We start from the raw sequence: 70318 nt of genomic DNA, 5'->3' as shown, positions 1-70318 counted from the left end.
AAACTGCCACTACAGTTAGAAGGTTTTAATAAGATCTAATAGAAACCTCCCCTGTCTTAAATTATGACCTTTTTTTTTTCCTGACCTGATAATTTGATTTCCATTCTCCTCAAAATATATGTTTGGTATTTAACAGCTATTATGAGTACTTTCACATTTCATTTCCTTGTTAGTTTATCTTCCAAACTTTATAAATCAGGGTTTTTTTTATTTTCACTATGACCATTATTTGCATTTTTTTCTAATGCCTAATGTAACTTGTCTTGGCTTTGTTACTTAAACACAATAACCCCCTTGAATATCCTTTATCAATTAATAATGGAAAATTAGATCTAAGCTGTCAAAATTATTACAAATTAAAAAATTTATGGTCATACTTTCAGATTGCATATATTACACTAGATAAATACTTTTAAAATAATCTATGCATTTCTTGCAAAAATTAGCTCATAACAGAGGTCAGTTGCCTATGACATTCAGCCGGTGTTTATTTACAAAATGGTAATGTGAATGTACACAACATTTTTATCTAGAATGCCCCTGACATTTCCAATCAAAAAGTGTGTAACAAGGAGAAAAGACTTTTGCCTGCATTATGAGCTTCTGCACTTGAGTCTAAGAGGCTTCTCTAAGAATATGATGAAACTGAGCACCTTCCCTTGTATTATGTAATTCCACTTGTATTTCAGCCATGTAATGTTACTTCTGGGAAGAATTCTCCTTGTTGTTGTTGACTTGGATATTATCAGCTATAATTCCTTTCAGGTATGCCTGTTATGACAGATCTGTGACTCTAAGACAGTCATCATATTCAGAAGATGCCTGTACATCCACTTTCTTCTTGCCCTTAGTATATATGAAGAAATGAGGCTTTCAGGATTTTCCTCCTCCTAAAGCCTTGTCTCCTTTTTCTCCCATATGATTTCCATGTACACCCACACAGACTCAAAGCAATTCAGAATTCAGCCTGTAGTAAAATAGAGGTTTTTCTATAGTGGATCATAATTCAGTGTAGTCAGATACGCAGTAACCAATTTTTCTTTTTTTTTTTTTTTTTGTGTGCAGTTCATTTATATTTCTTTCTCTGCTAAAGAAAACTGTTCTGCTTTATTTCTGTTGATCTGGCTTTTTGGGTTTGGGTTTGTTCTGCTTCTTTTTTCTTGTTCTGCTTTCTTTTTAAATATGTGAGTTCTGAACAAATGTTTATTATTTTGACTGCAAGGTAAAGAAGCAGGTAGAATTTATCCCAGAGATGGATTCCATTCCTGGTTACAAATTAGATATAGCATCTGACATAAAACTGTCCTTGTAAAAGTGACATCTAGATGAATTGTTAAACTACACAATTAACCTGGTAACGGGAAATTAAATGTGTTATCTTGCATGAAGAATAGGGGAAAAATCCCAACCACCCTACACAAGAAAAATCTCTTGTAAACCCAAAGATGAATGGATGAATGTGGCTGTCAACACAGGGACATTCCCTGTCTCCCATTGCCCTTGATCACCATTTCAGTTTGTGTTCATAGATCAACCACTGGACTATTTTAACAAAATAACTGATTTTATCAATAAAATTAATACATCTTTCCATTTCTATTACATGTTTCCAACACGTTTCTATTACATTACAACATGTTGGAAATTATCACTGGCTTTGGCCATTGTACAACTTTTCCTCAATTTTTGCAAACTTTTTTTTTTGAGTACTCCTGAATTTCACATGGACCTTTTGCCCAGCAGGTATTGGGGTTTATCAGGATGTCTCTGGTGTGGCTGCCACAAACCACTGCAGGCAGCCCCACAACTTTGAGGAAAACAGTTCATCCACAGCTTCTGCACCAGCTCCTTGCATGGGGGAAGGACGCTGTTGGAGTTCTCCCTGGAGAGCTGCTGAATTTGAAACAGGGAAAAAAACCAGGAGGATTCTGAGGCAACAGATTTTCTTCTGGTGAGAAACATGCTCAGAAGAACTTTTGTGACAATGTAAGTGAGAAAAAAGACTTTAGTATTCTTGCTGAAGGCTCTTGGCAGCAAAAGATGAGACCTCTGCACTGCACCCTTCAAATGAGAGGAAACTGAACTGTGGAAGTGTCTATTATTTTTTATTGCCTATAAAAATGACTGAAGGTGACTTGTCCACATGTAGGCTTGTACACTGTAGGCATCTGCAGACAGTTGCAACTCATGCCAAAATATACATTTCAAGATTGTAACAGCAGTGACAGAAAAAAAGTTTTATTAACCATTCATAATTTAAATTAAATGTAAACTAAGAATATACATAATATAAAAATGAACAATAAATTATTACATATACACAAAACCTGCAAAACCTCTCAGTTTTATCAGTAAGTTACACACTTGACATGGAAATTGGTATGTTAGTCCCTGGCCTACTGCATAAGCACAGAACAGTATGTTTTGGATAAAGGGGTAGGGTGAAAGGCAAGCGAGAAAGGAAGGATGAATTAAAGAAAGAAAGAGGGGGAGAGAGAGAGAGGGAGAGAAAGAAAACACTTACATTCTGTTATTGAAAAATGTATGTCAATACACAATTAATGTGTGTATTTGCCATGTAAGGGGTTTGAATTCTATTTAGTGTTCACCAAGAACTAAAATGATAATTGGTTCTTAATTAATTATTGTTTGTTTGTTAATAAGTACACATGTGCTAGAGAATTCTGAGATTTGTTTGACAGGATACTGTGTGTGCAATATTTTTGTTCAAGATAATGTATTTAGAAACATTTATAACACATTTTCCATTATTGAAGTGAATGAGCAAACATATCTAGAATTCAAATTTATATGCACCTTTTCTGAGTTGAGGTGATTCACAGTTTATATGACACACATATAAACCTCCCACAGTGCAGCTTGGGGCCATTTTCTCTTGTTCTGACACTTTTCACCTGGGAGAAGAGACTGAACCCCTGTTTACAACTTCCTTTCAGGCAGTTGGAGAGAGTGATCATATCCCCCCTGAGCCTCCTTTTCTCTAAAACAATCACCCCAGCTCCATCAGCTGCTTCTCAGTAGACTTGTGGCCCAGACCCTTCCCCAGCTCCCTTGCCCTTCTTTGGCAAGACAATTTCACAATTTACCCTCACTGTGTAGGAACTTATTTCCCAAGATAATGATAGAGGGAGGATGCTGAACAGAGCGTTGAGCAAAAAGTGCTGGTTCTGGATACAGACTGCAGGCAGGCCAACAGTTTCAGCAGATTAGCAGGCAGCACATCATTGCCTGTTTTCTTCTGAACTCAGGATTTTCCAGCTGTTAGCCTCGAGGATTCTCTACATGGCAGAGAAGAATAATAAACTGGTGGGAAAAATAGGAAAATAGGCTGCTCTGCTTTTTTCTTGGTAGTACTTAGAGTTTCAGCAGGAGTGGAAGGGAGCTGCCAGATGCCCACAGAACACTGAAGGAGCACTTTTCTGAATAGGATTTGTGTTCCTGACTCACACGAGTATTGCCTTCCAAGCACACGGATTGGGATAGATGGTACTGTAAAATAAAGAGGATGCTGCAGCCTGACACACATGAACAGATCACAGAAGCTCCATGTCAGCTCCAGAACGTGTGACTCACACCTATAGGAACTGAGAACAATTATCACAGTCCAGCTCAAGTCTATTAATAAACTGCCACTCTTCAAACCAATCTGCAAGGCAAGCAATCTGCCTTTAGCTGTGCCAATTTTGTCTGGCCAAGCGTATGAACCGTTTAGGGAATGTCAAATTCTTTATTGGGGCTGTCCTAAGACATACAAGCACAGAGAATCCAGTTCCAGGAAAATTGCCAGGTACTCTTGCATTTACTAATATAGCTGATGCCTATAAATTCAACTTATAACCGAGGGCAGGGGAGAAATACTGAGTAAGAAGACATGTTTCTTTCTGTCACATGCCTCCAGATAATCCATGAGAGCAGGTCATGTGGAAAAAGCAGCAGGCACTGCTGAACCTTATATGTCTGTAAGGAATGGCTTAACTGCAAATTGGGAATGTGAACAGAGTATGGGATTGAATTAATACATATGAGAAGTTTGACCACAAACACAAGAGTTCAGCCCTGCGGCATCTGTGCTTCAGAGAGATTTAAAAACTGAGCAGGTACAAATGAAATATAAGACCCAAGCAGAGCAGCACCCTGAAGCACGAGTCCTGCTAAGCCAGCAGGACTGTGTCAGGTATGTGAGCTGGAATCACACAGGGCAGTGCCTTGCATCTGACCAGCCACTCAACCCAGAGGTGACTTTTCATCAGGGTGACTCTGGAGCAGCAGAGGGCACGCAGACAAGCAGCCTGACAGAGTTGTGTGGGATATCAGTAACACAGCTTGCCAGCTGCACAGCATGTTAAAGTAAGAGACAGGCACTGCAGTGGCTTCTGAGAAATGTCACCCTGCATCCCATGAAAGTGTTACCACAACAGATTTAGTAATAAATACAAAAACAAAACATCCATTGCCAGAACAAGCAAAATGTTTCAGACATTGAACACTACAACACAGAGTAACTCAGGTTATCCTACAGAGTGTCTAAACACCTGCAGCCTTACCTTGGAGAATCTCTAATTAGAAAATTACTCAAACAAGCAAATATGAAAACAGACATTGTACAAAGAACTGGCAGATTCTGCTCCACACTTCAGTTAAAGGAAGACTCAGATTAAGCTAACTTTGAGACATGAAAGACGCTGAAGAAGGGGAAGAAAAATTAAAGAGACATTTTGACAAAACCTCTGTAGCTGCCAAGAAGAAAAGATCTCAAAAGACTGGAAAGTAAGTCCACTTAAATTTGTAACTTGGAGAATAAAACAGGAGGGATATTTAATTCTGGAGAAGGTTGTCTGGTTTTGAGAAGCAAAAATCTTCATCCCTGAAGGCACAGACTAATATGCTGTCTGAAGGTATGGTAGTGTTCCCCATCTCACCATGTCATTTTATAATCACCCAATTACATTTATTTTTACCCTTTGTTGAAGGCATAGACCCACTCCTGTCAGTAATTTCTTAAGGAACAACACTTAGACACTGCTGGCATTCATGAAATGCCTATCTAGTCTTGTAGGCTCTTCGCTTTCCTTTGTCCCCTAGGCCTGACCTCAATTCTTACAAGAGCTGAGGTTTCAGAGTTTCACATTTTCCCCACCAACTTATTGAATGTGGGTGGAGTTCTTAACATTCTTGCTTAGGATCTGCCTTCCCAAATACCCAGGGAGCCTGATCTGTGCTCAATCCATTCAGGAGAGTAATAAAAACATTTTGTTTTTGTTTTTCCTTCCCTATCTAAGAATGGAACATTTTGGGGTGGAGGTCAGCCTTGCTCAGGAAGGCTTTTAAAGAGCTCAGCTGTTTAAAATTTCTGTAAGGGGAGTGGGAGCTGAAAAGAATGAGATAATTTCCCTTTTCTCTGGAATTCTTCCCAGGACAATGCATTTTTTTCTAGGGAAATTGTCAGCTAGAGTTGTATTAATTAGAACACTGCTTCATAATTAGAATGGAAGAATATAAAATCATTAATCCTTAAAATTCCTAAAGAGTTAAAATTCCCAATATTACCTCCATAGGCTGCATGGTTTGGGATGAAGTTTGTCATGTGCTGCAGGATACCATCAAGACAGAAAGCATTTTAGGTCTTTAACTAAAGACCTTTAAAAGTTAGGGAGCTCTGACTATGGAGAAAATCAATCTATAGGATTAAATCAGAGGCTGACATGGTTACAAACCACAAAGATAATAAGAGATAACTTTGCTTCTCTGAAAAAATACCTTTACTTTCAGAAGTTACCCTGAGCAAGATAGAAGAGTTTTTCCAGCATTATTTCAACATTATGGGTTCCTAGGAAATCTCTCTTTTGCTTTACCTCATTTAGGTGTCATGCTCCATGCTTTTAAATATTTGAGTTTAACATAGTGTTGCAATGAAATTAATTTTAAAAAAATGTAACAATGTAAAAATTGTTTAAAAAATCGTCTCTAAAACCATATCAAAATAAGGATTTTATTTAGTTATTATGTCCTGGAGTGTGAATGAAAGAACAAATATACTGCATCAGATGTCAGCCAGCTTCCATAAGTATGTAATATAAGAATCCATGCAAAAAAAAACCAAGCAGACCTCTTCAGATGAAGTACATTAGTTTAGCAGCAGAACAAGCTCTTCTACATTAATTTCTACAAGTATTGTTGCAATATGGCAAGAGCTCTTATGGAACCTTATGGAACTCTTATGTCTTTGTGGACAACCTCCATGAAGAATAGTTCAATTCAGCTGACATCCTGGAAGTCACTCCAAGCTCTGAAACTACACACTTGCATCCTTGTCAGCATCCACAAATCAGATTTTATCCAGCCACTACCCAGCTGTGTCAGGGCAGAGCTGCATGCATTCTGATGAGGGCACCAAAATCACAAGTTTTCTTAGCTGGAAAAAGCCTGCCAAATAAAAGAGAAGAGATGTTAATCTGCTGGGAAAAGATGTCTTTATTTTTCCCATAATGTGTATTGCATGTTTGTTTGACACTAAGAGAAAAGGTTAAAATATTTGTTATTTAGAGGGTTCTACAAGTCAAATCAGAATTGTGTCTGCTTTTACTCTTCATTAATTTCTGGCTATCATGGAACAATAGGACTTGATGAGTCAATATATAGCTCTAGTGGGAATTGGAATTGTTCAGAGCGAGATGTTGACAAAATACTTCCCCATTGTTTTAAGCTCTTTTTTTTTTAAATGTACTGTGTTGACTGTTCACCCTGTACTAGAAACTTAATCTTTTCTTCAGAGATAGCAGGCATCCCCATTTTCCCATTAAGATTCCCTTTTACTTTTTTCCTTTTTTCTACCCATGCAAAAAATACCAGGTGTACCTCTTACAGGAGTCAGCAGTCTTAGACAATCCAGTGGGAAATACAAGTTCAAAGACCTCAAACCATTTTATAATGCACTAACTCCGACTGTTCTTTTGCATTTTCTTGAGTGAATCAGCAAGAAGCCACAAGAAAAATTAAACTTACCATAGCAGAGGAATCATTTGTTAATCTTTGTAGAGAGATCAGAGCCTGAAATATTTGCTGTTCTTATGTGAGAAGTCAGGAGACATTGCCAAGCTTAGTGCAGCTCTGTCTAACACATCCCAGGCATCCTCTAAGCACAGACTGGAATAGGAGTCTTGATTCAAGAGACACTGAAGGGACTGAAGGGTTTGGGCTTTTATAGCTTTGCACTGGATGTTGCTTTTTTTTTTTTTCTTTTTTCTTTTTTTTTTTTTTTTTTTTTTTTTGCACTGGTCAGCCAAATCTATATATCAAGTTTCAGACTGTTGGAATGACCAGTTCTTAATGTGAACACAGCAGCTCAGCCACACATCTACTGTCAAAAATTGGCATAGGTTTCCTGATACCACAGACAAGGTTTCAGCTGAAGTACTGGCAAACTTGTCAGAACCCAGTGGGTCTTACCTGACCAATACTCAGCCAGTTGAGTCCCCCCTAGTGCTCAATAGTCTTTTCTCACAAAATGTGGCATTACATTGAATAAGCATGAGCTGCAATTACAGAAGGAAGGATAATGAGTGTACTGAAGCCAAAACAGCTCTCCTCTGCCGTAGAGGGACTAAGATTTTCACAAAAATGGAAAAGTATTGCTGTTTATGTCAATACTTGAGGAAAAAAATGTTTGACAGGATTGAAAATGCAGGAACCCTTTATTGTTTTTAAAGTATTTTCTTTGATCTGTAATATTGTTTCTATCCTTCCTTTTTTCACCTCTGTAAGCTGTAAAAATGAATGATCACATCATTCCTTTTACCTTTCTTAGAGAACTAAATGGCTTTGCAAATATTGCAGTATCATCACTGTACTAATATAGAGCTAAGATGGCTTTGCAAATATTGCAGTATCATCACTGTACTAATATAGAGCTAAGGGCCAAGATTTCCTTTTCTTTTGATATTTGGTTAAGAGCGAAACAGCTTTGCAAATATTACAGTATCATCACTGTACTAATACAGAGCTAAGGGCCAAGACTTCCTTTTTTCTTCTGATATTTAGTAATGTTTCCTAGAGAGAAGATGACAAATTAGAGGGTGAGGGGCTGAAATGACACAAAAATCTTAGATTTCACTTAGATTATCACATTTATATTCTGTTTAGAAAAAGGAAACAGAAAGCTTCAGAAGAGACGGAGCAAATGAAAAGAATTCAAGATTTATATATTTGTTAATATTGAGGGTAAAAAAAAGAAACAAAACTAAGTCCTTAGTGGCTTATAGATAAGCTTTATAAATTAAAGCTAAGGTAAAACTGGTTGAAATTTCTCTAACAAAACAATCGAACTGTTTTTGTTGGGAGGGACCTCCTGCGGTCTCTGGTCCAACCCTCAGCACAAAGTAGAAACAAGTTCAAACTTAACATTTCCCAGGGCTTTTCACTGCTGAATTACGAAGCTTCTTCAGGGTGCACCTTACATTCTTGTGCAAAGCTCCCAGGAGGAGCAACACCCACCACCTGGCCCTTGTCCTGCAGCAGTCAGGCAGTGCCAGTGCCCTGCACAGGTGACAATCCCGCCTGGACAGGTGACACAGCAGCACAGCCCTGTGTGGGGTGACAATCCAGCCTGGACAGGTGGCACAGCAGCACAGCCCTGTGTGGGGACACTGCCTCAGCTCCACACACACTTTGACCCTGTGACTCTGCTCAGTGCCAGGGATCAAGCTCTCAACAGGTCTCAAAAGCTAAAATATGTGTCATTGAGCAGGAATCTCTTCACATCAGTAATGAGCAAAGTCTGGATGGGTTTGTCAATATTTCAGTGGGTGTTTTTCTCACTGAAATGTTGCCAGTGGATATCTCAGAGGCACATTGCAAGGAATTCATTAGCCAGACAAAAGAGATGAATGGTTTCCTCTGATTGTAAAAGGCATTGTACTGAAGATTTTTTCAAGCTTCCTATATTTAGAAGTATACGAAAGGATTTGTAGAAAAAGTTTCTAAATTTAGAGAAATCTATTATTTCTAAAACTTCCTCCTTTTTTATCCATCTCATTCTGCTAAATTTGTCAGGGAAAAGGCAAAACATTCATTTTAGTGAAAAAGTGGAAAAGATTACTAAATTCAGTCTGAACAAATTGTAAATACGAAGATCTAGAGAGAAAATAGATAAAAGTTAAAAGATATGGATTTCCTAAGCTATTCCTCTTTCTTTGACTGGGATGTGTTTAGTACTTTCAGAAGAAACTGAAAATTAAAATGAAAACCTAAGAACTTGAGAACCCTATTACCAGGACAATCTATATTATTTGCCAAAAAAATCCCACACCATAACAACTTTAATATAAAATAAAAATTTGCAACTGGAATCCAAAATGGCCCATCCATGAATTCTGAAGAGATCACTTGAAGCAGCCTCTCAGACAGTCTGAGAGCTTGTACAGCTGCAGAATGCTTCAGTGAACACTCTATATTATCAGCACCACCTAGAGTGAATCACCAGAAACAACTCCAGCCCCAAAACTAATATTCTTTACAAAGCATAACTCCATTTCAAAGCAGAATTTCCAGACTTACCTTCAAAACCTTCCATTCAAACAAAGGTTGTTGAAACAATAGAAGAGAAACAAAGGTGAAACCATAATTTTATTATTGCACCTAGAAGAGGTCAAGAAAATAAATCAAAAAGCATTTTAGAATCAACTGAACTCTGTCTATTAGTTCTGGTTTAATCATCAGCAGAAATTTCCTCAATCAAAACATTGTTAATGATGAGGAGGAAGAGGAGGAGGATGTCTAAAGCAAAACAGAATCCTGTTTACTCACTAAAGAAATAGAAACAGATTGTTGAGGGGTCTTTTACCAGTAAACTATTAAGAGTTTGAAGGTAGACCTGGGTAAATAAAATGGATAATATAGACACTGCATGTTTATGAAATAGTTGTTTTTTATCTTTATTTATGCATATTCTCTTTACAGTCTGCTTGATTTAGACACCTACTTTTTTAAAGTCAATTCCTGTACAGAGTCATAATACCAGAGAATGTTAGGAAACTTCTTTTATGGGTTGCACATTGATTTTCCATTCTTTTCCATCTAGGAAAAAAATGAGGATTCATTTACACCCATCCAGTAAACTGAATGGTTTAGCCTTATCCTCTTCCAGTTTGATACCACAAAAATAAAATGGAAAATTAATAGAGTTATACTAGTAAATGTGTAGAACAACTCAGTAGTGAATTGGGCCTGTAATTTGGAGATGATTTTCCTCTCCATGATTTGTGATATCAGTTAATGTTTAGTTCTGTTAGTTTTCAGCAACGTTTACTTTTCAACCCCCCTGAAATCCACAGGAACACTGTACTTGCCTACAGATCTGATAAACAGACACCTGGCACTGATATCCCACTTCCTAAGTTACTTATTTTCATTTTTTAAACAAATCAGTCGCTACTATGACTGTGTAAAGACCTAATGGTGGCCTGTTTTAAACAATAAACAAAGCAGTAATATAAGCTTAACAAAACAGAGAATTTTCTTGCATTGCATATATGCAAAAATTCAGCCATCAACAAGCGCGGATTGTCCATTTCAGGCAACTCAGTGCAAGGAGACTCAAAACTGCATGGCTTTGTGTGCTGCTGAAGGAGGAGAATATACTGAGAAAAAATATGAAAGAAGAAGAATATGCTGACAAAATATACAAGAATAATAATATACTGACAAACCCCAACTTTATGTCTTTACTGCAGCTTTTGGTCTGAACATTAAGCCTGAGAAGTCAGTCAGTGCTGAGCGGGATGAGCACAGCACAGCACTTGTCTTTTTTCAGAAGACAGCTCTCTCCAGCACTAATAGCTCAGAATTCAGAGTGCACTGGTGATATTTATTCTGCTCACTCTCATCTTCCCCACCCAGCAGCAGCTGCCCTCCTGTTGCCCCTGGGGTCCACACACCTCTGCTGCGGGGAAGTTTCTTTTCTCTAGGAAGGGATGGGTTTGCCTCTGGCTCTCTTCCTCATCTATCTTCTGACCTAAAAACACTTCTAACATAAATCAGAACAACCTGCAGGCTCATTTTGCTCTTAAACATTATTTTCATGCTGAACCTTATATATTTACATACTGTGAAGTTAGAACATTATTAACTGGTATTAGTGAATAATTGGAGAATTGTAATGTCATTTCACATTTATGCTTTTTATATAACCAAAATACTTTATAAAGCGAATAAGTCTAGAATGAATTATAGTCTTTCACACTGGTGAGATTTATTTAATTTAAATCCTTAGTCTAAAAAGAAAGGGCAAAAAAAAAGTATTTTTTATCTTTTAGTTCTGACAGTAATTCTACACATTTTCATTGCCACACTATTAGACCAGATATATTTTTTTAATATACTGCTGACCCCACATGCCAAGTAATAGTTCCATCATATCATATAAAACATGTCTATAATACTACTGCACTATGAAGAAACTAAGATGAAAGTATTATATGTGTGAGGAGAATCTGACCAATGTCCTTTCTTTATAAGAAAAGGTGTAGTGCTTTCAGCCAAAACTCATAACTGCTAATAACATAATTTTTATTAGCAATTATTAGCATATTTTATTAGCATTAACAATGCCAAAGACTGACATTACTCAAGGAATGTCTGCACAAAATCATTACAAAGATATTACAAATTACTGTAAGGTGTCCTTTACCACTCCAAGAAAACAAATGCACTTGCCATAATGTGAAAATGCAGCAAACATTCCACATGCTAGTTAATAAATCAAAAATAATAAATCAAAATAATAAATCAAAAATGTCTTTACTATGCAAATTCAATTTCTTGCATTTGAAAATATGAGATACATATATTTAGAGCTATGACTGCTGAGAAAGATGAAAACCAAAAAAAGTAAATGCTGTTTGTTTTGCTTCAGGGCACGCATACTGCTTCACAAGCTGAAATTTTTACTCTATAGTTATTTCCAATCCTGTTTCAAGATATTTTGCATGTTTTTTGTAGTATGTGAAACAAAACCTCCCTGAACAAGAAGGCAGATCTATGCATACCTTGGTTTGATTTTGAATGGATAACTTTAATTCTATGACATCATGACACTTCCTTTTTGTGTTCCTATGCAAATTCTTGACTACAGCATCTCCAGGTCATGTGGAAGGTGAAAAAGGAGCATTTGATTTGAAGGCTGACCAGAGAGGTCCAATGGGATTTCAAAATTTTCTTTGAGCCCTGATGGTTGTCCTTCTGAATCAAAGCAACTGGTCTGATCAGAAGTAAATCAGCTGCATAAAGTGAATTTTTAACATCTCAAGATGGGCAGTGGAGCCAGTTCAGAGAGCAAGGACTCAGCCAGGAGATCCAGAGAACTGGAAAAGAAACTCCAGGAAGATGCAGCAAGGGAAGCCAGGACAGTCAAACTCCTACTGTTGGGTAAATAGAATAAAAATTGCTCATAATACTTTTCCATTGAGGGGCTGTTTTTCTCTGGAATTACATTTTAGTACTGTGAATTTCTCACCTCTCACTATTTTATTTGAAGAAGACAATTCTGTAATATACATTTAAAATATTTTCTGGTTGTGGCCACTCATGAAGTCACAAGGAATAGGCTGGAAATGTGCGTGTCACTGCATGTATTCCATTTTAAATGCTATAAATCCTTGACTTTGAACATGTTTGAGAAATGAGAACTTGCTGCTAGAATAAATGTTATGATACAAACTTACAGAGAACATAGCACACTTATCTCTTTTTTCATGGATCTATATGCATTCATTTGCAGGAGGATTAAGTTAGATAAGCAGTTACATAAAAATCCACATGTATCACAAGATATTGATATTGTTTATCTTCCAAAGTGTTTCATTCCATTTTTTAAAGAAGCAGAAAGTGATTTAGAATGGCTTTTTTTGGTGTATAATGTAGAGTGGAATGAGGAGTACTCAGATGAATACAGATAAATAGTCTCACAAACTACTACTTTTAATCCCCACTATGATCAATTTATTAGCCGACAGAGGCTGTAATGGCAAAGACATTCTTTTTCTTGATACAGCTTTATTCTTGGGGTTTTTTTCCCATGGTGCTGTGTAGCTTACAAGAAATATCTGAGAGCACATTAACACCACTGCTGTCTTAATACTTTTCTTCTAACAGCTTCCTATAAAAGTTAGCAGTGGTTTCTCCCAATGAATGGAAAAAAGTCTTTGATCATTGCAGTGTTTCTCTTTTTGGCTTTCTTGTAATTGTAGTTCTTGCAAATGATTTTAAACTGACATTTATTCGGACAAAACTAGATTAGATTAAGTAAATCACCTCTATTTTATATCTTACAAAAAGGTCTATTTATACCTCTTAAAATCAAAGAGCAATTATTCAAAAATAAATAAGAGAAGAACATGCAGGTTTCTCAAATAATAATAGGAAAGCAGAAGTCTGATACTCTAGATGTAAAATCAGTATTTGGATTGTGGCTTGCAAAGCTTTTCAGCTTATTTAAGAATATTAAGAGTTTCTGTGGCACACTAATATAAAATATTACTACTAATGAGGAAAGTTTAAGTCAGTCAAAAAATCCCAGAACAATATTTTCATTTAAAATTCCATAAATTTATAGTAATTTAAATGTATTGTTACAAAAATAAATTGGGACGCTGAGTTAGAACCAGGATCCATCTAATTCTGCATCCTGTCTTTGACCTTATCCAACCTTATCCATGAGGAAAAGGTAAGAAATCCTTTAAGAGGAATGTATAGGATAAAGAGGAATTTTCCAGATAAAGAGGAATTTATAAGTTAAGCAGTTTTATCTTCAAGCTTTTATGCCTTTACAGTATTACTGAAGGCTTCTTTACAGCAGGATACCAAGTAAATTACCCCCCCCACACACACACACTGAACATATGTATGTATTTAGTATTAAGGACTTAAGTTTTAAATGCTTCCTAATGTATATAATCAGTCTTCTTCTGACACTATTAAGAGCAGCCTTGAGATACTTTTAGTAAAATACTTTGAAATTCAATGCAAGCTACATGAAATTAACTTCTATTACGTTCATTTCCAACCGGAACATAGTTCAGTTTCATTAGCTACACAAGCACTCTTTTCATGAGACAAGATGATCATTTGGATCTGAAGTACTTCTTTATAGATTTTTACAATATCTTCCTTTACTCACATCACACATGATAAAAAATCAAAATTTTCAGTGGGTAATGTTTTGTAAGGCTTTTGTTCTCCTGAACAACAGATGAGATAGTCTTCATTAAAAATATACTGAAGAGACAGGAAAAAAAATTAAAGTGTTCAATAACTTACATTTTCTTCTTCTTAAAAAAATGAGAAGTGAATAAACTGTGTATCTGGAGCCTATTGCAGCACCAGAGAGAGAGGCTCTTGAACATGTGGAGCCAGAGATGTTGAAGAAATGTGCAGAATGGGCTCCACATCCTTCCACAGGGGCTGTGAAAATGGCCAGATAGGAAAGAATTAAATCTACCATGTTCAGATTTGTGCCTGTTGTCTTTCCACATCTCTGAAGTGATATCAGAAATTATAGAAATTTTAGAGTTCATAAATCAAGGGCATCTCTATTCAAGCCAGCCTAGTCCTACCTAGTCCTAGCTTTCTGTTCAATCAGACTTAATGTTGCCTTTATACTTCAGACCAGATGTCATAGTTTCGTTTTGCAATAGGCAGGTTGGTAGAAAATATTCAGAAAAAAATAAGAGGTATATCATAAGTTTTCAGTGTAATCACTTTTTCCTTACACCTAAAATGTAAAAAAATCCCAGTGTATCTGGACTTTTTTTCTGAGAGTATTATTTAAAATCTAGTGTGGTGTCTCTACAGCCTCCAGCAGATCCCTTTACAAAAAATAGAACTTCTATTCAGAAAAAAAAGGCACCATGTTTGTTTATGTCAAGTTCTATGACCCAGACAAACACACCAACTGGGTTGAGGTGATTTACAGTTTTTATGGCATGTGCCTATAAACTGGGGAGGGAGGAAATTATGTCAGGTTCTGACGTTCCTCACAAGCTGGCCAGGAGCCAAGAGCGTTAAATCCTCCGGGCTAGGTGCTCCCACGCTGCCAAAGCCATCCCTTCCCCCAACATTTCTATCTGCTCTCTATGTATTTATACTTCAAAAAGATCAGGTTGTTTTATGAGTCTGGAACAAACTCCAAGGTGAAAGTTTTATATCCTGTGTATCAAGCCTGTATCTGGCTGCCACATCACCTGTAGTTTGCATTTTCTTTGTAGGATGTCAGCATTCAATTTATAGGTGTGCAAAGTGCAGTGCACATTCCAAACATTGCCAAAATATCAGATGCTCACAGTGATGTTCCACAGAAATAAGAATTTAGCTCCAGTTTAAACAATCATTAAAATTTTAACTTATTTATTTTCAAAGTATTACTCCATGTCTCATTGTCTGTAGTTTTCAGTGTCAGGACAAAAGCCACCCTCAACAGAACTGGTCATCCTCAGCTCACATTTTGGGGCACAACTCACACAATTTAACTTAAACAGCTGCTTCAGGGGAACAGAATTTGAAGCTGTTTAGTTTAGGTTTTGTAACAAATATTTCTCTCCACTGACTATAAGAGGTCTCTGGTAAATAGTCTGAATGTAGAAATTTATAGTACAGATACTTAACATCAGTTAAATGACACAGTTACTGTAGTACTGAACCTTAACTTCCTGTAACACCTAGCCTGAAAACATAGGGTTTGGACACAAAGACAGCCCAACAATCTCACTGATGGGAATATACTGATTTTCTTTTTTGGAGAGTGGGGCAGTATTTAAGGACTTTATTCTCTCAAGAGGGTTAGATCTTAGATTTTTTTCTTTCTTGACTTTCTCTCTCTCATAGACTAAATTTGGTGAGTCTCATAAAAGGACCAGGAAGATATGATTTCCATACTAGTTCATAATCTCAAGACTTCTGAATGGCATAGGCAAAGATCAGACAGGGGTGTGAAACATTCTCTGATTTTATTTGAATGTTTTCCTTTTTTATTTGAATATTTTCTCTTTTTTATTTGAATATTTTCTTCGCCTGCTTTTTGCTGATTTAGGTCATTGTCGGTGAGTTTTATGACAGGTTTTAAACAAAATATTCAGCAGGAGTTTTTTATTTCCCTGTGTTTAATTCTGGAAAATTTTCTAAACTAAACCTTTCCTTCCACAGGAATAACAACTTTAAAGAGATAATAATTCTTTATCTGAGACACAAAAGCACCTTAATATGGAAGAACCTTCCTCAATGTGTCAGCAGATGCTAATCTTGAAAGCTTGTACTCTCCACAGCTATTCAAACAAATTCTGCACAGAAAAACAAAAATGTCAAATCACAGCTGAGGGCCTGGGTTCTGTTTCCCCTTGAATTTGTGAGATTCTCACTGGGTTTCAAGACACCTCTGTTTTTTTTCTCTATTTCTGCTCTGCCTGCATGCTGTAGTGTCCCGCAGGGAGCAGGCTGAGCACTCCCAGAGCAGGAGGGGATATATGCCAGGCTGCTGGGGGGCAGCTCCTTTGCAGCCTTGCTGCATGACTGCTCTTCCTAAGGCTGCTCCTCAGTCCCAGGATGCCCAGAACCATGGAAGACTTGGGACATGGTGGGATGCAGTTCTGGAGTACCCAGAACAAGAGGAGATGCAGGTTGCAGCCAGCCAGAGTTCAGCACCTCACAGAAGGTGAATGTGGCATGCCTTGGGGCATGGTGGAGGGAAGAAGTGTTGATGTCACCAGTAGTGGGGACATCTTTCAGCTCCCAGGAAGTTAAGAAACTTCTTAGTATTCCTTCAAGTCCTGCACCCCAAGTCATTGAAGATGATGCTGAAGAGAGTCAGGCTGAGGATGGAGCCCAGCGGGACCCCAGCAGTGACAGCCAGACTTTCAGGCATTGGCTGAGACTTTTGTGCCAGTATTCTCTGTGCAGTCATCCATGTCAAAGGAATAGAGACATAAATGAGGAATAAATTTCAGCTAGATCTTAAATATGCAAAATATAAAATATGGTGATGACTAAAATACAGTGATACCTGTCAGGTGGAGCTACAGATCTTCAGAGCTGACAGAGCTTCTCAAAACCCTAATTAAGTTCTTTCTGAGCTTCAGGACAAGACTGTTTGTCCTAAGTTCTTATCTATTATTAAGAAAAGCTAGGCTTGAAGAAGATGCCTTCAGCTCCCTGTGTAATTGTTCTAGATCTTTTGTGATGCACTTTTGCCACTATTTCTGCAAGTAGAAATTCATTGCAGCAGGTGGAAATGCAGCCCTAACCTTGATTTTTCATACCAGGGACTGTCCAAAGAAGGAGGCTACATGGTGAAGGGAAGGAATTAAAAAAAGCAAGTGCAAATAAAATCATTCCTGACCCACTTCCTGGGGTGAAAATGCTGCTACAACTAAGATGATACTCCATGGTGAAGCCAAAGTCTGAAAGTCACATGTTGTTTGGATAAAAGTATTATTGGATAATAAATTAAAGATGAGCTGAGATAGAAAATTGCATCCAAAAGATATAAATTCCATCTCTCACTCTATTTTAACAGCGTCTTTCAGATCTGGAAGAGAAGTTAATTTCTATATTGTGTTTCCTATCATCTTTCCATGAGATGAATGGGCAAATTCTCAGTACATCTTCCTCTCTTCCCTACAAAAAGTGTAGCAAAAACTATCTTGTAGACAGGACTTTACCAAGTTCTTCAGAAGGTCACTGAGAGGATAATAAATGATCTACAAAAAATTTGCATTTTTTCCAAACTGTGGCAGATGGCAGCATCAGCCCATTCTGCATGGGCCTGTTTTTCTCTTGCACTTTCTACCATTCACATCATGAGTTTCAGAAAATGCTCTGAGTGTGGTTTGCTGTCTCTTGTGATTCATTTGAGTAAATTAATCCCTGTCATTTGAATACTGTTACCTTTAGAGAATGTGTTTGAAAAGTCAGTAATCAGTTGGTTCTATTCACTGAGAAGTCCTTGGTTAAAAAACCTAGGCCTCGGATTTTGATTTAGTCAGAAGTATTTGACATCATTCCATGAGGGAATAGGTAATCTACCAAGAGGAAAGCTGTGATGAATCTTTTTGTACTTTAGCAGAGCTTTTGATACTTTCACAAGAGATAAAATGTCCAGCTCACAGCTGGATGACCGGGTTACACAGTGGATAAGCAATGGTCTCACAGGTCAGGCACTAAGGTGACAGTGAATGGGGACATCAGGATGGGGATCTGTTGCTGCTGGGGTCCCACTGGGCTCCATCCTCAGTCTGCTTCTCTTCAGCATCATTTTAAATTACTTGGTGCGAGACTTGAAGGAATACTGAGGAAGTTTCTCAACAAAACTAAATTTGGATGAGCTGTCAGTTCCCTCCTGGGTAGAGAGGCCCTGCAGAGAGACCTCAACAAATTAGAGAGATGGGCAATCACCAACCACATGAAATTCAGCCAGGGAAAGTGCTGGGTTCTGCACCTGGGCTGGGGCAGCTCTGGATGTACAGACAGACTGGGGAATGAGAGGCTGGAAAGCAGTGATGGGGAAAGGAACCTGGGGGTCCTGCTCAGTGGCAAATTGAACATGCGCCAGCAGTGCCCTGGCAGCCAGGAGGGACAGCTCTGTCCTGGGGGATTCAGGCACAGCATCAGCAGCCAGGAAAAGAGCACAAATTCTAGTGGTGAATATTTCAGTTTCTTTAAAATATGAAGAATATTTGTCACCTTGAGCCCTGTGTGCAGTTTTGGGCAGCACAATATAAAAAGTCATTGAGTTATTAGAGATCATCCAAAGGAGGACCATGAGGATGGATGGTGAAAGGTCAGGAGAGGAATCATTATGAGGAGCAGTTGAGATCTGTTCAGCCTGGAGAAGAGGAGACTGAGGGGAGATCTCACTGCAGTCTTCAACACCCTCCTGAGGGGAAAAGACTGATCATTTCAAGATCAGTGGCAGGACTCAAAGAAAGAGCATGAAGGTGTGTCAGGGGAAGCTTAGGTTGGATGTCTTCACCCAGAGGGTGGCTGGGCACTGGAACAGGCTCCCCAGGGCAGTGGTCACAGCACCAAGCCTGCAGAGTTCCAGAAGTGTTTGGACAATGCTCTCAGGCACCGTGTGTGATTCTTGAGGGGTCTTGTGAGGACAAGCATATTCTCTGATTCTATGAAAACTATCCCATGGATTCACAAAGTTAAATCCTCTCTCCAGGTGTTTTCAAAATCCTTTTTTTTTTTTTTGGCAGCTCTTGCCAACCCTTATCACTCTGACTGACCAAAGATGACAGTCAGTCACGCGTGTTGATTTGCAATGGACACACTTTGCATTGATTACTCACTTTCCATGAGATAAGAGGGCAAATTAGCAGTGCATAATCTGGCCAAACCTATGCCCCAGTTCTTGAACTGGCTGTGTAAGCAAATGCCTGCACCTCCTCAGCAGCTGTGGGGTTTTCCTGCAGAATCATTCCCAAGGTGGAACTGGTGCACTGCTCTGCAGGTTTCCCACTTCCAGCCACAGTGCTCCATGGCAGAAAACCACATGGTAGAGGAACAAAAAAAGAGTGTCAAGACTTTTGCTCATGTGCTGCCTGTGCATCATGAGCTAGACCACATATCAATCTTTACACTCTGGTTTTCCAGTTGCTTACAGAAGTTGGCTAAAGGGCATGGACCTGGCTCACTTGGCTTACAAAGGGTTATAATACAAATTAAAAGAGCAGCTACAAATCAGGTAATAATGGGACCCTAAAAAAAGCTGTACTTTGTTCATGTTTTCCTGCCCATCTGCCAGAGATTAAATCAAAATATTATCCATATTTTATTTATTTGCTAACTAAAAATTCTGTAATTTTCTTTAATTGACTGAATATTCACTTATTTTCAAGTGTCCCTTTGCTTTTCAGTATTAATACTTTAACCCAGACTTTGTTTTTTTTTAATCCAAATGGACATTAGGGAGGATTTATGCTTAGTACAATGGGAAACTAAGACATCTGTACCTCTCTTCATAGATAGAAAATTCTGTGTTCCAGAGAGTTATTTTTAATGTTTGCTTCTTATTCATCTATCAATCATATCTTCTCCACATTCCCCTTCTGCAGGTGCTGGAGAGTCAGGAAAGAGCACTATTGTAAAGCAAATGAAGTAAGTATCTGAATATGCATATCAGCTTTGAATTTGGTATTTGTGGTATAAGCTGTCTAGCTAAATATTTATGCTTATTTGAATAAAATGCAAAGAAACATCATTCAAATCAGGTTTCCATTCAAACACACCATAAAGAGAATCACCAAGTGTCTGAGACACACAGGTGGATTGGTAGTCAAATCTGAATGACCAAATCATGCACTGGGCCCATGCATGGAGACCAGGGAATCTGCTTCCTTGGCTCTTGGCTTTGGTGGGAGTCACTGTAGTGGAAATGTGACTGTAAGACACAAGCAGTGATGGCCGAACCACCTGGCAGGCCCTGTCTCCAGCAGATGCCAGTGAAGGATGTTTGCAAATCATCAGACCAGTCAAGCCGACACACTTGTGCTGGATACCCTACAGTATCTGATGATCTGTGGCTTGGAAACCATCCTGGACCTCTCTGTCCCTATAGCAGCCCTCAGTTGATTCATGCATACCCCTGAATCTTCTGTTGAACCAATGTAAACTAACAGCATTCACAGCATTCTACAGCAACTAGTTCCACAGTTTAATTACACTTGCTGTGAATCATCTCTCCTATTAATTTCATTTGATTTCACTGTATTTCAAGAGTAAATATCAAAATATTTGCATTGTACCATAGAACACAGAGCGCTTTCTTCCTGGGGTTTTTTGGGGGGTGAAGTTATTTTTCTTTGTTTTAGTGGGGTATTTTTGTCTTGGTGGTTTTTTGGGGGTTTTATTGGGTTTTTTTGTTTCATTGGTTTTCCTCCCCAAAATGGCCTCTATAGATCAGTATTGGTCTCCAGAGCTCCTGCTGAGGTTAAAAAGGTCTCCCACAGGCCAGGAGAGAACACATTTAGCCATCAGCCTGCACAGTGAGCAGCTGCTGCTCACGATACCATGGGTAGGGACTGATGTAAGAACTGCTTTTAGTAAGAAAATTATGAACACAAAAAAAGTTTTCATACAATAATCAATCTGGAAAAAAAAAACAGGCTGTACAAGCTCATGTGCAGAAATCCCTGCTTGAATTTGGACTGACTATCTGGTTACAGAGGTGTTGTTAGTGCATCATAAATCTACTGCAAGAATACTTATAGCTGTTTGTTCAAAGTTCACAAAGTCCCTCACAGACTGAAGTCAGGAACTTCACTTTCCTTGGCTTCAGAGCAAGGTTGAATATTTCTACACATGTGTACTGATTTACAATTTCGTTTGACAATATTTTCATATACAGTAAAACAGGTCACAACTAAATTCATACATGTTTTTCTTTTAAGGGCAGCCAAAATGCTAATTATATATCTGGTTTAAATTAACAATCCACCAAAGTTCAAGGGATCCTACTTGCACTGATGGCAAATCCTCTTTTACTGCACAACCTGATAAAATACTGTTGATGTGTCTAGTCTTATTTTCATAGAGAGGTCCTGGTCTGATTCTTAAACCTGTCCAAATACAGAAAAAATTACACAGAATTGCAGCTGTTAAGACTTGATCCCACTTTGTAAGCACCAATCTGTTCCTGTGCAAAAATCAAGCAACCTCTTTATAAAATCAGCAATACTATTCTGGACTTAAGCTCCCCTACCTATTTATTATCTTCACCAATACATATTTATCATCTTCACTAAAGCATTTTAAAGAGTTAAGCAAAAAATATTATGTCATAAGAACAAATTTCTACTATTTAAGCAACTCATTTTGTAATAAAGCAGGTTCAGAACCATCCACCAAATAACTTGCTAACCTTTTTTTTCTAGCTAAATAGCAGATAAATTTATTACTGGTTTGAGTTCCATACAGGAGACCCTTCCTGTTCAGCAAACCATTGAGGTGTGTTGTGCTCAAAGCTTCCCCAAGCAGGAGGAGATTGAAGATGTTCCTCTGAACTGAGCACTTTAAGAAAGCTGATAAGCTTTAACAGCATGGAGGAAAGCTGATATATATATATATATATAAAATGCAAAGCTGAGAGTTATATATATAAAGACTTGTGCATTTATGACCCGTCAAATTGATCACAAATATTAATTATTTTACAGGAAAACTGTTCATAAAAATTGTATTTTTTCATATAAAATGTCATTTTTTCTGTCACAACCAAGGACTTTTCAAGGGATTTTTTTTCAGTTAAAACCCCCAAAATTAGGGATTTTTTCCCATGAAGCATAACGTTTTCTAAAGAACACTCCTAGATGTTTACAAAAGAAATAATTTTGCTGAAAATACAGTTTTCAGCAAAATCATAGTAATTTTATAAATAATTACATAATTTTCTAATTAATACATCACCTTTTTTCAGTCTTAATCAAAGTTATATCCACCCACTAAACTTTAAAAAATATCTTCTGATACTCAAAATACGGATATGCTGCAAAGCCCTGCAGCATAAAAAGATGAGGATGGTTATGAGAGCTACTAAAAAGAAAAAGAGCATCTCTCTGTGCTTCTAACTGCATGATTTCCAATGTGCAATCTAGCTTTTCTAAAACCAAGTTGCATATCTCTATGCTGTACTCTTATTTAGCAGTTTGAAGCTTCTACAAATACTTCAGTGAATGAAAAGCAGGAAGCAAAATATTTGGTAACTCATCACGCCTGTTGAGACTGAATCAAAGCCGCCTATCTGATGAGAAGCCCTGCTTTTGTGAATAAAAGCCTCAGAAGACTGCATCCATAACATGGGGAGGGTCTCTGCTCCAGGAGCTCCTCTTTTTTCTTTCTCCCAAGTTCAATAGGACTCCTTTGAATCTTGCAGAATTCATCTGAATTCATGATGAAAACAGCATTCAAAAAAAAAAAAAAAAAAAAAAAAAAAAGGCAAGGCTTCAAAAGAGAGTTCATAGAGTTGCCTGATAAAGAAGAGATTGGGAAAACATTTTAGAGAGATTGTTTTTCCTACAGATGCTATTCCTACATGCACAGAAATGCAACTTTAGAGTTTTCTGACATCCAAAAATAAGAGAGATGTTAAGACACATCAGTTGTCATCTGAGTTTTGTGTGTGTGCATGTGAGCGAATTATTTTCTGACAGGGCTGACTTGGATACTTAGATAACTCTCTCCAGAGTGTATCTCAGGCAAGATGGGGCAAAACATCAAACCCTAAAGCCCAGAAATTCTGTATTTAATAGCCTTCATCTCTGACCAGCTGAGGTGAGGAAGAATAGAGCCTTGGTTCCAGCAGCCAAAGCAGTTCCAAGTCTGTTCATTGAGAGCACACCAGGCCAAAGTGGGTGAAGATTTCATCCTTTTTCACAGCTCATGGAAAAAAGATGTCTCTAAGCCATGATATAATCTGCACACTGATTTGGAGAACTTTAACCACATGCCATTCTCCAGTCAAGGAGGATTATGAAATTCTAATTCTTCTGTCAGAAAGATTACTGAAGCTGATTACTAAGGCTCTTTACCCTATGGAGTAAAATGTAAGTCTCCAAAGCCTGGAGATAATAAGAATAAGACCTTGTTATTACTAGAAACTGTAGCTGATGCACAAAAATATATTAATTTTTTTTCTTGTTTTCTTGATAATTGCCTCCCAGTGCTGAAACATTTTTGCCAATAATTTTTATATCAAGGTAAGATTCTGGATAAAAATCAGAATGACTGAACAAATGGTGACAGCCCATGACTAATATTGCAGTTTCCAAAAGTAAAATATTTAGGGTCTAAGTAAAGAAATGTGTCTTGCCCTGTATCTCCAGGGATGGGCCTGGCTCTTATTCTAGACTCGTACTATGTTTTAGATTAACCCCCAAGCAGAAAAAACAGCATCTATTCACTCAGATCTATTCACTCAGACTGGCTGCAGACAACTAACCTCACAAAGACAGAAACTGCTGTTTTCCTGTTCTAGCAGAATAGGCAGATCCACTATTGAAAACTGCTTTTCCAAGGGCCAGATGGATTCAGTTCTTTCTCACACTGACTACAAAAGTGCCTGATCTAACTTTTCATTACTTTTTTTTTAATGTATCCCATAAGCCTTTTGTTGTTGTTTATTTTTTCACCAGAATCATCCATAAGGACGGTTTCACCTATGAGGAGCGCATGGAGTTCAGACCAATCATTTACAGCAATGCAGTGCAGTCTATCCTGGCCATTGTGAAAGCAATGACTAAGTTAGGAATCAGTTATGAAAACCCTGATAGAACTGTGAGTATGACACCCTTTCTCCTGAAATAGGTATTGGAACATTTTTTTTTTGTAATGTAATGGTAGAGACTAGTAGAACAAGGAGGCTCTGACATTTTCTTTATAACAGTGGAAACTGAGTACCATTTGAGTTATATGTGACAAAATGTTCTCACTTATTTTTATTTTCTCAAAACTGATGCCTAATTTTGCATAAACTCCCATTTTGATTGCTACAAAAGAAATGTTCAAGTTGCAAACACATTAAAAAAAAACAGAAAAAGAAAAAAAAAAAAGAACCTTTTCTTAGCTGCTTAGTCACTTATTTATTGCTATTGAGAAATGTAAAAAATATTTTCCTTTTATGACCAAACTTTGGGGTTCAGCCATGTGAGGAAAAGTTATGTAGACATGCTGGGAGCATTTCAGTCTGCCATTGCTGCTGGAACAGAGACCTCCCTGTTGTGTGGATGCACTGCTGGCACACTGGCACCACAGGGAAGTGGTGCCCAACATTCCCGACACAGTCAAAAATCCTCTGCACAGGCAGATGGAGGCAAAGCCACCGGAAGAAGACCTGTTGTCTTCTGTCAATCACACTGAATTTTCAAGGACAGAAATAAAGGAAAAACTTTTCTTCTCCGTGCAATGATTTAGTCTTTTAGCCTGTAATTCAGATCTTGCTGAGAATTTCTCAAATGCCTGTCAGAAGATCAGTTGATTCCAGTTTTGGCAAATTCTGCCTAATCCCTAGAGGTTTATCTTGGAGGGAGTAACATCTGCTTATCTGAAACAGCTTTGCTTGTTCCAGAAGTACATTTCATTATAATGACATGTGGTACTTTGACCTAAAAAATGATAAACAAAATCTTCAGGGGTTACTAAAGCTCATACAGGCATTTGACAAAATAGAAATTAAATATTTTCCACGAATGCAAGTCATTCAAACAAATGTAACGAGGCCCACAGGCAGCACACAGGAAACAGGGCAATGTTAATGTGCTGTAGTGCATAAGGAGCCATCAACCACCCTGCATGGCCCAAGCCACGGCTACAGCTGGACCTTGCAGTGCTGGCCACCAGCCCTGCCTGGCTCAGCCCATCATCTCCTCTGTGTGGGGCAGACTCTGTCACCTCTTACTGAGATATGTTCTCCCTGTGCCCCAGTATTTCAGTCTCTTTTCTCAACCCTGACAAACTTTCTGAGATATCTGTACAAGCTCACTCTATGCCAGTTTCACAGATACCTTTTTCAAGGGACTTCACAGCATGGAGAAGTTGTTAAATAGCCCAGTCCATTTCTTAGCATTATATAAAACCAAATGCAGAAAATACAGCTTTTGTAAGTTTATCATTTATAGCACAGTCAGCTCACTCTTGTCATTGTAGGAAAAGGCTTCTAGGAACACAGGTGAATCCAGCTGTATAGAATGCTTGCAGTGCCTGTCTTCCCCCAGAATGACGGAAGAGCAACCTGTATATGATTTTTAGAGAAAATAGAAATTCTGGTCACATTTATTTGAGTTGCCACTAAACATTGCCTTTTCTTCCAAAAACCTCCAAAAACTTAGCTTGCATTTCCCATAAAATCATAAGCAATTGATAAGCTTTAGTTGTTTTGATATAAGCAGTGATTTCAGCTGGACTTTGTTCTTGCTGTGTGTTCTGGTCCAGATTTAGCTGCTCAAAGTCATCTAGTTCAAGGACTGGGATTATCTGGGTCCCAAAAGCAATGTGCTTATCCATGATCCAGGTCTGCCTGCAAATACATCTTACTGGTATGGAAAACGCCTTAACACTTAATTTAAACAATCTTTTCTGAGGAGTAAGGTATTTTTTTTCTCTTTAAAACATCATTCCCATCTATTTTAGTGAAAATCATCTAAAGTCTTTGTAAATGCCAGAGATAAACAAAAAGTTGTACAATCAGGGTGGTAATGTGATAAGTTCAATCTGCTGCTATCTTCCTTTATTATTGCCCAGGTTTAGGACAAATTTGGGAGAGAACCTCCAAAGGGGTTGCTCCAGAAAGCAGATTCAAGCAGCCCCTCCCCTAAATGGTTCAGGAAAATATGTCCTTGGAGAAAAGTGGAAAAAACCTGTTTATTTAACAGGCAAAGCAGGTGAATACCAGCACAAAAAATGAACATTATTAAACAATAAAAGCTCTTGCTGCTCCAAAAGAGATGACAGACTCAGAAAGTCCCCTTGGTGGGCTGTAGCTCAGCTCACCCAGTCTCTTATGAGTCCCTCCTGCACTGGAAATGCTCTGTCCCAGACCTGGGTGGGCTACAGGTGTGAGCTCCTGGTGCTCTTCTGGGTGTTCAGGCCAGAGCAGGTTTAAACAGGTCCCAGAAAAAGAAAACAAAACCACAGTCCAGGGAACTTCTCTGCCTCAGCTAGCTAAAAACTAACTAAAAGCAAAGGAGAGCTCTGTCCTGCTGTCTGTCCATCCACAGACAGCACAGTCCAGGAGCAGGAATGTGGAGGAGCAAGTGCAGTTCCTGATAACAAACTGCACTTCTTCTCTCCCCCCTTCTCTCTCAGAACCAGCCATAAAAGTGCAAAACTTATTTCTGGGCTAAAAAGACGAATGGAGATACGAGCATCATAAAGTCACCCCAGGATATCTTACCTCTACTTCTTATTATTCTTGTTACCAGGACAATTATGTAAGCACGAAAATCCACACTTATCCCCTTTTGCATAATAATCAATGACCATTTACCCTCTACACCTAGAGACTCTGAGCTCAAGGCTTCTGATTGTAGGCCATTCAACCTACAAATCCGGCCTGGTAGGTGGATAGCTGTAATCATTCCGTGATATGTCATATCTTGAAGCAGAGAACATTCCAACTCTTATCTTTCTGCTGAACAAGTGTGCACCCTGGAGACAAATGCAGGGCACGCACGAGAGAGTGACTCGCTTCTGCTGATCCCAGCACTGCAGGAGGGGATGGGGGTGTAAATGGAGCTGGTGCTGCTTGATGTAGAAGGGCAATTATCCTGTTGTCCTCCTCCCTCTTTCCAGTGAAGGCAATTTTCTAGTGGTTATTTCCTAGTTTTGGTTTTTTTCTCCATGCCTACTCAATTTTTCTTTTTTTTTTTTCCATGCCTACTCAATTTCTCTTTCATAAAAAAATGCAGTGTTTAATTTTTGATCTGTCTCTGACTTTTATAAATTTTCCATAAACTGCAGCTCCTCTTGAGACATAAAGATATAACACATTCCTAAAATAAATTTGTTAAAAGTTTTTGCGAAGATGCTTCCTGGTTTTGAATAAAACATACTCCCTGCCAAAACAGCATCTGTCAGAATCCATTTATACTTTTGCAACTATTGACTGCAAGTCACTTGAGTTGTCTACTTCTATAACTAAGAAGGAGATATATTTTATAATTATCCCTTGCTGTGGCAGTGTATCAAATGACTATTTTAATCATGCTCTTTATTTACAGTAAATTCCTAAGCTGTTAACTACTGAAAAGAACTATTTTTAATTGAATAGATTATCTTAAATATTTTTTGACTACAAAAGGATGAAATTACAGAAAAATATATTTAAAATATTTGAGATTTTATTCTCTACAAGTTTCTTCTTCCCCACATAGGGGAAATGCATTCACAAGTTATATTCACTTTGTCATATTTCTTACTGGGGTCAAAAGCTACAAATTTTTTCTTACAAACAAATTCAAAACCAACTTTAGATATAGATTTCTGCATCTATATAGTTATAATACGTTTTAAATTTAAATGTCCTTTTTAATTTTATTTTTGATACCCTATTACTCTCTTAATACAAAAGCCTTCCATCCAAGTTGGACTATTTGTGAATGCCTAAGGTAAGATGAAACTGAGCCTTCATATCAAAACAAAACAAAAAAAGATGAAAGCTCTGTGTATCACAATTTCAGCCTAACCTTGGCACTACCTAAAGGGAAGTGAGACTGTAAAAGGATGTTTACATGCACAGGTGAGTACAGCAACCTGGAAAAACCAGTGAAAACGAGAAATTTTGCCCTTTCGACTCATTACAAACCAAGCTCATCCTCAAGGAGGCGAAGGGGCACAGCGCACTTGCACAATATTTACTGAAATTTCTCTTTAGGAAGATGAAAGGAAGCTGTGTGCCACGGCAACAGCTCTGGAGGATGGCAGCATGTCCCAGGAGCTGGTCGAGCTCATCAAGCAGCTGTGGCGCGACGGCGGCACCCAGGCGTGCTTCGCCAGGGCGGCGGAGTACCAGCTCAGCGACTCGGCGGCATAGTAGGTGACACAGCTGTTCAACAGCTGGATCCTGTGCTACAGTAACTGTCCCCCTCAAAGACCAGCCTCTGGAAATCATTGCTGGTTAACCTGGAAAAATGAGGGGGTTGATAAGGTTTATAATGTATCAGAAATGTTTAGCCGGAGGAAAGAAGTGAAAACGAGGTTTCAGAAAAAATTTGTGTCTTTGGGTTTGTTTGAATGGTTAAAAAAATGCGTTCTCCTTCTGAGTATTTCTAAGATTGACAAAATTTTGGGAAAGTGGCTCAAAATAGCTTAGGTTTTACCTAGAGTGATACTTTGTATATGTTGCAAGATGCTAAATATAAGTCAGGAGGAACCTATAAAAATTTTCCCCTAAACATGGCTCCACAGATAGGTGCTCCCTGGGCCATTACCACCTCAGCTGAACCAGAGGTGCTCTCCAGCCTGACAACCCCAGGTCCCTTTCTGAGCCCTGGAGGTACCAGACAGATAAGCAGGGGTCTGACCAGGGCTGCTCAACCTCACCCCCATGCAGGATCACCATCCAGCTGGGGCACATCTCAGATAATCTGTGACTTCAGACTTTTCAGGAGCCCCTGGCTTGGCTCCAGTCCTGCTTGGCTCCAGTCCTGCTTGGCCGCCTTCTCACCCAGCTTATACACTCCATGAAGGGAGGTGTCACTGGGTCAGTGTCTTTTGAGAGTGCTCGAATCTGGCTCCAGACCTGGGGCAGAGGTTTGTTCCAGCTGAGGTCCATCTTCTGAGACCTGGAGGTGGAGGTTTCCCCACTCCTGGAGCTCCTCCTACAGGCTCAGGGCACCTGCAGGGTGAAGGTGTTGGGTGTCCCTCTTGCAAGGCGGGAAAAGAAAGGCATGACTGAATGCTGGACTTCAGGAGGCAACCTGAAGTCATCCATAGTTCAAAAACTGTAGATATAGTGAAGGGAACATACAGAGGAAATATGAGAAATTCTTCCTCTGTTTATATCTTCCAAACAAGAATGAAGATCTTTTGCAAAAGTCCTAAACAAAGAAAATATTGCCTATATTGATTTGTTGATTTGACAGTATTTCATAGCAGTGTTGTATTTTTATAAGGATGGTACAGAGCAATTTTTTTCAACAAAACCCTTTCTGACAGGTTGCACTGCCGTTCCCACTAAAAGCCCATAACAAACTAGTGATAATAAGTGAAAGGAAAATTACCTCTTAACTTTAAACCAAAATTTAAATCCTGTTTACCAGCTAACACTCTTTTGTGTACCCTCTGCCAGGCAAATAAGGTTTCTTGTCTACAAAGAAGATAGAAGAACCTAAATTAATTCCCTTTCAGTGTTAATGTTTGTCTCCTGTTCTAACTTGAAATAGGTTTCAGTATTTAAGGAGGTTAATATAGATTGTGTCTGTAGTTATTATATATTTCTAGACTTACATTAAAAACAGCTACAGTGAGATGTTTTTCATCTACTTGAACATTTCTGCTAGTTTCTTGAAAATCCTGCTTCTCTGGCTTCATCTTTTGGTACCTGATGCTTCTAAAATTCTAGCCTTTGGCTCTGAATCATTAAAATCAACTTAATGTTTGCCCCTACTGCTGGGCTTCTAATGATCAGTTCAAAGTCAGCTACCCAAATTAACCGCCCAATGCTGCAGTTCAATTTGTTTAAACCCCAAACCCTGTTTCTCAGTGCCTGTGAACCAGCTCCTACATAGAATCTTGATTAATACTGTGTAAACTCTGACTTTCTGAGGTCATATTCTCTGAGATTTTTCATTATTAATTCATGCTAATGAAGTTTCATCACTGCTTTTCCTCTGTGTGTTTTAATTGAAAAATAAATTACTTCTTCTGAATAATAGAAAAATTCCCTCTTTGTCAAATTTAGCTGGAATTTCTCCCTTAGACTCACCTGGAACGATTTCTTTCTGTTTTAAAATGGAATGATGGGTATGGAAGGGGCAAGATTGGGATTATAAATTGTGACTTTACATGTCATTGTACAGCTACCAGTAGTACATGGTGCATCTTGCTAGCTCAGCCATTTTCCTCTCAGGGTAGGAGTCCTGTCACGTCAATCCAAGCCAAGGAAAATCAGCAGTTACTGACCCACCAGCTTCCATTGCCTCCTTGCCCAGTGAGATGATCTGCAGTCTCCCCTTGGAGCTGCCTACAGCTCCAGGAGGAGCCTGAAATTGCCTCCTGTTCCTTTAACTGCATAAGTGACTTGGTCTAATTGTTTATGCAATTACAATTGGCTGTGTTGAATTGAATTTAGGCATTTGTGGCTAAGAACTGTCAGAACTTTATTTTATATTCAAGTGTTTATTTTAGTGCTTACATGTTTTATAAATAACAAAATGCCTTTTGTTTCTGCCTTTCACAAAAGTGAGCTGAGTTTGCCTCAGGCCCTACTCAGAGAAACAAAGCTATATTGCTTTTTTTTTTTTTCTCCAACAGATTGTTTCCTGGCCTCAAATAATGGAAAAACATTGAATTACTCAGATCAGGTTCAACACCCCTTGCAGACTGGATATAGTTTATTCAACTTAAAATAAGAAAATCCCATTTCCAAACTTGGAAATATCCAAATGAAAGATTCCAGCATTTATTTCAATTTATTCTTCTTCTTTTTTTTTTTTTTTTAACTTACAGATCTATTAAATATTGCACACAAGGATGGTGATCTGTGAGGTTTCTTTTGGAAGATTCTGGTTAAACTGAGCAGCAGAACTTCCTGCTGGGTTCAGTGTAGAAGACTGTAGACTTAGTGTAGAGAGGAAAAAAGAAAGAATGGAACCTAACAGCCATTAGAGACACAGTGTTTGTTTGCCAGAGACACGAGGCTACAAATAGGAAGGTGCCAAGTGGACGCTGAAAATGCTTCAGCTATTCTGTGCCTTCTTGCTTTTGGCTTTGGTCTTTATTTGAACATTAGTAGCTAAAATGCAGGAAGTTACTCAGGCATCACCTTTTTCTTTTCCTTTTGTCAACTCATAATCCCTCTGCACAGATTCCCAGACCAGCCAGTAGGATTCAGAGGCTCTGCCCAGCCATTCAAAGAAAGGCGTCTGCCCCTATAAGAGACAGGAGAAGTGTTGGACAAAAACATGCTTCAAAGACCTGGTTTGGGTTCTCATATCATGTAGATTTTAGCTCTGTATATCAGAAGTAAAAGCAGATAATCCACAATTTTTCAAGGGCTCTTCAGAATGCTAACCCAGGGGATCCTCAGCTTCACTGAAGCTTTTGATTTTGACTAAAAATATATTTTTAAAATCACCATGTACCTTCTTGTTGTAAATTGAGAGGTCTACAGAGAAAACAGCACTTTAAAGTGAATTCCTCCAAATTATTATGCCCTCCCTTTCACTTAGGAAGGAAAATACTGTTGCAACCAATCTGACAGGCTGAGGTGATGCCTTATGCATCTGTTTCTGCAGGATGCTTGTGGTTCTTGCCCTGAGGTAGCAATTCCCACTTGCTGAGAGAAAATGGCCAAAACCATTTTGCTGACAAGGTGGTTTTCAACCATCCTTAGGGAAAATAGGGATTTTCCTTAGCTGCAAATCTAAGATGTTTATCATGTGCAATTGGATTACACTTCTATATACAAGGAGAAATAAAAAAAACAACTCTGAATTCTGCAACTCAGTCGTATAAAACCAACAGTACTGTATTTAAATATGTATAATGCATAACATATTTAAAAGGGACTCAGTGTGGAGTGATTATGTAATGGACATTTCACTTTTTGAATTCACCAACCACCATTTCTTTCTCGCTCTCCCCAGCTACCTCAATGATTTGGACAGGTTGGCAATGCCAGACTACGTCCCTACTGAGCAAGATGTCCTGCACTCCCGAGTGCAAACAACTGGGATCATAGAGACGCAGTTTTCTTTCAAGGATTTAAATTTCAGGTTTGAAAGCCATATTTTACAGTTTTCTTGGGTTTTATTTTTCTTAAGTATTTTCTTTCACAGGTGTTGACTTATTATAACACAGGTGATGTCATTGTGATATCATTGAATCCAGTCTTATATAACATTTTTACACAGCTGAACAAGCAAGATATTTTATTATCAGTACACCAACTCTGAGCATATAATGGACCATTACAAACAGGTCACAGAATGCTAGGTTCTAAAAGGGCATTTTTACATATGCAAATGTCTAAAAAGCTTTAGTTATATCCTGCCATTTAAATAATTGTGCTATTTATGAAATTTGCCTGTTTAAATGTCCTTAAGAGCATGCAAAAAACATTTGATGTCTACCAATTTGCAAGTACTCTCAACCTTTCACTCTTCTTTTGAGAATGGAAATAACTGCTTTTAGCACAGGAATGCACTACAGTTGGCCAAAAAAAAAAGAATTGTCCCATGGGGAATTTCAGCATTATCAAGCATACCTTCATGCTCATTTAAGATGAAAACAAAAATGTTCAGAAAAAAATTTTGAAAATAATGCCTCTGAGAAATTTGACTGAAATGTTTTACACTTTCAGATATTCAAGACCTAGTTATGCTTGGTGAACCAATTAAAAACATCTAATTGCACATGAAGATAGATTTGAATGAATTATTATCATTTCAGAGTTCTATAATCCTTTTCTCTGTGGACTGAAATCCATTTAATTCTCAATTTAAAAGCTGGGGCACATATTGAGGAATGCAGTCTAGACAAGAAACTGCCTGTAGAGACAGACAGATTTATAAAGCATGAGGATTATAACTTTTACATTTTTCATTAGGTTTCTTTCTTTCTCTTCTTGTGCCAATTAAGCATTCCCTAAACCATCTATGCTACCACACAGATGCTTTAACACAACAGAGATTGCACATACAAAATGACATCCTGAAGTAGATGTCTTACAAATAAATTATTATCATCTATCAATATTCTGATCACTCATGAAAATTCATGATTTGCCCAAATATGCCTCAACGCAATGTCATGGACATCATCTTCTTTTTCTCTGATTAATGTATTTCCAGCTTTGTACATTGGAAATTCGAATGCCACCAGTTACAATCATAGTTCATGTATGAAATCAATTCAGGGTGGAGAAAGAAACTACCAGAGGGAAATCCTCATTGACAAGGATGATGCCAGCCCTGATATGAGAATATCAGCATTAGTGTTTGGGTCTAGCTGAAATGCAGCACAACTGGGAATTTAGTTTACAAAATTTAGTCTGCAAAAAAGAGGAAGGCTCTTAAAGCCACCACAAACACAAACCCCACTGTTTTTACCCTCTGCTGGCGTCACAGTAGTGTCATGTGAGTAAATTCATTGGTGGTTTCAGGCAGTTGAGTAATATTAGGTAATATTAGGTAAAATCACTGCAAGGGAGTCTGCGGGGTTTGAGCTGCTGAAGGGGTGCAGAACGATTATAAATCCATGTTAACCAGCCAGGTACTGCTACTTTGCATTGCCATAGCAATGCAAAACAGCTGGAGGATCCTGATGTCTCTGCACCAAGTTTGATAAGTACCATGGAAACATCTCTAAAGAGAGGAACACTTGCACATTCAGAGTGAGTTTTGGCTGATGTGCTGATGGGGGTTCAGGTCACAAGCCATGCATAGAAACAAAAAACCTATGAACAGATGCCTCATTTACTAAATACTTGTCCCTTTACTGAACTGAATGAGACAGAAAACATTTTGTATCTGTGCAGTAAAAGTCTAAATCCCAGTACTGCTCCCGAGAACTGAATTACAGTTGCACAGAAAACATTGCTCCTTGCTTAGCAGTTACTTTGCTGGTTTAGTGCAATTTAGCTTCCATGTGCTCTTCAATTTATTTCACTAATGTTGACTTAAAACTCAGAACATATTTAAATGTTTTTCAGAGGAGGTCTGATCTTCATAGGTCCTCTTCTAGTGTCCTTTCTATTGGTGTGCTAAGAATGGTTTGACTGAAATCAGGCAAGCTTTATTTTAAACTTCAGACCTCTCTGTGTGTACCACTGAAGGAGTATATAGCTAATTCTGTATCTGCAACTAAGTTTTTCAAGAGCAGTTCTGAGAAAATATAGAGATTTCTAGACTAACTGACTATCTTGGTAAAACAAGACCATCTCATTTTCTACCATTTATGGAGGGACTTTGGTTTTACATGTGAGTGTGTTAAGTTCTAGGCTGAGAAAAGAGAAGCAAACTAAGGTTAGTACAACCAAAACTGCCCTTAAGCATTGCCTCTGGCTTTGGTCTTGTCCTTTTTAACTGGCTTCTCTTGAATATTCAAAGGCCATATGCTGAAAGTTCACAGGAAGTGAATACTGATTCACATGATTATGTATACTGAAACAACACTTTCCTGAAGAATAAATTTTATAGCGTTTATTATTTGTTTTCCTGCCATAACCCTGATTTCAGAGTTATACACCACAAATCAAGAAAGGCATGTAATTATAGGTGACTTTTGAGTACTAATCAGAGGTAAAAGTCAAGATACTTTATTTGTGCTGATCCCACTCTTCAGGAGACCTTCTGAACTTAGTGAAGATATGCTTGGAAGAATGTCATTATTATTATCATCATCTTGCTCCACAACAACTTCCTGATTTCCAAAATAATTCACTTTTATTGACACCCAATTAAAAAAAAAAAGATGAAATGTCCCAGAAAAAAAAATTGATTACCCCTCAGCTGCAGAAACATTTCATTATGAGCATTGAAAGGGTTTTATTTTTTCCCTAAGAAGGAAGAAAAATTACAAAAATAATCTTTCTTAACATCAACTGCTCTGCTGATGGTGAGGGAAACAAAGGATTAAGGTACTGCAAAAACCAGTGTTTCAGTAACAAATTATTTTTGCTCTGTTTACTGTTGACATGATTGCTTCTTATTGAATTCCATTATATTCATTGCTATAAGAATTGTTTAATTTTCAGATACTGCAGGATCCAGAGATCTAATGCATATTCTTGAAGGAAGGAGTTATCCAAGGGGGGATTAGGCTTTACAGTATTAAGTTCAACAACAGGAGGCACAGGGAAAAGTCATCATGCACACTAGGAAACAGAAAACCTAAGGGCAGGATAAATTTGATTTTTTAATTTTTTCCCTGTTTTCTAATGCACTTGAAAAATCTTCAAGTTTGGCACCTCTTGTTTCAGAAAAACAGTGAAAAGAAGGCCCTAGCCCTTATCACTGAAGAACTGCAAATGTAATGGGGTTTTGGAAACTACAACTAAGGGCCCTAAGTCCCAGCTTGGTGTGCTCAGATGTCTTTGTATCCCATAGAGAGCCCATATAAAGTTCATATGACACTACCCATAGATACTAGCAATTCCTGGCAAAGGTGGAAGGAAATGATCGCAGGAAAGGACAGCCCTACAATTCCTGCTGTACAAAGGAAGGGATTCCTGCTCCCCAGGAATTGCTGCTTAAGAGCAGCCAATGAAGGTGAAGAGACCCTCCAAAGGTGGGATGCAGGTTATGCAGTGAGCTCAGGGATCACTCCAGGGCAGGGAGCAGATGGCAACATCTATGCATGCACAGCCAGGGAGCAATTGTGACTGGCCTTCAGTGTTGTGCCTTATTGGTCAATATGTCAGTTCACTGCAAGCAAAGCATGAAGTAATAAATGACACTGAATTTGGGGGTCTTCTATCAATGTCTCAGAACTCTGCCCTAAATAAATCCTAGCCTGCAAGTCTTAGTCCTGCACTGAGCCCCATTTCCCCAATGCTTCCTTTTCTGGGCCCCTCAGTTTGGGAAGGACATTGAGACTCTTGAGCGCGTCCAGAGGAGACAACGAGGCTGGAGAGGGGCTTGGAATACAAACCCTGTGAGGAATGACTGAGACAGCTGGGGGTGTTTAGCCTGGAGAAAAGGAGACTCAGAGGTGACCTTATCACTCTCTACACGCCCTGAAAGGCGGTTGCAGTCAGGTTGGGTTGGTCTCTTTCTCCAGGCAGCACTGACAGAATCAGAAGACACAGTCTCAAGCTGCACCAAGGGAAATATGGGTTGGATATTAGGAAGAAGTTTTTCACAGAAAGGGTGATAAAGTTCTGGAATGGTCTGTCTGGGGAGGTGATGGAGTCACCATCCCTGGATGTGTTTAAAAAAGACTGGATATGGCACTGGTGCCATGGTTTAGTTAAGTGTTGGGGCATGGGTTGGACTTGATAAGCTTCAAGGTCTCTTCCAACCTGGTGAATTCTGTGAATTCTGTGAACACAAAGTGACACACGTAAGTACTGAGTATTATTCCTACATATAGGTATTTAAGCCCTTTTATTTCATTTTATACCCAATATAAAGCCATGAGTAACAACACACAGCACTCCTTGACCTTTTGGGGTAGAAACAGACCAATATTTGGAAAAGCTGGGTATTTGTCATTCATCTCCATTTGAACTCTGTGCATTAAAAGCATGGCTACATCCTTATGAGTGCTTTACATTGTACATATGCTATTTTTTCTGCAAAGGATGTTTGATGTGGGTGGACAACGATCAGAGAGAAAAAAGTGGATTCACTGCTTTGAAGGAGTTACTTGCATCATATTCTGTGCTGCACTCAGTGCCTATGACATGGTTCTGGTGGAAGATAAAGAAGTGGTGAGTCAGAACAGACAAACAACCCTTTTTGCTTCGAAGTTTTAATGTGCTCTCTGATGGTACATTCCCATGCTCTGATAACCATTTAAAGGCTATTACACTGTATTGGTTCTTTCCAGTAAAGAACATCTCAGTAAAAATGGTGTATGGAGATGAGATTTTTCAGTCTCATGTTTACCTTTTGCACCTCAACAGAACAGAATGCATGAAAGCCTTCATCTGTTCAACAGCATCTGCAACCATAAGTGCTTTGCAGCCACATCCATTGTGCTGTTCCTAAATAAAAAAGACCTCTTTCAAGAGAAAATAACAAAAGTTCACCTGAATATCTGCTTTCCTGAGTATAATGGTAAGTGTGGAGTATCCACGAGAAAACATATTCAGATGTTTTGTGTAGGCCATGAATGAAACACTGAGACTTTGACTCATGTCACATATATATAAGCCTTTAAATACTAAACCTCTTACCTAAGAATCTACTCATGAAAGAATGGTATGAGACAGACACAGCCAGAATTCAACTCATCTCACCTACTCACCATGTTTATCCTAGGGTGGGTTCATTTCTCTCCCTGGAGTTGCTTATTTCTGTCCATTGGTGGTAGAAGAAGCTGAGAATTTAAAAGTTTCAGGTGGCTGAAGGATGCTGTGATGGACTCAGCCAATATTTCAGTACAAGTCAGTATTTTATCACTCACACACACATCACGACTGAATCCAAAATTTTTGTTCCTATTTTAAGAACTCATTCCATAAGGGAAGTCTGTCTCTTTGTATGTCACAGTAGTGTCTACTGGAAATTAAAAAAACACCAGATGTTCCCAGCTGATGCAAGAGAATATATATGGCTGTGTCAGAAATTTCCAGAGAAAAAACAGTTGAGATACAAATTTTTCATACCTAAAGTATGAAGTTAATTCAAATAGAAAAAAAAGGGAAAAAAAACCACTGAAAACATTATTTCTTCTCTTTTTGAAGTTGTGAGGAAGTACCAGTTGAAATGTGTCTTTTTTTTGCTTTTACTTTTCTTTCCACTAGGACAAAATACATTTGAAGATGCTGCAAACTACATCAAGAAACAATTTCTAGACTTGAACATAAGGAAACAAGATAAAGAGGTATATTGTCACTTGACCTGTGCCACAGACACTCAGAATGTCAAATTTGTTTTTGATGCAGTCACAGACATAATAATCAAAGAAAATCTGAAAGACTGTGGGCTTTTCTAACCATTCATCCCATTGCTCAGAGCTTCAGTCCTCTTTCCTCTCTTCATCTGATGTGCTGACTGAAATAGAAAAAGAAATCCTCTAGGTAAGAAGCAATATCAGTTAGGCACCAGGTAGTATCAGTGGAGTGGTAGGTACAGCCTAAGCATTGCAGACCAACACAGACATTCCAGATATCATAAGGAGATTAAAAAGAAATGTTCCTGTTCTACAAAGATGACAGCTGCTGATAAACCCTGCTGGAATCAAAGTCACATTCCAATTTAAATCAATATCATAGAATCATAGAATCCTTGGGTTTGGAAGAGACCTTAAGGATCATCTAGTTCCAACCCCCATGCCATGGGCAGCAACATCTTCCACTAGACCAGGAATCAGCACTTCTCAGGAAACTGGGGACTCCTCAGTATCCTGTGTCTTCTAGTGATAGGATGAAAAAGAATTTATAATTGAGGCCTAAAGAAAACTATAGCTTTAAACAGTATCTAATACATAATTTATGTTCTGTTTTTATTCATGTTACATAAACAACTGAATGTGACCTGCCATTTATTTAGCAAATGCAAACTCCCCAGACTTACATGGTGTATGATAAAGAGCAGTGTAAATCTGAATGTTTAATTACATTGTTTTGTTGGAAGATCTGAGGGACATATGTATAAAACTGCACGCATACAAAATTGACAAAATTCCCAGGTTTAGAAAAATTAAAATTAAACACACTAAGATGGAGGCAAGTTTTGTAAATCCATAAGGAGAAAAAAAAATTATAATGACTGTCAGTTTCTGCATAAGGCACAAAGGCAAGTTGAAACATTTTTGGTTTACAATTAATTATGAGACTTTCTTAAAAAGCAATTAATAATCCTGCTACTCAACAGGAATGGCAGCAGTAATGCCTACTACTGCAGAGCAGATGTAAACCCACCAGTTCCCATAGCAAAAACACATCCTTGGGACTTTGGCACAGAGCACCTTTCTCTACACAAAGATCTTGCTAATGCAGAACTTCTCTCCCTTAACTCCTGTTGATTTATTATGACTAACTACAGGAAATATTTGACTATTTTAAATAGAATGGGACTTTTCCCTGGTTTCAGCTGGGATAAAGTTAATTTTCTTCCTAGTAGCTGTCACAGTGCTGAGTCTTGCTTTTAGTGTAAGAATAATGATAGCACATTGATAGTTTAGCTGTTTAGCTGTTGCTCAGTGGTGCTGATCCTACATCAAGGACTTTGCAGCATCTCATGCTCTGCCAGTAAGAGATGCCACAAGACGCATGCATGACAAGGACAGCTGGCCTGAACTGGCCAAAGGGATACTCCATAACATGGAACATCATGCCCAGTAAGAAACTGGGCAAGATTGGCCAGGAAAGTTTGATCACTGCTCAGCGATGGACTGGGAATGGATGTCTGGCAGGCAGTGAGCAGCTGCATTGAGCATCCCTTGGTTTTTCTAGGTTTTATTCCTCTCTCTCTTTTTCATTCTCCTTACTATTATTATTGTTACTATTGTTGCTATTATTATTATTATTATTATTATTATTATTATTATTATTATTATTATTATTATTATTATTATTATTATTATTTTACTTGTTTCTGTTATTAAACTGTTCTAATATCAAGACATGGACTTTACCTTTTCCTCATTCACTGCAGGTTTTGGAGTGTGTGTGAGCAAGAGGTTGTGTGGTAATTATTTGCCAGCTGAAGTTAGAGCACGACAGAGTTCTAAAAATATTCAACTGAAATTTGAAATTTGGCTTTGAAATAACACTTACTTTTAAAATAGAATCATTGATGAAGGGTTTCTTTCTGCCTTTGTCTTTTTTTTTTAATACATTTCAACTTAATGTTCACCACAGACTCCCTGTGATCTGGTTAATCTAATTAGAACAGGGAACTTGGCCCCTGAACAGCAGCATCCTGCAAGCTGTCCACATGAGCAGGGCCACCAGGTTGTGTAGGTCTCCAAAAGAAGTGGGAAATGAAGAGCCAAAATACATTTTGCATTGCCTGACTTTCAGCTGCTGCCTCATTTGTAGTGCTTCAGTTGATTAATTTCTTGGTTTTGTTGGAAGTAATGGATTTCCAGTGGTAAGGATCCTGGATTCATTTCCAGCAATAAATCTAATTTGAAATTAATAATTTGAACTATGATGACATCGACATTAATTCCTGATACCTTGATGGCATAATAAAAGCCAAGGTCTTTAAGAAAAAAATCCATGAATAAACATATTTCAAACATATTCTTCAAGCAAATGCCTGAGAAGTCAAACAGGCTTTGCATCACAGCCCCAAAGCTCATACAGGTAAGACTGCTGGGATTGGGTTTCTGTGGGAACCCAGAACATCCCTCTGGCTGTCCAGGATGTCCAAGACCCCTGCCAGGGGGCTCAGAAGCCCTGGTATGGAGCCCAAAACACCTGTGGTTTTGATTCTGACCCGTGGAACAAATTACCAACCTTATGTGAAGATCAGCAAGCCACAACAGTTTAGGTAGAATAATAGTGAAGTTATCACGGGATGGAAAAGTAGATTTTGGGGTTTTTGGTATGGGGGTTCAGGAGGCAAGATGGAGGGATCTGGGTGTGTCCAGCCTTTCTCCTTCTTCTTCTTGGCCTCCATCTTCTGCTGTGATGTTGGCACTTACAGATTGGTTTAGAGTAGAAGCTCACTGTGTAACATAGGTGATAGGTGTTGGAAAGTCACTGTAAATATTGTACATGTAGTTTTTAGTATAAAGACATAACACTGCCCCAGGGGCAGGCAATGTGCCTGGAACTGCCCTGGTGTATGGACCTCGGCAGGGCAGGAGAAAGAATTTTACAGATAAGATACAATAAACAACTTTGAGACCGAGAAATGAAGAGCTCTGACTCTTTCTTCAAGCGCCAGGCTGGGAAAAGAGACTTTCGAACTTTTCTTGGGGTCACTCTGACAAGCTAAAGATCCCGACAGGTTTTGAGCTCATGTGGAAGAAGTTTGGAAGGCATAAGCCTGCTCAGAAAGAGGAGTGGGCTTTCAGCTCATGATCCTCCAAGAGAAGAGGCTGCAGGCAGTGTCACCAGGACCCAGGGCTATGAGGGACAAGCTGGGGACACAGCACAGGTCAGGGTGCTCAGTGTCTCCTGCAGTCCAGCCTGCAGCTCCATCTCCTGGTGACACCTCAGGGAGCTCGGCTGGGATGAGTGCCTGTACCCAGTGCTGTGGGCAGCAGTGCTGCAGGCATCTAAGCCTGTGCCTATATCCCAAATATCCCATTCCAAGGGCTGCTGCTGCCACCCACAGCTCCAAACCAGGCAGGAACAGCAGCCAAGCCATGCCCAGGGGTGCAGCATCATGATGCCTCTTATTCCTTCCTACAGATACACACAGAGGGAGGCAGGGAAAGGGCCCAAGGGTGACAGCTCTTACTGCATAGGGTGAAATCCAGGTCACCTGCCCCTGCTTGTTGTTGAAAACAGGAATTTTTCACAATGAAAAGAAATTTTTGAGGTGAGATGGAAACATGACACATGACTTCCAGAGAAAAGATAGCCAGAAGTTTCCAAAATCTTCCCAGGAATGTGTCTGCACTAGAAAAGGCAGTTAATGATAGAAGCCATTCCAATCCCTAACCCTAACTGCAATTTTTGCCTTAGCTAGAAGTTTAGTTGAACCCATAAGCTGAGAATGATGAATAAAAGGTGTCTCCAAGAGTTTGAAACCTGCTCTATACACACCAGCTGTTCTGGGGACAAAATGGCCAGAAAGACCACTCAAGAAACACCAGAGGTTTATTTTTCCTCACTGAGGATTGCAAGAAGATTTTCTACATTGGTGCTAAAAGAAAACTGATGAGGAAAGGTCATGCTCCTTTTCAACCCTGAGTCAGCCACTTGTCCTAACAGATTGAATTAACATCTCTGCAGTTCATACTTTCATCCACTGGGACATACAAATCTGATTAATGTGAATGAAAGTAGCAAGACACTGAGAAAAGCTAACATATCCTTCTTACAATGTGTACCTATATGATGCATTACATGTTCGGAAACCACTTTCTGTAACATCATAGAAAATCTGCCATAAATACAGTCCTTTTCTGTAACATTTTAAAAGCATAGGAAGGGCATATAAATCACAGGACAGCGAGACTCTGAGGATGAGCATTGTGAAAGCTTCTTATCCCAACACATTAAAAGCAAATCACAAATTCTGACGTAGCACGTATGAGGATCCTCTGAGACCTGAGATCAAAGGGCACTTAGAGGCTGAGCAGGCATTGATCAAACCTGTTAGCTCTGTTTACCCTCGAGTGCAAATCCTGTCCACACAGGAGCAGGGAGCTGTTAAATGAAATTATTCAGCTACAATGAGATCTTACTCAAAAGATACTAAGCTACAATTTGCTACCTCACAGGACTGTTCAGTGGGTGGTTTTGTGGTAGCAAGATGTGTAAAGAGGAGTGAGATAGACTGATACTCTATTTAGTTTATGAGGGGAAAGAACATAGCAGATCTGAGGATATTTTTACAAGTTGTGTGTGTTGATTGAAGCTGTGGTAAAGAGCTGCGGCTTAAGGGGACATCGTGTTCATTCCAGTTAGAAATAGAGATTTACAAAAAGGAAGCCTTAATGTCTCTTTAAGTGTATTTTTTCTCCTGTAAAATAGTCAGTTATTTGCCTTGTGAACTACAACCAGCATATAGATGTCATGATACTTAGTTTTGGTCAGAGCTCATCATGAATGAAATGTTAGTGGGTTGTTCAGCATAACATCAACAACGTGATGTACTATGAGCCATACATTTCCTCATGATTACTTTGATTTTATAATTTTTTTTTTACACCTTATTGTGCTATCACTGAAAAGCCAATATAACCTTGTTTAGAGTTCTGCTTAAAATTGACGTTCACTATATGTTGTACTTGTAATAGAACAGCAATTAGTTGTTAGTTTTTATGTTGGGTCTTTGAGAATTCCCGCTGTATTTTTATGTATACTTCTGTGGAAATGACTAAGTTTATTTTCTTGTCTTGATGCCTTTGTTTTAGCTTTCATATTTTTTTAGATTCTGTACTGCCTTAGCGTGTGACTGTGAACTTCATATAAAGTGTTAGCAAGTTCTCTTCACAGTTTAGTCAGACAACACAATCCTTTTCCAGCCTGAGAACCAAGAACATCGCAGCAGGCCCACACAGCTTCAGGCCCAAAAAGTATAAACAGCAGGGAATTGAGGAGAGCAGTCTGGGAGGATGGGGCTTCACAAGCTGAAGCTGTAATTGGACAATTAACCCCAATGTGTAAATGGACCAAAACTTATGAAAGTGTGAAAATGTGACTAGTCATCCATCTTGGGTCCATCGTGGGTCCATCTTGGTCAGAGCCACGGCTGGCCAAGGCATCAGTTTCTTCAGGCATCAGTCTCTTTCCTTGTTTAATTTATATGGGATCAATAATGACCCTGTTGAATAATGTGTCTGGTTGTTTACTGATGCCTTGAGAGGCTGCCTGGAACAGAGGCTAGACAGAGTTAAAGGAATAAAGTAGGTTTTTATTGAAAGGCCTTCAAAGGATAAACCTTGGGCAGCACAAGAGCCTGGACATGGCTCCACCCAAGATGGAGTCAAGATGGACCCCGACTCATGAGTTTTCACAATTTTGTAAGTTTTGGTCCATTTACATATTGGGGCCAACTGTCCAATTACAGCTTCAGGTTATGAAGTCACATCCTCTCAGATTGCTCTCCTCAATTTGCTGTTTATACTTCTTGACCCTAAAGCTGCGATGGTGCCCTTGGTTCTCAGCCAGGAAATAGATGGTTTTGACTAACTAAACTGTGAAGAGAACTCGCTAACACTTTATATGAAATTCAGAGTTATATACTAATGCAGCACAGAATCTGGAAAATATGAAAGCTAAAACTTAAGGCATTATTACTTTAATGTACTTCCATCAGAAAGAAAAGGAAGCCATTAGGTAAATAGAGACAGCAAGTAGAACTTTCATGAAAGTAAAATGATATCTAGATGTTTATAACATACTTTAGATGTTTTCTTTGTAATAAACAAACTATCATTTGTTTATCAGTGCTCTTTCTCAGCTGGTGTTTTTCATACAACAAGTAATTTGAATTTCTAAATTAAGACTCCTCTGAAAAGGCAAATGAGGTAGAGAAAATACTTGAACAACAGTTTTGGGGCTTCAGAGAATAGTAGCTATTGGAGGAAAGTGAAAGTGGCCAGACTTAGAGGAAAGGGGACTAAATGAAGGACAGGTATGTTTTCAGACTAAATTATTTTTCCCCTTTCCAAACAGTTGGGGGGTTTTTCTTTCAGTTTTATTTTCAGTTTTGGTTTAGTTTTGGTTTTTTGGGGTTTTTTGTTCTTTTTGTTTTTTTTGGTTGGGTTTTCATTTGTTTGTTCATTTTGTTTTGTTTTGTTTTGTTTTTCATATTATAACAGAAAAGTTTCAAAGTTAAGAAATAAAAGCTTGGTTTTTTGAAATAGAATATAGTGATAGATCCCAAACATTTCCCTTTTCAGGCATGAAGATATACCAGCATCTATTAAAACCAGAAAGGAAAAAAAAGGCTGAAAATGTCAGAACTTACCTGATGGGCAATGCCCAAGCTTTGCACAGCTCTAGGCAACCGCATTTGTTTTCTCAGAGTTGAATTGGTTCAGCAGTGTTTTCCTAAGCCTGACTCTGCACCAGCAGAGAGCAGTAGTAGCCCCATCATTAAGGGCTCAGCCCCGCCACATATGTGGGTTGTGTTTGATCTGGGGACACAGTGGGTGGGCACCAAGTGACAAATGGCACCCAGAAAACTCTCAGAATATGGTCTGCTTGCCATGTCTCAGTTCTCCCAGCTCAGGAGCTGCACAGGTAGAGGTATTTTGCTGTTCTCCTTTACGTTTTTTAGATTGACAAGAACACTGAGGAATTATGCCCAAAATATTTGCTTGCCATCCCTGAGCTCACAAGTATGAAGGAGCTGCTGCTTTCTCCTTTAAATATTTAATATGCAGTTGCTTTTAACTTCTGTTTACTGAATTTAGGTTTATTGAATTTTCTTGCATAAAACAATGTTTATATACATATACATTCATGTTTATATTATAACAAGATTTCTACTTTTTATGAAGACTGCTCAAGCAAACACAGACTTTGCAGTTACAGGAGGCCCCAGCAAATGCCTGTTTACATTATTTCTGTGATCTGTAACAACTGAGAACCCAGCTGAGCTCCTACAGATTTATAAGCCAAATGTATCCTTGAGGTTAAGATATCAAACATCCACTGGCTAATGGTGACATTAATCTCACACTGTCTGCTGCTGAGATGTTATTGCTGTACTAGTGCCACATTGCCATTTAAAGTCATTTCATCCTGTAGTGCAAGTCATGTGCTTCTGTCTGCTGGTACAGATCCAACAGATGGATTGAGAAGGAGTAGAAAGCAAAATGCAAAGAGACTCATTGATTTTAAAGTATGACATATTCAGGGGTAGCCTTTGCTTTTCCATGAATTGGTTCTTAGGAACCTAAAACAAGGTGGGGGCTCTCATATCCAGTAGTTCAGACAGACATCCAGACCTGGGTGCTGGGGAATGCTGCAGTTTACACAGCAAAGGGATTTAGACACAGACAAGCAGCTTTTGAAGCAAAATTCACTCCCCTGAGTAGAGTGGTAAAGTTCCCTACAAAGTGAGAGGGAAGAGTTCAGCAAGTGAGCATGAGATACCAAGGGTCAGCATGCAGCAGAAGGAGCTCAGGGCAGTCAATAGGAAATCCTGCAGAGAAGGTTTTGCTGCAGAGATTGACTTTTCTAAACATAAATGGGAATCCAGACACCTCTTTGAAGGAGAATATGATGCCAAAAAAGACCTTGCTATGTAGGTCCTCTGTGGAAGGACTCGAGCACTTTGCTGGGAGTATTTAGCACTTGGTAGAACTGGAATCTGAAATGTTACTTTCTTCATAAAGAATGGTATATAAAAGACTTTGTGAAAATAAGCAAAATTGCCAAAAGTCTGAGTGTACTTCAATGTTTCCATCTCCATTAACTGAATGCCAAAATCAAATAACATCCACCTAATGGCAGAGAATAGCAACATATCTTGGATTTTATATATACAATCAAAAAAAGTATAAAAGCTGAACCCTGAGTGATCATAAAGACAATATTGAAAAAAAGGTATTACAGAGAACACATTTCTGAGGCAAAAGAATGTGTGGTATCTTTAAAGATTATTGCAGGAATATTTTCATAGGCAACAAAAAACAAACAAGGCTTGCATACACATTTTCAGTGCAAGTTTATATGTCAAATTCTGACAGACATGAGGCCAAGAGAGGAAGGCTGGGAAAGCTGCAGGCCATTCTAGGGAAGCAGCTGCTTTCAACTGGAATTGAGTGAGAGTTGTCATGAGAGAAAAAATATTAGCCAAGAAAAAACTTCCACCTGGAATCTTGTAGGAGGTTCAGCCTGTTCTCTCTCTCCTTCTCCCTCTCTGGATAGTTTATTAATAAGTGGATCTTTCCTGCTCAGGTTGAAGCTGCCACAAACCAGATTTTTCTAGCTTATAGAGTAAGCTACATGATTCTTCTTGTTAGTGTCTCTGTTCAGCTTCTACCTCCTCAAGGTTTCAGTGTTATATAGTACTGTACAATACAAAAGAAAATTTTAATTTAATCAGTTCTGTGAAATGGGATTAATAATGACTGTTCAATCTGGCAGGCTGGAACAGAAGGCTCCTCATAACTAGGACAGATTCTGTATTTCTAACACTGTTTTCCTTTCCCAGGTTCCTCAGCTTCACTTTCTTTCTCTGAGGAAAGTGATTTGCAGGGAAACTTTTTATACTTTGGCAATTTTGTTCGATGAGAGGAAAAAAATTCCATGTACTGAGGGCTGAACTTGCCTACAGAATTTCCCCCAGAGAAGCTTGCAGCCCTCAGTGAGACTGATTCACATCTCCAGTTCATTTTTCCAAAGATCTGTGTGAATATTTTCCAATACCCCTTTTGTTGTCTGAGGAGAGGGCCAGGTCACCAACACCAGCTGACCACCAACTAGCACTAGGATAATGTTTCCCCTCACACCTTGTGACAAACAACCTAAAGGCTTTTGGACCTCCTGGAAAGGATTTCTTTTTTTCCCATTTTTCACAGGGGCAAGATGACCTGGATAATTTTGCTGACTAGAATCATCTCATTATGGTTGGCTATACCTAGCATTGATTATAGTCCCTGGAAATTATGTAACCCTAACTTTGACCTCTCTGCAGGCTCGCTGACTACAAGGGAGGTGAAGATGTTCAGCCAGGTCTCTCTGGAAAAGAAATGGCAGAAGCAATCTTGGCTCACGAGATGAAGCTCTGTCACTGGCCATAAGTCAGAACAGCGATGTGCCAAAATGTGCATGTGTGCATATATGCAAGCATCTTTATATGAACATATGAAAAGTTTAAGGGTTGCTTTTGATATATTCAATTCCACAGAGCTCTCCTGAGGGTAAGAATACCCAATCTCTCCATCTGTATGCAATATATATTTTCTCCCAAACAACCCAAGTGCAACATGCCATTTTCTGCAGCTACAAAAAATACAGCGCAGTTAGGAGGCTGCTAACCCAGCAGTGTATACAACTTGAAGCTTTAAACTCATAATCATCTGAAAGCTTTTCTTAGCTGTAGCAAAGTGTTTCTTGTGCTTCTAGTAACCTATAATAAGGATTCAAACTCTATCCCCCAAAATTGTGAAGCGGGCATTTAAAGTGATAAAGCCATCATTTGCTGTAGAATTTTCTATTTCAAAGAAAAACACAGATTCATGTTTATCTTCCAGCTCGCTGAGGACTGGGATTTTGTATGAACTTGTGCTGTTGGGAGAGGTATTGTTTATGAGTTTGTCTGTGTGCCACCATAAACACAGGCCTGCCTTTTTGTGCATCAGGTCTTTATGTAACCACTGTGAGGGACGTGGGGCTCTCCAGAAAGCAGCACAGGCCAGGGCTTTGTCTGCAAGGGTGGGGAACGGATATGGGTGATCTTTATTCCTGGAAACTGATGGGCTTTTGAGATGTCAAGATGACACTGTCCTCCCTCCTCCCTCCCTTGCAGGCTCTTCAAAAGCTCCCTGCCATTACATTGTCTGCCCACAGCAGCATTCATCACAGAACAGGCTTAGTGGCTGAATCAGAGTACCAGACAGAGCATCTGATAAATTGAGCCTTCTTTTGGCTACAGACAGACAGCTCACAGCACAGGAACACAGGGGAATGGTAAAGGTGGTGACTGAAGAAATATCTCCCTTCAAAAGGAAAAGCAAAAACCTAGGAAAGACCTTTCTCCTTCCTCCTCTCCTGGCCACTCTTAGGAGGGTCCAGCTTGCAGAGCAGTTCTTCAGCTGATCTTTGCAGGCCAGGATAAGGCTTCCACACAATGACACCTCCACCTTGGCCTCTGGCTGCTAATTTTAAAGGAGTGACTCAGTTGTGTTTATTCTGACACACGAAACAAAAGTAGCCACCAAATATCAGAGCTTCCCTCAGGTCTAGCACTGGGATAAGGTTAGTCATATTGGAAATTCCTGAGGAAAATGACTTTGACATAGAGGAGACTCCTGAAGGGAGAGAGGCATCTCCTGCTTGTTCTGCCTGTTTCAGTGAAGCACAGCAATTTCACCACTGTTACTTTAAAGAACAGGAAACTCTCCCTATGTTCACTAAGGTGTCTTTCCTTCAGCAATTTCTGGCATTTATGCCTCACTCTGACACAGGATTTTAGACTTGAGGAGCTACATAGGAGTGATGACTTGGATAACCTTTGTTCCATTGGTGTGATCCCTTTCCGCAGAGCACTGGTCACTACCTGTCCTTACGTTGCAATGCCCACCACTGCTGAAGCTGATCTTTTAAATCCAAGCAGAATCAACAATTCACAAGAGGTTTTGAGGCAGTGCAGCTCCTTTCATCTTCCCTGATAGCTGCTTCAGAAAAAAATGCTGGAGATTTTTTTGTGAGTCCAGATGAACAAGAATGACAGCAGTACATCAATAGCACCAATCTGTAGCTCCATGGAGCTGAGAAAAAAGTATTTTTACTGCAAAAGACTGGCATATCATTTGTCTGATGGCGAGATGAAGTAATTATGCACTTTTACTATAGCCTGGGGTATTTAGGATGCAGAGGAACAGATTTTAAAAGTGAACACCAATCCTGCCTGCTCATGGCAGGATGCTGATTCACAACTTCTCACAAAAATAGTTTCCCTGCATCTGCTTAGAATTCTCTTAACATCAACCTCAGATGTAGGGAGACACTGAAAGTCCAGGTTAGTAGACACTAGTGACCAAAAACCCTGGTACAAATCTCAGCAGTTCTGGGATCACAGCATAAATCATAATGTTATGGAAGCTGGCTCTGAAGGATAGACAGACAGTCAGAGCTGGAACTGCTTTTGCCTGATACCAGTAATCAGAGCTATTCCTGTCAGTGATTATACCCAGTGCTGCCATTAGCAAAGGCAGCATCTATCAAGAATATTTTTAAATTCCTGATTTAGACTATTGCAGCTGGAAACATTTTAAGCAATCAATGCTTCTCCCTCTACAGATTAAGTCTGAGAATGGAAGTTGTTTTTCAAAAGAATTTCAGGATTTCAGTGTTTGAGTTTTTTCCGATAGGAATCAGTGTTACAGATTTTTCCTTGAAGATAAGTCTCAAAGGCACAGAAACAAAAGGCTGGAACTATTCTCAATGTTTACTTTCAGAAAAACTGAAATACTTTCATACTGACTTTTCAAGATATGTTATTTGGGTAGTTAAGAGAAAAAGAAAAGTCTTAGGAACTAAACAGAAATCCAAATGTCTTTCTCTGAATCTTTCCAAATAAAATTGCATTACTGGAATCTTTTCCATTGAAGGAGCTCTGGAGAGATCAATCTGATTTTACAATGTGTTTTAGATCCAGTTGAAAGCATATTCAGATGCAAATTCAGTCCATCAAAATTGCTCTCAGCAGTTCTACTCGGGATACAAAAGTTCATCTAATTGGCATCCACCAGGATGCTTATTTGCTCATTCAAGATGAGAGACCAATTTTCAAAGCAAAATTACATCCTCTGAGTAGAATAGGAACCCTGACATGACACAGCTTTTCAATAACTATTTTCAATTCAAATAAGGTTTCAAAGGACTGTTCTGAGAAAAAAGAAAAACTCACAAAGTGAACAAGTTCCTTCCTGTCTTGTTCTTAAAGTATACAGTATGACAGTTTGAATTACTAATATGAAGCATGTGCATAAAATATATTTTCTTGGAATTATAAGGGCCTTTACATGTTACTTCTCTGTCTCTCTCTCCATTCAGTGAAGATGCAAACAAAACATTGTTGGTAGCTTCATTCATTTTGAAATGTGAATGGAGGTAAGAGGGCCCTGTTACTCGGGCCAGCAGCAGAGCAGGGACTGACTGAGGCAAAACTGAAATCAAAGAACAGTCAAGGCAGCATAACTTCTTGTGAAGGTTTTTAAAATGAGGTTTATGTCATATAAAATGCAACTAAAGCATCTGTTGCACAAGGACTTGTGATTATTTTGTCGCTTCTGGTCAGTGTCTGTCTTTCTGTGTATGACAGACTTAGTGCTGTGAGCAGTATTGCTAAGTATCTTACATTTAAGTGACATTGGCAATAAAAATTAAGCAGACAATGCTTTTCTGGGAGGGGGTACTCAGCTGTCAAAAGCACTTCTTGAGTTGCTGCATCACACTTAACCTTGTTGCTATACTTAAAGAGCCATTCCTTATATAAATACCCTATAAATACCACAGACATCAGCTCGTTCCCATCATCACACAGAGACTCAAAGCAATGCATAAATAGAGCAGAAAGCAGACTGGAGAATGAGGTGTTGTATCCATGATAAATTTCCATGCTCCCCTTCTCGGCACACTGACATTTTTAGAAGACTTCATGCCAGCTGAGATAAAGTCCATATTTTGTTGTTGGGAGGGAAAAGAGTTACTATTTCTTCTTGCTTAGAAGACATTCAGACTCTGTGCTGACAGGCATAATAGAAATGCCCACACAGATTAGAGCAAGAAAAAGAGGGAAAGACTGCAGAACTCGAGCTCTGCAGATAATAATAACATAATAGGAATATTAGATCACTGCAATTTTTTTCTCTCTGTTACTATTTGCTGGATTCTTTCTTGGGGCAGAAATGTTGAGGATGTGATCCTGTTTTTCCTCTCCTCAATCTCACGCTGTTATCTGAATCACTTGTCAGATAGTCACCCATCATGAGTTGTCACCCATCATCCTGGGGATCCAGTTTGTGCTGCATAAAGCACAGTGCCTGGGAGGGGTATCTGGGCATGGTGACGAACGAACAGCTACAAAGTCTGAGTTCATTGCTGATGTCACTTTACAGCCAGACTGCAGAAAGAATGTGAAGCCGACCTTGCATCGTAATATTTCAAGTTTATTGATGGTTTTATTTTCATGCAGTTTAGCAGGGAAATGTGCTGCTGCAGTATTTTCCTTGGTCAGAGGATGCTGTGAGCACAGGCTGCTGCCTTTTCTCATCAGGAGCAGCCCCAGGGCTGTGCTGGAGGCACAGAGCCATCCCAGGACCTGGCACAGCTGACTGCCCACCTTCACCCCTGGGTTTTCCCTGAGCTCTCTGCAGCCCTGCACGTGGGCTCCTCCTGCCATGGGCATGGGGAAAGTGCTGCCATTTCCTGAGCACTCTGGTGTAAATCCCAGATGATTCCAGTGGATTTGGGAGATTTATTTTGGATTTGCACTGAATTTGCTGATAGATTGTTTTTAGCCCTTAGTATAAAAAGGGGGTAAGGGAAATAAATTTCTAAGGAAAGCTGAAATGAGTGACAAACTTTGAATAATATTTATATATTTCCCATTGGTTTTCATGGGATGGCCCACATGTACAAACATAGATGACCATGCATTTGCAGGTCTAATCTCTGATGTGCTAGAAGCATAGTTAAAAGGCTTAAGTTTATATTTGCAAGACAGAAAGTAGCTGACACTATAATTTCAAATCAACAAAAGCAGGCAAATAATAAAAACTACATTGCAAATTGAAAAAATAATATTTCATACAAAATTATCTGAAATCTTTCTAAGTATTTTTCTACAGTAATTTAAAAAATATGTGACATCCTAGCAACTAAATGCTTTCCAAACTTCTGCAGATCTCAAGGTTTAACCTCTGCTTTTCCATTTCAGCTATCAGAGTTTCAATCATTTCAGCATACAGAGTTTCAAAGGTGTCTGTAAGCATCAAGGACTTTCTATGAATTATTTTTTGCTTTCCTCAAAAACTTTGAAAGCTCTTTTGTGAGTAAAAGGATTTTTTGTATGTTTGTTTTGTCTATTTGGAGCTTGAGAAAATAACAATGGAAACAGAAAAAGTGAACCAGCCTTACTTCATTTTAGGGCACCTAAAAAACATAAATCCTCTGTTAGGTGATTACTGTTATCTTTAGCACATAGAAGTGTCATAATTCTGTGTCAGAATTCTTTTAAATTATTATTTCCAAAACAACTTTTGTATAGAGTGTGATACTGACTACCAATGGAAAAGAATGAACTAGAGAAAGTGCACCATAATAGAATTTTTTCAGATTTGTATTTTCCATGACCTCCAAACTGCACAGGCAAACACATTCACACACAAATGTGCAGGTCACACACAGCAAAGTGAAAACTGCTACTCTGCCTGTTTTATAAGAAGGAAAAAAGAGAGCTTGAGTCCTCAGAAGCACTCTCAAAATTGGCAAAACTCTATTTGAAAATAAACAGTGGAGCATTTAAATGATGTATAAAACATCAGCACACACTGCCCACTGCCCACAGGTGTTTCAGAGATCAAAAGTCACACAGGCATCCCTGAGGTCGTGTGGGAGGGGCACAGGGGAGAAGGAGGTCAGCTGTGTTCTGGGCTGTTATGATGAATACCATTCACCTACTGAAATTCCCCTCTAGCATGGCTAATTAGGTCACACTCTTCAGCAAGTTGTTTCTATTCACAGTTTCCAGATTTGAAATTGGCTTCTGCCTCTTTTATGGGCAGGAGAACTCTGTCAACTGTAACTGCATAGAAAAATATACCTTACAGGTCAAAATATTTCTGTGTTTTTCTAAAAAACAAAATCCTTAAGTATTTTTTTTAATGATTTTTAAAAGATAACCTCAATCAAAGTCTGGGAGAGGATCCAATCTGCTCTGTGATCTGGCTCATTAGGGACACCTCCTAAAATGAAAGACTGGAAGGAAGCATGCCATGGGCTATGTTAGTCCTACTGTTGTCCCTTATATCTCTTCTTTGACCTTCTCTCAAGGTTAAAATCAGTACTGGAGTCAAGCTTGTAATTTAGAGAGAGCTGGTGTGGCCCAGAGCAGCCGTTCTCTTCCCAGCGTGAAGCCTGCTCCAGTCAATGGAGCCAGCCTTGCTGAGTTCAGCCCTTCTCAGAGCAGATATCCCATAGGAATCACTGACTCTGCTGTCCTTCCTACAGGCCAAAAATCACTGAATGAGGCTTTAGCTGCTAATTTCAGGTTCTGAAAAGTTCCGTGCCTGAGGCTCCTCTGCTGTGCTGGTGAAACCTCTGCTGCTCGATGTTGATGCTGATCCCTCGTGCCATTCCCCTGCTCAGTGATACAAGAAAAAATGTTTCTGGGCAAGGAATTGATCTAATGGTGAGTCAAGAAAGCACTAGGAGCAAAGTCTAAGGCAAATTGATACCTGCCATATCTGTCTGATGGGTTATGACTATCATGTTTGTCATTAACGTGTGTGTGTATAAATATATACCCATGCATACACACACAGACCCACATATATATATATATATATATGAATTAAAATTTTCATTAGTGTATGCATCAAACATTTATTACTGTATCTGAGAAAATAGAAAATATTTATTTTTATATGCAGATATCTGCTTGTTGCATGATTTTATAAGATAAACAATAGTTTTATGGACTTTGTTTTCTGTTGTGGAACATTTCCTTGAATCCAGTGCTTATGAGTGAATTGTAGAGTACATATAATGGAATGTCTTCCTATTCACATTATTCATTGTTTATAAACAACACGAAGGGAAAGGAAAGGAAAGGAAAGGAAAGGAAAGGAAAGGAAAGGAAAGGAAAGGAAAGGAAAGGAAAGGAAAGGAAAGGAAAGGAAAGGAAAGGAAAGGAAAGGAAAGGAAAGGAAAGGAAAGGAAAGGAAAGGAAAGGAAAGGAAAGGAAAGGAAAGGAAAGGAAAGGAAAGGAAAGGAAAGGAAAGGAAGTAATTTTCTTTTCTATTTCTTTTCAAAATGAAAGTATTTAAATGAAGAATTGAAATACTTTCAAAAGAAAGTATTTCAAAAGACATAGAAAAGAAAATAACTTAAGTAAGGCTAATATAAATATTTAACTAAGTTCTAAACAGATTTCTGTTTAAAAAAAAGTGGAACAGCTTTCTCTCTTTTATGACCACTTTCATTTGGAAAGTCCTGTTTTCACTCTTCAGAGTGATTAGTAGACTTCAATAGAAAACAATACTACTATTGCATATTAAAGTCATAAAATATAACCTTAATTTGAATTTAAATTGGTTTTCTAAAGGTGAATTCACTTTGCAATCTGATACATTTGGATCTCAGAGTACAAGGGCTTGCATACTTCATTTCTCATTACAGGACTGAGGTTTTTACTCAGGGTTTTTTTCCTTTGTAGATGAAAAGGAAAAAAATGAAACAAAGCACACTTCACTAGAATAACTACAATGATGTGAATGATGCCACAGGAGACAGAGATCAGAGATCATAGTTCTAGCAACATTTCACTTAGGTCTTACATCTTTATTATATTCTACTATTGAAAAAAGCCTTTCATGACTGTGACTTCCTACCAGATGAGTTTTACCCAGTGTATTTAACATTTTCTCCTAATAATTGAAGAGCTACTGCCATTAAATAGTTCCTGACATGTTTTTGGCTCTTTGAATATCAATAGCAGGATCTGTGTGACAGTTTTTATCAAAGGCTCATTAATGCGTAGTTTTCACTCACAGCCAAAATTTCAAGCTGTGGCCCAGGCACTATTAGGAGCAATGTGTACCAGTGTGTAAAGGGCCATCTGAAGAGCTGAATCCCTCATTCAGGGCAGGGATGTAGCTGCTTTATCATTCTTCACCAGTTTCAGTAAGGGGAAAAGATGACATCAGACACTGATTATTTCCCTTTGCTGTAGACCAGATGCAAAGGGGTTCAGCTGAGATAAGAAGCATCAGACTCTCACTCTTTACAATTCCTATTGGTAAGAGAAGGGTTTAAACTGTTTCTTACTTCCCATCTCCCTATAAAAGTATGGAGACCTTTTATTCTTATCAGTAGGTTGAATTCAAAACACCAAGATATACTGCATAGGAAGGTCACAGCCTAAATGTTCTCATTGACTGAGCAAAATCCTCTAGAGCAAAGCAAAATTAACTCATCAGATGTCCTGTAACATTTCTTGTGTTGGAAGGACAACTCACTTCAGCACAATTTCTCACTGGAAAAGAAATGTCTTTTCAGACACACTGAGGTTTTTCACTCTGGCAGGAGATACCAGTGTAGCAAGAGTTGCAAGACAGTCACCCTGAAGATCCCTAAACAACAGAAGGTAATGAAGATGGATAGTAGCAATGTAAAATACATCACAGTAGTTTCATTGTCTGTGCTAGTGGGAAATATTGCTCAGTCCACAGATGCCTCTTCATTCCATTACCTTTCTCAGCAATATCATGTACTCCTTGGACAGAGATGTTGACCTGCACTTCCCCTTCAAAGATCCCTTACAAAGATACATCCCAAATTACTAAAAATTAAAATAAATTATGTCTTTGGGTGAGTTACAGTTTGTCTTAGGTCTCAGGAAAGAGAGAGAAAGAGACAGAGAGAGAGATGCATCTTAGATTTAAGATAAGCAAGCTAATGAGTTCTCAGTCTCCACGTGCCCATCTCCCCCTGCTAACACAAGGAAAATGTGCAAATCCCTCAGCTTTCATCTGACAATATTCTATCAGTAACTCCTCCAGAGGGTCCCTGCTCAGTGAAAACCTAAGTGAACTATGCTCATTGGGAGGCAGCTCCAATGCCATCATACCAGTGAACTAGACATGGCACTGCCACTAAGTCTGTGGTTTCCAAAGCAGAACAGGGTAAAAAGGACAGTATTATCACCCAGGATAAAATCAGGAAGTGAATGGAATATACTTCTTCTAACTCCTGCAACATGGAAGTTAAGAACTTCTCATAGAAACCAACAGTGATTTCAGCCACTTTTAATTTGCTGCCAAGAAGGGAGCACAGTATAGCCTGGGAATGGATCTCAGCAAATCAGTCATCTTCATGCGGCTTTTTCTGCCATCCTATGAGGGGGACAATGGTGCAGGATTGCAGTGAGGAGTTTGGAGGTCAGGGTAGGTGCAGTTAGTGTACTCTAGTACACTAGACACTGACACTTTCACATCCACCCAGGTTAGCTAGTCAAACACTCTTGAAGCTGCTGCAGGAATCTTGCCTACCTACTCTGAAATGCTTTTATTTGAATTGGAAAGGATTGGGTCACAGCGTACAGATTATTCATACACACCCTATTTGTGCCCGTAGAGCAAGCATCAGTTTTACTGAAGAGGTTTAGTGTTATTGCATGCAGGGGGCAGGCAAGGAAATGGTTAAAGTTGACTGGTAAAACAAGAAGTCTGCAGCTGATGAATTATTGCATGAAGAGAAAGTGAGCATATAGTGAATAGCTCTTTTCTTGGAGCAGTTCACAGAGGTAAAGCTGTGTTGCTTTTATTGCCTGCATTATCAAAACAGTGTATCTTCAAAGCTGTACAGAAATAGATGAAACACAGGTCTTACAAATTTTAAAATCCCCTTTGATTTTTACTCCATTTCTTAGTTCTATAGGAGAGCTTGACAGCAGCACAGAGACAAAACAGACTTTTAATGAACCTTTGTTTACAGGCCTGCTAATCAGCACGACTCATCTACAAATCCATTCCCCCAGCAGTCTTACCCCTTGATGGTTGCCATACTTACATTTCAGACCAGCATCTCCTTTAAATGGGTGGTGCTTGGTTGCATTTCCCAGTAATGTAATGGCAACAATGGTAAAAACAGGTTTTTTAATCAATCTCCTCCAACATGACCCTGGACTGCTGCTAGCGTTTCCTCTTGGCATTTGAGGAGTATTGTGCACACCTATAGGTCAACACAGACCTGTGCATTTTTAATTCACTGAGGACAGGATATTTCACTTCACAGTGTTCCCATAATCAGCTACCTTTCTTCTTCACCAATCCTTTATATGTCATTCTTCCTGCATCATGCTAAATGGCATTACACATCTTCCACAAAACTCGATTTGTTTTGGAATATCAGACAACTGGAGAGAAGTCATAGATTTTCCATCAGTATCTTAAACATGCCTTCAATTCTGCTGCACACAGTTTGGGAGGAATTTCAGATTCAGCCACACAGAGTAGAAGTATCAATTTAATTCAAATTTCTAATAAGTAGCATACACACTACAAATAAAGCTCCTTCTCCTTTCATTGCATTACATTCAATATAGAAAATAGTGTTAAAGTTTTTAGAAAAGAAAAAACATGTAATGAAATAATCTCTTTATAAGTCTGGGTTATAGTAAGGGTCTTAGTTGTTTACATTACAAAACTGACAAAATACACTATAAAAAAGACTGAAAGTCTTTTGCCCTTAGGAGATTACAAGTGAGCCACATGAAGATGACTTTCACTTCTGTGTATAATAGGTTAAGCTAGGTTTTGCCACTCCCTCTTATCTACTCTAAAGGCAGGGTCACTGTTGGGCACAAGGAGGGGCAGAGAGGAAATGTGGTTAGAAAACTGCGCACTTAGCTAACCCACAGCTCTGAATTTCCCAGTGGAGCCCCTGGCCAGCAGATGCACTTAGGAGCAGTGTCAAGGCTGCCCAGAGCAGCTCACAAGCCAGAGTTGGGCAAAGGACCAGGAAGCCATAACTTTCTGCTTATGGCTTTTGCTGATGAAGTAGAAATTTGGCCCATTATGATAAAAGATGAACTATGTACATTTTTGGTATCATTATTGATTAGAAAATTTACTGATGAAGCATGTTTGATTCAATTGAAGGAGTCTTGAATAGCACCCTCCATCTCATTGATCTGTACTGTTTTCCTGTGGGTTTCTTCTATGAAATATTCTCTTGATTTCTGAAAGGTTTTTATTTTTCCTGAGTTAATACCAGTAACATACCCACGTGGTTATCTAAGGTGCATGCCCTTTCCCATAATTCAGACCACAGGAAAATATGGTAAGGCTGATTAGAGGCTCTGCATTGCACCCTAATATTGAGTACTGAATTTGCACACTACACACCTTCTGACATGCATAGAAATGATGGCAAATGGTAGATAAGTGAAAACTCCTTCCTTCTTGTTGTGCTCCAAAGCTGAAGCTTCCAGCTGAGCTAAGGTGGCATTCTGGGTTCCATTTGAACTTTGGGCATTGTCTCCTGTCATTCTGGGTTCCATTTGAACTTTGGGCATTGTCTCCTGTGACCTGGTCCTTAAATCAGAGACAGCTGTTACACAGCTAACAGCAATGTTGTAGTCCTCTTAGCTTCACAAAATGGTATTCTAAGTATCATAAAGCCATAAAATCATTGAGTGGTTTGGGTTGGAAGGAACCCCAAAGATAATCTCATTCCACACCCCTGCCACAGGCAGGAACATCTTTCCCTGGACCAGGTTGCTCAAACCCCCTTCTAACCTGGCATTGAACACTTCCAGGGATGGGGCATCCACAATTTCTCTGGGAAACCCATTCCAGTGCTCTGCCAGTCTCATAGTAAAGAATTTATTTCTAATATCAAACCTAAACCTTCCCTCTTCCAGTTTAAAGTCTTCCCCCTTGTCCTGTCATGCTCCAGCTCTCTCATATTCCCCTTTAGTTACTGAAAGCTTCCCTAAAGTCTCCCTGGAGCCTTCTCTTCTCCAGGCTGAACAATCACAATTCAGCCTTTCTTCTTGAACAGGTGCTCCAGCCTTCTGGTCATCTTCATGGCTTCCCCTGGACTTGCTCCAGAGGTTCATGTCCATCTTAAATTTCATTAATATGAGGTCTCAAGGTCTTGCACTGGGCAGAATAATTCCTTTAACATGCAGCATACATCTTTATACCATTTTGAAAGCTTTTTCATTGTGACAGTAGCATCTCTAGAGACTATTTTTGGGCTTGCCAGAGATGCTAATGGTAGTGTTTGTTTTAGATAGCTGTCTTTCTTCCAATTAATTATGCCTCTTTATGAGTCATTTTGTTTGGAAATCTCTGATTACATGAACATGACAGAAGGTATTCAGAAAGAACATAGCAGTTATAAATTGCCAAATGCTATTAGAAGGAATTGTCAATATCCTTGCTACAGACAGATGCAATCTTTTAAATGCACCTCAGCACAGCAACAGTCTGGTAATAGTCCACTTAGTGTGTGATTTTAACCTTGGTGAGAAAGTATCAGGATTTTAAATTACTGTAATATAAAATGCCAAAATTGTTACCAGAATCTGATTCAGGCATCCCTGAATGGGTTGTGACAGATGATACAAACAGGGGTTGCTGTGGAAACGGTTCATTTGGATTTAGGGACTGTATTCCAGCACATCTACAGGTGGTTTTGTGAATCCTCTCAAATTCCTTGAGCAGCATATTCCATTTTAGTGGTTAGCTGAACAAGAAAAATGAAAGATTCTTGATGTTTGAATGTTACCGATATGTAAAAACAGGGAGGAAATAGCTCTTTCTTATCAGGAGTGTGGTACACATGAATTGCAAAGGAATTCAATTTGTGATAAAGCTCAACTTCAGGCTCCTGAAAAATCTTTATTTATTTCCCTTTTACATCACTTCATATGGCCAACAATGACTACTTTCCCACCCATTTTGAAATTCAGGGTCCAAACATAGTAGAATCTCAAAAATAATTATAATTACTAAATTTGGCTTCTTTTTTCCTTAGAAAAATTAGACAAAAATTATAACAAAGGATTTTGGCTATGTCTTTTGGCAGGTAGGCACTGTGAACACTTTCTGCACATCAGCCTCCTCTTTAGGGCACTGCTCAAAAAAGGGGCAAGTGTAGGTCCAAGCCCTACACACATGCAGCAGTACAGAAATGACAGCAGGTGTTGACACAATTATTTTTAAAGCCAGCTGTCCCCATCGCAGATCTGTTTTCCAAAGTTTGCTGTCTGGATATCACACCAAACACTTCACCTTTGTTCACTGCACCCTCGCTGAAATTTGTATATAACCAGATCTGCCTCAGGACATCTGAGGAGCAAAACTCACCCTGTGAGAACACATGGAAATTAAATGCTTATACCAGGACTGAAGTCATTGCTTCCTGCCCTCTGGTGTGGCCATGGCTCTCAGGAAGTAAATTTAAGACTTAATGGTTTAAATGTGGTTTCTCTGCTCCACTCACTGAGTCCTTCCCACCCCTCAACTTTACTTTCCAGGATGCCAAGTCTAGACACTGAAGAAAAGCCTGCAAAGGAACATTGAAATAAAATATCCCATGGGATATTCACTTCTGAGAGTGAGCCCCAGAGGGTTGCCCAGAGGAGGGAGAGGATCCCAGTTTGCTTGGAGTCACTCAGTTTAAAGCTTTCCAGCTCAGTTCTCATCCACAGGTTATGCTCAGTCCTTAGGGAAATGCAAAGTGGGAATTTACCTGAAATTACAACATCCTTTTTAAACTTACATGTACCACTACAAAAACATGCTCTACAGATCTTCTAATCCAATATTTTAAGTCCTTTGTGAGTGACTTGAATTCCCTGAACAAAGCACTAGGATTAGCACTCCTAGGTTCTAAAACAACACAGAGACAGCAACTCTCTGCCATTAAAAGCCTAATTGAAGTACAACAGGAGTTGTACTTTTAGTGGTTTTATTTTCAGCCACTAGTGCCCTGCCAAGTCCCTCACCTCATGATGCTCTTCTGGTTTGGGAAAGCTCATCTTGGCATTCCTTGAGGCTTGTACTTGAATGTGACAAGGTTTCATTCCTCGTTCCTCACTGGTGCATCAGGGAAGCTTAAGAGCCAGAGCCAAACAACTTTTTAAAGCGGGCAACTACCTCTGAGATTCAAAGACTTGAGTTGCTTTCAGCGTGACTGGTTTCCTATGGCTGGTTTATACACAGAAGTGAAAATATCTGTGTTGCTTCAGCTCATGTTTTCCTGTGATTAGGAGAAGCAGACACAGTTCTGGTTAGATTTCACTTTTAGTGGTCTGATTCTTCTGATCTGAGAAACCTTTTGGCTCAGATAGCTCCTTCTGCCTGTCTCCACACTGAGCATATCTTGGGGCTGAGTGTCTGAGCTCCCTGATGGCTCCTCTTGCCTTCTCATGTTAATGACTCCAGCCTGGAGCAAGAGTCAGAGCAGAGGGAGCTGCAGGATTCTCCTCTTTTGCATTTACATGCCGAGGGAATCAGGAATAAAAAAATACAACAGTTGCTTGCTCCTGAATAATAATTTGTCCTTTGGTGGCAGGCCAGGAATTCCTACATGTGAAACAGAACAATATCCCTGCTGTCACTAATTTACTGTCACAATTCCTATTAAATTAAGCCCTGTACTTCTAGCCTTGGCATGTGGGTGCCAGTCCCTGAGTTTTCCATGCTATCTGTTCTGTGTTATCTACATCACAGACATGCACCATACCAATGCTCAGCTATGGCATTCAATTCACTGTCTCTAGGCAATTAGAGCAACTACAAGACAGAGGACAAATTTAACTAGCTCATTTTAATGAGACTAGCATTTTAAGGTTCATCAATCCAATTTACCTCCCAGGAACTTGCATAGAGTGAGAATTCCCTGAAGAATCTGTCTGGATGAATTAATTTCAGGAAAAGCATCTTCAGGCTATTGATCAATCAGCCTGCCATATATTTCTCTGTCAAGTTAGGTTTAGGTGCAGCTTTCAGGACACTAAAGATTGTGAAGGTTTTTGTAAAATGTCATCTTTTCCAAGCTTCTATTTCACCTTCTTGCTTTTGAAACACTTATTTGAAATCCAGGAGGCATTCTCCACTGAATGAAAACTTCACTTCATTCACAATGGCCCACTAGTGAAATGTGGGTCTGATTGAAAAATGTTTGAAATAAAAAAGTCTCTGAAAATTGCAATATTATTAAAACATACTGATGTCAATATGTCATCATCATATTTTCTGGAGAAATCCCTTTGCCCAGGATTTTGCTCCTGGGAAGCTGAGAAGCCTCGGGGGGAAATGAAAACAATAATTATCTCATTTGCTTCTCCTGTGTTTTGCTGCTTTGGAATGTACTTGGAGATTGTTTATCCAACATGTGGATTGTTTTAACTTAATGACCAATCACAGTCAGGCTGTGTCAGGACTCTGGAAGGAGTCACGAGTTTTTCATCATTATCTTTTTAGCCTTCTGTCTGTATCCTTTCTCTATTCTTTAGTATAGTTTAGCATAGCATTATTTAATATAATATAGATCATAAAATAATAAATTAACCTTTTAAGAACATGGCATCAGATTCATCATTTCCTTCCTCCTCCAACAGGGGACCCTGAAACCACCACATCAGTATGCCAGGAGCATTCCCTTTGGCTGTGGCAACCAGGTCAGAGCCTGCTGGGAATCAAAACCACTAACATTAAGGATTTGTCCCTGCAAACAAACCATGGGAGTGATTCTTTGACCTTCCATGAAAAATGGACTCCTCTTAATGTCAATCAGATAGTGCAGCAATTCTCTGCAGTCTCTTGGGCACTTTTTACATTGGACAGAACAGAACCTGGAAGTACCTTTTGGCAGGTTGACTAAACCCCAGGAAAATCCCTGCCTGCAAGCAGGTGGCAGGCTCTCTCCCATCTGCCTCCCCAAACGAATTCAAAACCTTCCTCAAAAAGCCATGGATGGGTTGTGTCCAGCCAGGAGGTAATGATTCACACACAGCTGGGACCAGCTTGTGAGCTGTGAAACAAAAGCCTCAAGGAAACCTTTTTTTCCTTGTTACTTACACTCAGAAACAGGATTTTGTTGATGAGTAACAAGCAAATATGAGAGAAAACCTAGTGAGAAACTGTGAAATTTGGTATTTCAGAGAACAGCATCAGGTATAGGGAAGAAGAGGTAACAAGAGGCATCTTAATTCTGGAAACCATGTTTCTGAGAAATTCTCATTACCATTCAGTTTATTTTCATGCTGTGTTTTAAATCTTCTACAATTTTGACTTCTCTGCACGTGTGTTTTTCTGATGAGCATAGAAGGTGAGCTGCTGACAGAGATACAAATCCTCTGTTTATGCATTTCTGGCTGACTTTCCCCCCTGCCTATCCATCCATACAAAGATAAAAATCCCAGTGCACTTTTCCTAGTAAGGCATGCCTTTTTGGTCCAGAAATAGCATGGAGAGTGATCACTTCCTCCCACTGCCTGCTCACAATGCTTCACAGCAGTGTGGGTGACAAACAGGTACTGGTGTCTCTGTTCCATCAGGAGAGTCTTCATTACGTGGCAAAAAGATGTCAGAAACACTGGAATTCATCTCATTAAATGCAGGCGTCCCAGGCATAGAGCCAGTCATTGAGGCTGCTTAGTTCATGGAGAGAAAGAATCACTTTTGAAGCACTCTAATAAACATAAAATAGGCCAGATGGCAGACATAAAGGTGCCTATTTTCCTGGTTTGGGTTTTGCAGGAACTCCAAGGGTGTGATGGAAGCATCTGTACTGAAGACAACAAGGGTAAGAGGATACTAATCATATTGTTTTTCATAATAATTTGGCATGAAATGGCTCCTTGTTTTCTCCTATCCCCTCAAATACCTATGACCTAGCTCAGTTTGAGAAGTGGCTTAGGAACTGATCTGTATTTAAACTCAAGACACCTTTTTTGTGGGAACATAATGAGAAAAGGATGTGAGAAAACATGTGAAAGCCCTCACCTCTGTTCATTCCTCTATACTGAATATTTCATTCCTCCAAAGGAGAAGGAGCAGCCACTGTAGACAGCAACTGGAGTAATGGCAAATATCAGCAGAGAACTGCACAGTGGGTCCCAAGTCAGCATCCTGGGGAAGACTTTGGCAGTCCAGTAAGATCCAGGAGGATCACACACAGTTCTGCTCTGTCAGACCTCTAACAGCAGCTGGAGGACAGCAGGAAGTCTGCCTGGACTTCAGTGATACCAGCAAGTTAGGGCTCGTTTTGATGCTCTGAAGCTGCTGCTCCTGTTCTGTCACACAATCAAAGCACATCAGAGAGAAGCTGAGCTTTGAGATTTGGTTCTTAACCCATCATGATGTATAAGAAATCAGTATCAAACCAAAGGAAAAACAAAGGAGGAAGGAAGCATAAAACAAAGGATCATGAAAGATTAGTGCAAGTCTTGATCTAGGAGGCATTCTGCATGTTCTTTCAATGTCCACATTGTCTTTCAGGAGCCATCAGTTTCAAGACATCAATTTGCATTTGAAATCTTGGTCCAGCAAATTACCAATGCAGATTTTCTCCCTTCTGACAGTTAGTCTTATTTATGTTGAAATGTTTGGAAGTTCATTTTAATGCCATTTTGTTAATTTGCTGCTGTAGTTAGTCTAGCTTTTTACATCAAGGTATTTCAGCCTTCTCTCAAAGCATATCCATTAATTCCAGTTTCATCTTAAAATTATTTTGGAATCAAAATAAGTCTGTGCAGCGCTGCCAATATCTCAAAGTCTGAAAACAGCATTTCCATAGCAAAAGTCCCCAGTTGCCCCAGTAACAAAACCATGAGGTGCAAACAGTAATAACAGAATTTTGGCCATCTTTCTAAGCACTCTTCAATATGATATAATTTGAAAATGAGACTGAAAAGTGCAAAGGAACAGATATTTTGTGTGTACACGCATCCATATTTTTGCAGGTACAGTGCAACAGGCTCAGCATTACTCACAGGCATTACTAAGTCATGGAATCATAGAAACATGGAAGATTCTCAGTTGGTAGAGACTCACAAGCATGAAATTCTGAATCTCAAGTAAGCTACAAAAGTACACTGTTGATGTCAGTGACTAAGCGTTCACCTTTTAGTGGTGCTCACAAATGCAAAACTGAAGGTTTCATCATATATACATGTACCACATCTGGTTTTCATAAACACACCACATCTACATTGCAGGTAAGCTCATAAAATGTCTTATTTTGAAAGAGGCCAAGTGTGTATGTGAAGTTTGTGTTATCCATATGTTTTTTACAAGTCAAGATTAGGCTTAATCTTTAACCTGCATTCTGGAAAATACTAATACCTTGATCTTTAAGAATCTGGACTCCATGAAATTTGAAAGTGGCAATAGATGCCTTTGAAATACAGATGAGCTGTAAGTTTTGGTCAGCCTTGTTCCTTGCATCACATCTTGACTCCCTTTGCATCCACAAAGACCATCCCAATACCCAAAAAAAGGAATCTGGAAGGGAGCTGAAGAGTCCTAGTAATTTAAATGTCTACTGTTACACGTCTGTGAATAGAATAATCCTCTCATCCTTTTCTTCCCAGCCTCGCTTCAGTCGATGCCAGGCAAAGCAGGCACTGTTTGGGGCACAGCTGATCCCTGTGCTGGGGCTGCAATCAGAATGCTGGGAAAGAAATCATGTTTCCTTGCATTGTGACACTTTCATCTCAGTGTGCTATACAGGAGAGGTCAATGTGATTACCATAACCTACTCCACACATTTTCTGCATCATGAGTGTTTTTTGGTCCCCTCCCCCAGAGCACCACTGCTGTATCATTTGGGTGCTGAATTGGTCACTAGCTGCCATTTACTTAAAAACTCACAAATTTAAGGCTGTGAGTTCTTGCTGATGTGTTTGCCTGTTTGGGAAGTGTCTTTCTGTAAAAGACAGGAACCCACTCTCATACTGACTCATGACCACCTTCACCTTGTGTTTATATTCTTGAGGCAACCATCAGAAAACAGGATGAAAAACAGATGCTGTAGAGAAGGACAAAAAACTCTCTGTAAAATTATCTGGGTTACAATTATCAGCCTCAACATTTCATGTGTAATTTCTAACCTACAGTTCCAGCTCAGGGCCTAGAGACATCAATATTTTATACCTTTAATTTAATCACTTCCTGTGCACTGCATAAAATTATATCTCTTTGTAGGCTAGATATTAGCAACAGCAGAATCATCAATTAATACTTGCAAGTAAGATTTAATTCAAATTTTTGTGCCTTTAGAATACATAAATAGTATTTTCTCATCATCATTATCAACAATCTTGCTTTTTAATATAATTTACTACATAATTAACAATGTCATGTCTTCATAAAGGCATCCATCTATTAAAATAACCAACTTTAGGTCAAAAATTTAGAAAAAAAACCCATGAAATAGAAAAAGTAATTTTACTTTTTCTAGAAAAAGTAAAAATTACATAAGGGGCAAGAAACTTTTTATCTCTGGAAATGTTCTTGAAATGCAGTAAATTCATTATATCACCGACAAGTTCATAATTGGTCTTCCCTGGACTGGAAGGGGAGATGTTGGGAACTGTGAGACCCATGGAATGAAACTATGATGAAATACCTGTAGGGATATGAAACATGTTGGTTCCCTTTGTGTTATTTTTTAATCTCAAAGCAATAATGACACTCCCAGAGTGTCATACTTTTACGCAGATGATCTCATCACTTCCTTCCTTCAACAGAAATAATATTTAGAAGAAATGTGATAAATGTAATGAAGCTGAGCTTCAATAAAAGACTAAATTGTGCAGAATTTAATGCAAAAGTGTCTTGAAGACAGACCACCAAAGCAGAAATAAACATATATCCATTTATTCATTGTTCCATTGTGGAAGAGTGAATACTGACTCATAGAGAGCTTGTGTTTGAGCCTGTAAAGCTGTTTTTTATAATGGGTGGGTGTTGGGAGACCACAAACAAAGGGTCAGACAGGGAAACCAGAAAATTCACTGCCATGGAAGCAAGTCTTAGGTGGAAATTACTTCCATAAGTGAGCATAGAATGAGTGGCTGCAAAAGAAAATATGTAGTTAGTATTCCATGAATCACACACTGGTTTTATGAAAATAGCAAAAAGACTGAATTAGATTTGAGTGCATGTGGTTTGTTCTTCTCCTCAAATCTGTGAATTAGCTTGCACTAGATGAGGGTGCAGTTGAGAAATGCCAGAGTATATAGCCAGTATTTTGTGCTAGAATGCAGTTGGGGTTTGAGAATACAGCAGACTTAAAGAAACCCAAAGCTGATGAGTGGGACACTCAACACCTACCTTCTCACTTTACCTGGACCCAGTAATTTCTAAGAGAAGGATGCCTTTGTGTGAGAAGACACAGGGAGCAAAGAAAGGCCACCAAACTGAAGAAGGACATTCCAGAGACTGTCTGAGAGGAGTATGACTTTTGTGTGTCCCCCTGAGGGATCACAGTGTGGATGACAAACATCTCAGATGAAGGGACAAAGGTTGAGTGACTTTTATTATCACTTTTCTCAGAAGAGTTTCCTGTGCACCGACATCCATAGAAAGCAAGTCCCAGCAATGGTTCACAGCACCATGGATAGATTGGGAGCAGGAGAGGGAAACCTACTCCTGACTCAGCAGCTCAGCCCAGAGAGGAGGCAATTTCTGCTGTTCTGTGTGTAGGTGGTGGCAGCCAGCAAGGCAGGGGCTGCCAGGACTTGGCAAAGTGTGTTTGTGTGCATGGAGCAGGAGCACTGCCAAAGGCACACAGCTCCTGATGGCAAATGCTCTGAATGCTGGCTGGGGCCAAAGCCAGGCTGTTTGCATGAGTACCATACTCCTAATGATGATCAGAGATCCCAAAATTGCCTCAAAGTGTCCTTTGGTGAAATCCACCCCTGAGGTTTTTGGCAGCACATTGAACATACACACTCATCTCTCAGTGACAGAACCTGATGTTTCCCAAAAATTCTTCTTAGCCACAGAAACCTTACTCCCAGATTATTCCCATAGCTGTCTGATGGGTGTGGAGGTGGTCAAGGTGTATTTTGTTACAGAAATGTGTCTCCAGTTCAACTGTTGAGTGAAACTCCTTCACAGCAAAATCACATGATGCACAGACTGAGTAGGAACAGAAAAGCCTTGAGTCAGTGGTTCTCACTATTATTGATTTCAGGCAAGCAGTGCATACCCATGAGATTTCAACCACGAAAAATATGTCTAAGCATCAGACACCAAGGACCAGAAACAGCAACAGCAATAAACTAGAATAATTATTGTGGAGTAATAGTAGAGATGTATTAATACTTAAGGAAGTAAAAAAGTTAAGTAAAAAATAATATGAGTAAATTCTGGAATTTTCTTGTGCCTTCAAAGACCTTGTCAAAAATTTGACACAATTTAATTATGATTCCACAACTAATGGCAACCATGTGTATAAATTGGAATAATTGGAAAAAGTCACACACACTTTCAGACCCAGATTTGCCCCTTAAACTGGACAAACTGGTACACTGGGGTTTTTTGCCCCAGTTCCTGTGACTCATGTTGGAGGGTGTGTAACTTCATTTTTCTATGTAACTTCATTTTTCTTTCTTTTTAAATTAAAAGTCCTGGCTTTCATTAATGTGGAGAAAGACTTAGACACTTAGAATACAAAACAAAACGGGTAATCACTGGGAAGAAAGGGGCAGAGAGAGGGACAGAGGGGAAATAAGAGAAAAGAAAAATAGAAAGAGAGTGAAAGAAAGGGAGAGAGAAAGAGAGAGAGAGAGAAAGAAAAGATAAGAAAGAGAAAAGAAAGAGAAAAGAAAGAGAAGAGGAAGAGAAGAGAAGAGGAAGAGAAGAGGAAGAGGAAGAGAAGAGGAAGAGAAGAGGAAGAGAAGAGGAAGAGAAAGAGAAGAGGAAGAGAAGAGGAAGAGAAGAGGAAGAGAAGAGGAAGAGAAGAGAAGAGGAAGAGAAGAGAAGAGAAGAGGAAGAGAAGAGAAGAGAAGAGAAGAGAAGAGAAGAGAAGAGAAGAGAAGAGAAGAGAAGAGAAGAGAAGAGAAGAGAAGAGAAGAGAAGAGAAGAGAAGAGAAGAGAAGAGAAGAGAAGAGAAGAAAGAAGAGAAGAGAAGAGAAGAGAAGAGAAGAGAAGAGAAGAGAAGAGAAGAGAAGAGAAGAGAAGAGAAGAGAAGAGAAGAGAAGAGAAGAGAAGAGAAGAGAAGAGAAGAGAAGAGAAGAGAAGAGAAGAGAAGAGAAGAGAAGAGAAGAGAAGAGAAGAGAAGAGAAGAGAAGAGAAGAGAAGAGAAGAGAAGAGAAGAGAAGAGAAGAGAAGAGAAGAGAAGAGAAGAGAAGAGAAGAGAAGAGAAGAGAAGAGAAGAGAAGAGAAGAGAAGAAAGAGAAGAGAAGAGAAGAGAAGAGAAGAGAAGAGAAGAGAAGAGAAGAGAAGAGAAGAGAAGAGAAGAGAAGAGAAGAGAAGAGAAGAGAAGAGAAGAGAAGAGAAGAGAAGAGAAGAGAAGAGAAGAGAAGAGAAGAGAAGAGAAGAGAAGAGAAGAGAAGAGAAGAGAAGAGAAGAGAAGAGAAGAGAAGAGAAGAGAAGAGAAGAGAAGAGAAGAGAAGAGAAGAGAAGAGAAGAGAAGAGAAGAGAAGAGAAGAGAAGAGAAGAGAAGAGAAGAGAAGAGAAGAGAAGAGAAGAGAAGAGAAGAGAAGAGAAGAGAAGAGAAGAGAAGAGAAGAGAAGAGAAGAGAAGAGAAGAGAAGGAAGGAAGGAAGGAAGGAAGGAAGGAAGGAAGGAAGGAAGGAAGGAAGGAAGGAAGGAAGGAAGGAAGGAAGGAAGAAAGAAAGAAAGAAAGAAAGAAAGAAAGAAAGAAAGAAAGA

The 70318-nt window shown here is 39.1% G+C and overlaps 1 protein-coding gene across 1 annotated transcript; it reads left to right on the top strand.

Annotated features, from left to right (window-relative positions):
- The first annotated feature begins 9781 nt into the window (after positions 1 to 9781).
- On the top strand, positions 9782 to 38379 carry LOC115910152 (guanine nucleotide-binding protein G(t) subunit alpha-3-like). Its single transcript, XM_030960062.1, has 9 exons — positions 9782 to 9790; positions 12324 to 12441; positions 20121 to 20163; positions 24195 to 24336; positions 28430 to 28587; positions 32364 to 32492; positions 37021 to 37150; positions 37346 to 37499; positions 38189 to 38379. Exons 2-9 carry the CDS (start codon positions 12324 to 12326, stop codon positions 38377 to 38379), a joined length of 1065 nt encoding a protein of 354 aa, XP_030815922.1. The 5' UTR covers positions 9782 to 9790.
- The last annotated feature ends 31939 nt before the right edge of the window (positions 38380 to 70318 follow it).

Source organism: Camarhynchus parvulus, chromosome 1A (assembly GCF_901933205.1).
Source record: "Camarhynchus parvulus chromosome 1A, STF_HiC, whole genome shotgun sequence".
Lineage (NCBI taxonomy): Eukaryota > Metazoa > Chordata > Aves > Passeriformes > Thraupidae > Camarhynchus > Camarhynchus parvulus.
The sequence above is the reverse complement of the archived record's forward strand: the minus strand, read 5'-3'. Positions and strand labels throughout refer to the sequence as shown.

What these genes read in the sequence shown, in the direction of transcription:
- LOC115910152 (XM_030960062.1), top strand. Translation starts at nt 12,324, where the DNA reads ATGGGCAGTGGAGCCAGTTCAGAGAGCAAGGACTCAGCCAGGAGATCC. An exon ending in AGTCAAACTCCTACTGTTGG is followed by an intron (nt 12,442 to 20,120) that starts GTAAATAGAATA and finishes CCCCTTCTGCAG; the next exon opens with GTGCTGGAGAGTCAGGAAAG. An exon ending in TTCAAGGATTTAAATTTCAG is followed by an intron (nt 32,493 to 37,020) that starts GTTTGAAAGCCA and finishes TTTTCTGCAAAG; the next exon opens with GATGTTTGATGTGGGTGGAC.